Source organism: Megascapheus bottae, chromosome 19, assembly GCF_031878675.1.
Source record: "Megascapheus bottae isolate mThoBot1 chromosome 19, mThoBot2.hap1, whole genome shotgun sequence".
Taxonomy (NCBI): Eukaryota; Metazoa; Chordata; class Mammalia; order Rodentia; family Geomyidae; genus Megascapheus; species Megascapheus bottae.
Genome location: NC_143527.1, coordinates 39,144,810 through 39,216,898, shown reverse-complemented (window position 1 = coordinate 39,216,898; position 72,089 = coordinate 39,144,810). Strand labels below are relative to the sequence as shown.

Sequence of the window (72,089 nt, the reverse complement as noted above, 5' to 3'; positions counted from 1 at the left end):
AAACTCTCCTTCTAATAGCTTGGAAACTTCGGCTTTTCTGAAGAATATCACTATACAGCCAGGGTTATTCTGAGTGTGTGGGAAGTTGTAAAGATCAGTCTGGAAAGCTTTTCTTTTCTTTTTCTCCTACCTTTGTCTAAAGAGAAATGTATTTTCTTTTTTGGCCACTTATGCATAAAGAAAAATGTAGCTTGACTGGAGCTCCTCAGTTCCTCTGTGTCCTCACATTCCTTCCCCTGCTATCGCAGGAGGAGGAGGAAGGGGACGAAGGCTCTCTGGTCCACAGACTTTATTCTCTGAAGCAGAGAGAAGACACCAATGACAGGAATAACATGTCAGCTTCTTGTCTGATTTCTATGTACTTGCTAGAGTGTTTCTATCTTCGGATAATTAGCATTATTAAGACTCATTCATGTGTGTCTTACCTACAAATACATTTTTAAAGTCTCCTGTGTCTTAGACTGTACCAAGTGTGTAGTACAATGTGATACTATAAACCCATATTATCTATGCCCTGAAAGTCATCTCCACGTTCTTTCACATCAGTAATCAAATCACCCTGATCATAACTGCAGTCACTTCCCTGTATCTCAGAAGATTTTCTCTAGGAATATGTGTTACACAATTAAGTCCCATGATCTGTTGTCTGCAATCTGGTGATGTAGGAGGTTTGGGTATAATTCAGTCTGAGTCCAAATGCCTGGTAACAAGGGAATCTAATGATATCAGTCATGGCATGAGTATGAAGACTTAAGGCAGAACATGGGATGCTGGAGTCTGGAGTTTGAAAGTCCAAGTACCAATATCCAAGAGCATGAGAAGATGGCTGGCTGGATGAGGAAGACAGAGTTTTCCCTCCTTCTGACATCATGTTCCATGTCACCCTCAATACACTGGATAATGCCCATGAAGATAACAGGGGAGGGGGGATTCTTCACTCAGTCTACCAAATTGATGGCTAGTCTCTTTGACAAATATTCCATTAGACAAATTCAGGGATGATGTAACACAATTCATCTGATCATCCCTTAGCCAACTGAAGCTGACACATAAAATTAGTCACCCAAGGCTCACAGAAATCTGAAGCTTTGGAAAATCTTTTTTTTGTGAACTTTTTTTATTGTGATTAATAGAAGGGTTACATTATATTCACCAGATAGAAGGTACATTACTTCACAAACATTGATACCCTTTCTTATGACATGGGTCCCCATTTCCTTCATACCCTCCCCCCCGCTTATCTTTTTTTGCCAGTCCTGGGCTTGAACTCAGGGCATGAGCACTGTCCTTGGACTTTCTCAAGGCTAGAGCTCGACCACTTGAGCCACAGCACCACTTCTGGCTTTTATATATATATATATATATATATATTTTATTGTAATTAACAGAAGAGTTACATTATATTTGCCAGATGGAAGGTACATTAATTCACATACATTGATACCCTTTCTCATGTCTTGGTCCCCATTTCCCTTCCCCAACCCCCACCCCCATCTTGTTTTCCCCCTTCCCTATCCAATTTCAAATAACCAAATACAAATATATCCAATATATCAGATAACAAAGTAAGATACTGTAACAATATGAGATAATCAAAGGATATCAAAAGAGATGAGAGATAACATAGTACATTAAGGACAACAATCACTCATTATATAGCTTTTGTTTCTATATCCTAAAGGTCCTTTCATTTAGCATCCTACTATATGGCCTTTTATATCAAGGTTATGCTCTATTACAAATCTCTGCTACAAGAGCCCAAGGTTTCTACTGATTATGACAAATGAGGGAAACCATTGAGCCTATGTTCCTTTGAGTCTGGCTTACTTCACTTAATATGATTTTTTCTAAGTCTTTCCATTTCCTAACAAATGGGGCAATGTCATTCTTTCTGACAGCAGCATAGAGTTCCGTTGTGTATAAATACCACATCTTGTTGATCCACTCCTCAACTGAGGGACATCTAGGTTGGTTCCATATTATTGCTATGGTAAATAGTGCTGCAATGAACATTGTTGTGCTACTGGGTTTAGTATGTCCTTGTTTCTGGGTGGTTGGGTAAATGCCTACTAGTGGAATTGCTGGGTCATAGGGGAGCTCTATGTTTAGTCTTGTGAGGAACTGCCATACTGCTTTCCATAGTGGTTGAACAAGTTTGCACTCCCACAAGCAGTGTAGTAGTGATCCCTCCTGGCCACATCCCCTCCAGCATCTGTTGTTATTAGATTTCTTGATCCTGGCCATTCTAACTGGAGTGAGGTGGAATCTTAGAGATGTTTTGATTTGCATTTCTTTTATGACCAGAGATGTTGAGCATTTCTTCATGTGTCTATAGGCCATTTTTGTTTCTTCTTCAGAGAAGACTCTCTTTAAGTCTTTGGCCCATCTTTTAATGGGATGGTTGTTTCTTTGGAGATTAGTTTTGGGGTGATTCAATTTTTTGAGCTGTTGATATATTTTAGATATGAGGGCTTTATCCGTTGTGTGGTTGGTGAAGATCTTCTCCCATTCTGTAGGCTTCCTAATTAATTTACTAGCTATGCCCTTTGAATCATGGCTGAAAATCTTACAAAAGATTTGTTGGACTTTTCCAGTAAATGAAAAAAATTCTTATCTGTAGTACCATTGGCTTACTATTAAACTGTGTGTGTGAGTATGTGTGCGCGCACACACACATGTATGGCCATATTAGGGATTGAACTCATGGCTTTACACTGTGAGGCAGGCATTCTTATTGCTGAACTATGCCATCAGCTCTTTTTTTGTGCAGATTATACTCATGACAGTCTCCCTTCTTGCTTGTGCATATGTATAGGTCTTTTTTTTCTTAAAACCTATTTTAGGTTTCTAGTTATAGCTAGGATAATAGATCTCAGCCCCTGATCCAGCTCTCTGCTGAGGTGGGATCTCTTAAACCTTACTGCCTCAGGCAGGCCTTGTAGTGCTATTCACCCAGTCTCAACCTCCCAAGTAGCTAAGATCATAGGTGTGAGCTATCAGAACCTGGCTTATTATTAAACATTTAATTGAACACATAGGTGGTAGGAAACACACTAGCACCATTAATTTACAAGGTGGCATTAATTGAATAATTTTAATATTAATCCCTGGACAGATGGCATCCTAACATTAGCTATGTATTATTGACAGGCACTCATTAAAACTTTTTTTGGTTTTGTTTTGGGTCAAATTATTTTTCATAAACTCTGTTCTCTCAGGTTGTATATGTGCATTTCTATCTGAATGAGTTAAGACTTTAGGGGCATTTGTCATCATTTTACCAATAGCAGCAAGTGCTGGTTCAATTCTTGGCTTGCTCTTTCCATCTTCTGAAAATGCATTTCTCCCCTTTATTATTTGGACTGACTTTTGCAACTCTCAGTCTATTCTAGATTTCTCTTTTGTTTCAAAGAAGAGTTTTACTCTTGGTTATGTGTCTCTTCCCATTCATTTAATCAGACACAGCTTCTTTACAAATAGGTTTCATTCCTTGCTTTGCCTTTTTCTTCCCCGAGTGTTGGAGTGTCGAACATTCTAGAATGAAATCATCAAGTGGAAAGGAACTTGGTAAAGCAAAGTTTACTTCTGCAGAGGATGAGCCATGAGCTCAAATCAAGCCAGTCAGCACACAGAGCAGACCATTGTCTTCTAGCCTTAATATGGCAGGTCCTGCCCTTCTGCTTTGGTTGGCTGAGTTCAGGTTCACAGAAACAGGTTATCTTCATTAACAGGAACAGGATATCTTAACTAACAAGGCAAGATATAGCCAAGATTCAATGAGGTTGTAACAGGATTTCTTAAAATATAACAGGATTGGAATGTAACTAAAATACCATATACCATGGCCAAGCCAATTGGCCAAAGCAGGAACTTTTCAGATGTACAATTTTCATAAGCTTAACAGAAAGGAAATGACCCACTTTGATAGGAAAGATGGCTTTTCTCATAGCAGTATCATTTGTGATTGGTGTTGTAAGAGCATCTTGACCAACTGGCATCTTTTCAGTCTGTTCTTTTGGTTATTAGGAATGGGGTTCTTGTTGAAATTTGCCTGATTAAGGTGACTTGGATTTCTGTATGGTGCAGAGGAATAAATTACATTCTTCAAAGTTTTCTTTTTGAAATTGGGGTTAATATGTTTGTTCTTGCCACTCAAGATATAATGCTCATCACCATCATAACTCTATTTTACCTTTGTTCCAGTATTATGACCACCTTCTCTCTTGTCAGAATAGATCTAGATGCATCTCACAGGTAATTTTCTGAGGAGAGATGAGAACATTAGATACAAATGCCAGCCAGTAATATATTTGCATTTTAATCAGAGAACTGCGGACAAAATGTTTTAACTCAAGTAAATTATTCCATGTTGATAATTTGCAAAGTTATGGTAAATCAATGGGGTGAGAGGCATTTAGAGAGACAGAAAATTTGGGGGATACTTTGTCATAACGTTGCCCATATCTACACAAAGGTCTGAAATAGTCAAAAGGTGTTGTTTTAGATGAAGTAACATTTGTAATGAAGAGTCTGAATTAAATTCCACTTGAGGTGTGGGGAAAATCTTCTGCCAGGAAAAAATAGACATAAGTAAATTCCATTTTACACTTACAACCTACAATCTGGCAATCAATGCTGTGAACCCTTGTGCCTTTCCCTTTGAAAAAGAAACATATCTATGGAAAGATTAAAACAATTAGTCTCATGTCATCCCACTAGAGGAGAAGATTATATTTGTGTGTGCCAAATCCATTTTCTTTTCATTATCATTCCTTCAAAATATTTTAAAAATTATATATGTGTGTGTGTGTGTTTGTGTGTGTGTGGTATGCTGTGGCATTCCATGTGCACAGCATGGTATGATCACATCAGGGCAATCGGCACACTTCAGACATTTGTTATTTCTTTGTGTTGAGAATATTTAAAATCCTCTGTACTACTATTTTGAAACATTCAACTAATTGTTGCCTACCATAGTTTTTTTTTACTGTTCTATAGATGCCACTGAAATCTATTTTCCAATATTACACAGGGGAATCTTGCCTATCATGTATGGAAGGTCTAGATTGCACTATACAAGACTCTCTATGTGACAATCTATAATCATCAGTAGTACACTGGCCCCAGGCACTGATGGTAAACCTAGTGAAACTGACTTCAAGATTATAATTCTAGGTTATCACAGGAGAGCTTTAGCATTATATTTGTGATTACACCTTCACCTTTAACATACACGTGACCTATTGTCACATTTTTCTTTTAAATAGTTAGATGCAAAGATTTATTTATTTTTTGCCAGTTCTGGGGCTTGAACTCAGGGCCTGAGCACTGTCCTTGGGCTTTCTCAAGGCTTGCGCTCTAACACTTGAGCCACAGTACCTCTTCTGGCCTTTTCTGTGTATGTGGTAATGAGGAATTGAATCCAGGGCTTCCTGAGTGCTAGGTAACCACTCTACCACTAGGCCATACCCTTGGCCCCTCAAAGATGCATTGATTACTAGTGATTAAAATTTAATTTTTTCCATATATTTTAAATTGTAATTAATAGAAGGGTTACATTATATTCACCAGATAGAAGGTGCATTAGTTCACAAACATTGATACCCTTTCTCATGTTTTGGCACCCATTTCCCTCCGCCCCCCACCCCTCATCTTGTTTTCCACCCTTCCCTATCCTATTTCAAATAACCAAATAAACATATATACAACATATCAGATAACAAGGTAAAATACTGTAACAAGGACCAGAAAATGGCGCCGAGACAATAGGGACGCTGCCTAGCTCTCTCCCACAAAAAGAGAGAACCAGGGAATCCCACGAGCCAACTACCTTAAGAAATCCACAACAACAAACTCAAGAAGAAACAGAGAAGGACTCAAACCAGAAAATAAATCCAGATAAAGCTTACATCCAACTTTCTCAAAGAATTCGAAATGCGAGGACTCCTCCCCCATCCCTCGCTTACAGCTTCAAGCCGGGAAAAGCGGTGGCGGGGGGAGGGCGCCGGGCCGGGCAGCCCCGACCACCGTAGAAACCGCAGAAACCAGCATAGGACAATCCATGCCCATAATATTACAGTTATAAACATTTACTCCCCCAACACGGGAGCACCCAAATTCATCAAACAAACTCTCTTAGAATTACAGAACAAGATAGACTCAAACACAATCATAGCAGGAGACCTCAATACACCACTCTCAACAAATGACCGGTCAACTCAACAAAAATTAAGCAAAGACACTATCGACTTAAACAACACCATAGCCCAGCTGGGCTTAACAGATATACACAGAGTCTTCCACCCAGTGGCAAAACGTTTTACATTTTTCTCAGCAGCACATGGAACACACTCCAAAATAGATCATATAATAGTTCATACAGAAAACTTAAGCAGATACAAGAGGACTGATAGAATCCCATGCATTCTATCAGACCACAGTGGAGTCAGACTAGTTCTGAACAACGCAGTCAAAATAAAAAAAAACATTAAATCACTTGGAAACTGAACAACACACTTCTGAATAACTCCTGGGTAACAGATCAAATCAGAAATGAAATTAAAAACTTCCACGAATGTAATGACAATCAAGAAACATCACAAAGGAACTTATGGGACATAGCAAAGGCAGTTCTAAGAGGCAAATTTATCGCAATAGGAGCCCATATTAAAAAGACAGAAGAAGAGCATGTAAATAACCTAAAAAAAACTTGAAACACCTAGAGGAGCAAGAAAAAGTTAATTCTAAAACAACTTGAAGGACAGAAACAACAAAAATAAAATCAGAAATATCAGAGATTGAAATAAGATGTACTATACACAAAATTGATAAATCAAAAAGTTGGTTCTTTGAAAGAGTCAACAAAATAGACAGACCCCTGGCAAGATTAATCAAAAAAAGGAAAGGGGAGATTCAAATAAACGAGATTAGAGGCCCCATGGGAACAATCACAACTGATTCCCAAGAAATTCAGTCCATAATGAATAGGTACTACCAGGGCCTATAGTCAAAGAAACAAGAAAATCTAGTAGAAATGGATGATTTCTTAAATAAATATAGGCTACCCACACTGAACAATGATGAGGTAAACAAATTGAACAAACCAATCTCTTATAAGAAAATTGTGGAAGCAAACAGGGAAATGCCAACCAAAAAGAGCCCAGATGGATTCCCTGCGGAATTTTACAAGATGTTTAAAGATGAAATAACACCTATACTCTTGAAACCCTTCCGAGAAACAGAAACAGAAGGAGCAATGCCAAACTCATTTTATGAAGCTAATATTATTCTCATTCCCAAACCAGGGAAAGAACCAACAAAACTGAAAACTACAGACCTATCTCTCTAATGAACACAGATGCAAAACTCCTCAATAAAATATTAGCCAACAGAATCCAGAAACAAATTAAAAAAATCATACACTGTGATCAAGTAGGCTTCATCTCACAGATGCAAGACTGGTTTAACATTCACAAATCAATCAATGTAATACATCATATCAATAGAGCTAAGGATAAGAATCATATGATAATTTCTCTGGACACGGAGAAGGCATTTGACAAAATACAACATCCATTCATGTTGACAGCACTAGAAAAAATAGGAATAAGAGGCACATTCCTCAAAATAGTGAAAGCCATATATGAAAAACCTACAGCCAGTATTATACTGAATGGTGAAAAAGTGGAACCATTCACCTTAAAATCAGGAACTAGACAGGGATGCCCACTGTCTCCACTTCTCTTCAATATAGTGCTAGAATCCTTAGCCAAAGCAATAAGGCAAGAAAAGGACATCAAAGGGATCCACATAGGGAAAGAAGAAATCAGACTATCCCTATTCGCAGACAACATGATCCTCTACTTGAGTGACCCAACAAACTCCACTCCCAAACTTCTAGAATTAATAAATTACTTAAGCAAAGTGGCAGGATACAAAATTAACCTTCAGGAGTCAGTAGCCTTCTTGTACACCAACAATACACAAACAGAAGGCCAAATCAAGAAAATGATCCCATTTGCAATAGCCCCTCAAAGAATAAAATACTTAGGAATATACTTAACCAAAGATGCAAAGGAATTATTCAATGAAAACTATAAAAGCCTAATGAAAGAAATTAAAGAGGACACTAGGAAATGGAAAGACATCCCATGCTTATGGCTAGGGAGAACCAACATAGTGAAAATGGCTATACTGCCAAAATTGATATACAAATTTAATGCAATCCCCATCAAAATCCCAAAGACATTCTTTACGGAAATAGAAGATATAATCCAAAGAGTCATATGGAACAAGAAAAGACCTAGAATAGCCAAAACAATTCTAGGCAAAAAGAGCAATGCTGGTGGTATTACCATACCCAGACTTCAAACTCTACTATAGAGCCATAATAACAAAAACTGCTTGGTGTTGGCACAAAAACAGACCAGAAGATCAGTGGAACAGAATAGAAGACCCAGAAATAGAACCACATACCTATAGTCAACTGGTATTTGACAAAGGAGCCAAAGATATACAGTGGAACAAACACAGTCTATTCAATTATTGGTGCTGGCAAAACTGGGCAGCCACATGCAGAAAACTAAAAATTGACCCGAGCCTTTCACCATGCACAAGCATTAACTCAAAGTGGATCAAAGACCTCAATGTCAGACCGGAAACCGTGAAACTGCTACATGATAAAGTAGGAGAGACACTGGAACTCATAGACACAGGCAAAAGATTCCTGAACAGAATCCCAGGGTCACAACAGATTGGAAAGAGACTCAATAAATGGGACTACCTAAAAATAAAAAGTTTCTGCACAGATAAAAACATAGTCGCAAAAGTAGAGAGACAGCCAACCAACTGGGAAAAGATATTTACCAATAATACATCTGACAAATGCTTAATATCCAGTATCTACAGGGAACTCAAGAAACTAAAACCCCCAAAACCCAATAAACCATTCACTAGATGGGCAAGGGAACTAAAGAGACATTTATCAGAAGAAGAGATTAAAATGACAGAAAAGCATGTGAGAAAATGTTCATCATCTATGGTTGTAAAGGAAATGCAAATAAAAACAACCCTAAGATACCACCTTACCTCAACAAGAATGGCCAAGATTTTGAACTCAGACAATGACAGTTGCTGGCGGGGTTGTGGAGAAAAAGGAACCCTACTACACTGCTGGTGGGAATGTAGACTAGTTCAGCCACTCTGGAAAGCAGTGTGGAGGTTTCTTAAAGAACTTAAAATAGACCTTCCCTACGATCCCGCCATACCACTTCTGGGCATCTATCCTGAACATCATGACCCAAGATATTATAAGGACACCTGCTCAGCTATGTTCATTTTTGCACTATTCACAATAGCCAGGCGATGGAAACAATCCAGATGCCCTACTGCAGATGAATGGATACAGAAAATGTGGTATATATACACAATGGAATTCTACATAGCCAACAGACAAGATATCCGAATTTATTTTGTAGTATATAAGTTGCTTTGACAATTACAGAAAGCCAAGTAGTGCACATAAATAGTCATCAGTTAACACATTAATGCTACTGGGCAATGGAAATCTCATCAGAGATTTCTTTGGAGAATTTTGAAAAAAATGTTTCCAGCATTTGGAGTTGTGGAAATCTGAAATCATCCACAACCAAAACAAGCTATTTACTAGCAGCAATATTCTTCTGTACTCTGTTCTAGACAGTGGGCTACTGCTATGAGATTGTGAGAAAATTCTGATTCATGAAGCTCACACTGTGTCTTTATGGGAATTTTGAGGTTGTTTGTGAAGTCTGCTCATATGGTGTTCTAGAAGGAGTAAGGGTCTGATTTGAAGACCACGGGGAAGTTCCCCATCCCTGTCCTATCTTTTCTTTTGACTTTTTAAAATTTATTTCTTAATTTAAATTTTGTTTGCCAGTCCTGGGACTGAACTCAGGGCCTGAGCACTGTCCTTGGGCTTTCTTCAAGGTTAGAGTACTACCACTTGAGCCACAGCACCACTTCTGTTTTGTTTTGTTTTTACTGTGTATGTGGTAGGGCAGAATTTAATCTGGGCCTTCATGCATGCTAGGCAAGCACTCTACCACTAGGACAAACTCCCAGACCCACAGCTTTTCTTTTAAAACAGCATTAAGGGTCCTAGATGTTGATATCTTTCTCTCTATATCTACCTATGACTGTCTATCTATCTATCTATCTATCTCTCTATCTATCTATCTATCTATCTATCTATCTATCTATGTATCAGGGGTAGATATATATAAGTATATGCATAAACATTAGGGATATATATTTATATGTATGCATGTACATGTAATGTATATGTCTATACATGGCAACAAGAGTATTACACTTTTTTCCCCCTCCTTTGTCGCTATTTTTGTTTTCTGTACGTTTGGTCTTATATTTAAGTTTATCTGGTTTGGGGAGGGTAAGGGAGAGCACAGACAGAGGTGGTGGGACAGAGGGCGAACAAATGCAGCAGTGATACTAAACAGTAAGTTGAACAACTTGTGTGGGTGGGGTTCAGAGGACAAACAGGGAAGCGGTGACACTGTTTAAAAAGAACTCATTACCTGACCTATGTAACTTCAACCCTTCTGTACGTCACCTTTATAATAACAATAAAAACAACGCTCAGGCCCTGAGTTCAAGGACCAGGACTGGCAAAAGAAAGAGAGAGAGGGGGGGGGGAGGGAGACACACACACACACACACACACACACACACACACACACACACACACACACACCTATTATTCAGGTGCCAGAGTCCTGAGCCATGGCAACCATTCTTCCCTTCATTTTCTGTGACACTTCCTAAAGAATGTTTAAGGAGTCTGGGAGACTGTCCTAATTAGTTTCCCAATCGAAATTGATTTAACACCCCAAACTGGCTGAAAATATGAAGTCATTGAACAAAGCCTCTCCCTACTGTGTTTGGAATAAAGCATTCCTCCTGGTTAGGGCTGAGATGGAGGAGGATTCAGGCAGTGGTGGAATTAATCACGAGAGCTGATAAACTCGCATGTGACAAGGTTGCCCTCATGACTAGATTAAAACTTTATAGGAAGCTCATGGGAGCTGAGTTTGTGCTCTTGCCCTCTCTACTCTGAAGGGTGCAACAAAAGGGTTCTCACTAAATCAGATGATGGCACCTTCATTTTGGACATGACAGTTCCCAGAACTGTGAGCCAGTGCATTTCTAAGCAGTATTAAAAATTTTCAGCTGTGGCCAGGCATTTGATCTAATGGTAGAGTGCTTGTCTAGCATGCATGAAGCCCTGGGTTTGATTCCTCGGTACCACATACACAGGAAAAAGCCAGAAGTGGTGCTGTGCCTCAAGCAGTAGAGCTCTAGCCTTGGGAAAGCTCAAGAACAGTGCCTAGACCCTGAGTTCAAGCCCCAGGACTGGCAAAAAAAAAATCCAGCCTCAGTTGTTATGTGACACCAGCACAGAATGGACTAAGACATGCAGATAGAGAATTTTTTTAATATTTATTTTATGTTTTATTGTTAGTGTAATGTATAGAAGCCTTACAGTTACATTTGCCAGATAATAGGGTATTACTTCTCACAGATTGATACCCCTTCTCATGTTTTTGTCTCTATTTCTCTCCCCCACCCCTCTAATCATCTTGTTTTCCCTTCTTCCCTTTCCTATTTCAAATAGCAGATTTTTATAGAGAAAAGAAATTTAAACACATATATGTATATATTTATATATACATGTATATATGTACTTATATGTACATATTTCTAGTGATGACAGTATTATTTCTGGGAAGAAGATTTCTACCTGGCAGAAGGGTGTTCTAGCTCCCTGACCCATGCACACATTTTTCAGTCATGATAATTGTAATTATAATGTGCAAAATATTTTTTCATGGAGTACAAGACTATGCTTTATTCTTTGCACAAAAGATGTGGCATCTCATTTTTGCTCATCTTTGATTAAATTCTCACCACTTTTGAACATCTGCTGATAATTACTCAAAGAGTCACAGGTCAGTTAAGGAACCCAAAGAAGAACATACAGACAGTACATGTGACATTTCAATTAACTTTAATGTGAATTTCTATCAGTTCTTTTCTTTGTGTCTGCCAGATAGTTTAAGAGTAATACGTGCATTTCTAATTATAGTTGGCCTAAGTGGATGTAGTCGCATGGACAAACCATCTTAAAGAGTTACATTTATATTGGGACTCTGAGAATTCACTTATTAATAGGGGTACCTCTCTCTCTCTCTCAATCTCTCCCTCCCCCCTCTGTTTTGTCCATCCTGGGGCTTGAACGCAGGGTTGGGGCGCTGGCCCTGAGCTTCAGCACAAGGCTAGTGATCAACCTTTTGAGCCACAGTGCCCTTTCAGCCTTTTCTGAGTAGCAGTAGACGAGTCTCAGGAACTTTCCTGTCCAGGCTGGCTTTCAACTGTGATTCTCAAATCTTAGCATCCTGAATAGCTAGGTGTGAGCCACTGGTGCCCAGCTAGGGACACTATATTTATTATCCTTTCTAAAATTTATTTTTAAGTTTAAATCCTATATAGACTTGGTAGGAAGTGTAGTTTCAGAGTATAGATGTTGATAATTTTCATTAAGGCAAACATTCATGCTGAGGTTTCACAAAGCTAATGAGGCTTCCTTCTGCTTGTCCTCTAACCCATCTTCTCTTCTCTTCCTGTTTCTTCCCTTTGTGTCCTGTTTCTTTCTTTTACTTTTTTGCTTGCTGGAAAAATGATCTTATTGGTTCCCTGAGTACCTTTTCTCTATGAGATAATTGTTTTCACTTTCCCTGGAAGCAGTACTATCACCATTAAAAAGACATCCCATGTAAATTGCTTTTCTCCAGACCAATCTATCACCACGTTTTAGGCCACTTTATGCTGTTGTCACAGAATACTTGAGACTGGGAAATGTATAATGCACAGAAATGGTTGGCTCACAATTGCTGACTATTCAGTCAGTGTCAAAGTACCAGTATCAGGTTTACCAACGTTCTCCCTGGCATCTGATTGTATTCTGTCTGCTGACAGTTGGAATCTAGATAAGAGGATTTAGTAATTAAAGTTTCAACAGGGTGAGAATTGAAGGCTAGTGAATCTAAGAAGCAAGGGCAGTAGAGCATTCACCTGGGCATGAACAAGGAACATCCAAGTTTTTCTTCCAGAGCCTCTAGGCTTGTGGTGTCAGTAGCTCTGCCCACTGTCTGGGGCCAGAAGTGAGTACGTGGGCACTGTGACCTCACCAGAGAGATCAAATGGCACCATTGTTATCGATTGATGGCATCCAACATGTTGTGTATTTGTTTATTTCTGAGTCTGTTTAGTTACTTTGAAAATTCTATGAACTATCCAATATCTTTTCAATAAATTTATATTTTATTTAAGTTAGCTAGAGTTTCTACTGTTTGTTGATTGTCTTGACATCTAGTTTCATGTTAGCTTAGACTTATTTCCTGGGCTTCAAATCCAAATACCAACTTTTCATTCCAGCATCACACTGTCTTCTCTAATTCATTTGTCAAAAACTAAACTCATGTTCTTCTCCCAGATTTGACACTTCTACAGTCTTTTTCATTCCATATTCTTTACTCACTCAATAATCTGGTGTCATGTTCCATTGAGGATGGTTGACTTCTAACTGGCAGCATATCAGACCAGTAGACTACTAAATTAACCCAAAGAAGATGTTTTATGAGATAGTTCCCTAAAATGTTCCTGGTTTGAAAGTTTGATTCTCACTGAAGCAGTGTTAAAGATTGACCCTTTTAAAAGTGATTGGTCAGGAGGATTCTGGATTCACTAATGGGTTAAATTTTTGGTGGCGTTGTTAGGAAGATGGAGAAGTAAGAGATGGTATCTATGTGGAGGCAGGATTTGAAACTACAGAGGATTCTGTATTTGAAACTACAGAGAAGCCTTGCACTGACTTAGTTTGCAAGGTGCAGAACAATTTTTTCCTGGTGATAAGAGTTGTGGACTTTTAATCATGCTTCTCTGTTAATAATCATGATGCTATAACCTTTAATATAGAGGATGATGTTTAAATAATTGCCTAGAACCGGGGGTGGCTTCAGAAACAAGACTGGTTATGGATTTTGCGTATTGATGCTTTCAGAATGCAAACTACAATCCTAACACATTTCATTCTAACTAATCAATGTTTCATGGATGGTATCCTTCATTCATTTGGAAGTGCAGTTAAATCTATCATAGCAATAACATATGCAACCTGAAATAATGAAGTACTTAAAAACAAATGACATGGTTTCTATCCTGTGATATAGAAGACCTGGCATATTTATTTGTCTTGGTTAGGCTAACACCGTCAGTTCACAGACCTTGAGCATATAATAATAGGTGCTGGGGTAAACAGAGAACAGGCATTTGATTTCTTAACTCAGAAGCACTCCTTACTTTTTTCATGTCTAGCCCCTACCATTTCCTCACCTTTCTGTAAGACTTAGAGCCATCACCCATTGTGTTATTGCTCTTGAATCTTTCTATTTATTCTTATAAGTCTCTGGACATCCTAGTATCCCCAAATGTATAAGCTGACACTCCAAATGTACAAATGAATGTACACATAACATACTTCTTTGAACCTGTCTTTCAGCTGTCACAGCCCTTTATTCCTTTACTGACAGCCCTCTCGAGATTACGTTAGTGTCTACCTCCATTTTCAAATCCTGTTCATTTCCTAAGCATTTAAATATTGTTTTCATCTTCCCTTATGAATTGGTTTTCTATGGCTACTGTATCAAATCACCACAGATTGGTGCATTACTACAAAACAAATTTATTCTCTTAAAGTCCCCCCCCTCCCTCTCTTCCTTTCTTGATTCCCTTGCTCTAACAGAGTCTTGCTATGTTGCCAAGGCTGCCCTCAACTCTTACCTTTACAAGTGTTAGGATTACAGGCCTGAGCCATCATGTCCAGCTTCGTTTAGAGTTCTTAAGGCTTGCATTTCAAAAATCACAGTCCCTGTGCTGAAGGCCTAGATGTTGGCAGGAGCACATTTCGTAGAAGGACTAGGGCTGATCCTATTCTCTTGGGTCCATTAGCCCCTTGAAATATATATATATATATATATATATATATATATATATATATATATATATATATATATATTACTGTTTTTAACTCTCAGGATCACCTTCCTTTGTGGGTTCTAGCTTCTTCTTCCATTGATAAAGCCTACAAGGCAGGGTTTTCAAATCTTTTTCTCATCACAGTCCCCTCTATGTTCTCTGTCAACTCTGTTTCTATAAACAGCCTTTTGACTGTATTTATGGCACATCTGAATTGTTCCAGGTAACCTAGTTTGATGAGTCTTATTAACCACACTTGAGTCTTGGGGAGCCTTCTTTAGCCTACCTTCATCTGAGTAAACCAGTTCATCAAATTTCTAATTATTACCCCAAAGCTCTTTCTCAGTATTCTGCCCAGCATTTGTGTGGCATTTAACACAAACATCTTGTTTCCCCTCTCCCTAGATATGGCTTCTACTCCATGACTTTTTAATTCCTTCTCTTCTTTTCCTTACTCCTAAATGAGGTCTTTCTCCAGTATTGTCTCCTAATTTTTCCTGCTTTCTGTTTTTCCTCCCTTGATAAACTCATCTGAATCATGGATTTTCCATCTTCGTCTCTTGCTCAGATCCTCCGTAGGGCTCCAGCTCTCTTTCTAACTGCTTGCTCAGTTTTCACACAGATGGTCCCAAGGTCCAGCCAGGGGACTAGACTTATTACTCAGCCTTCTAAACCTCTCCTGTCTCCTTAATCAGCATTGCAGTTAATGGCTGCAGCCTCCAGAAGAATGTTAAAACTCTTTATTCTTATCTTGGCCATTGCCTTATTTTAGGCCCTAATTGTCTTGGGTAAGAACTCTATCAGTGATTATTAGCCACCTTCTTTGCTTCTGTAAAATGTAGCTCTAATGTATGCAAACTTCACAATAAAAATTCTCAAAATTCCTTTCCCCCCTTTGGTACCAACATGTTCACATTAAAAAACAATCTGATGGGTGCCAGAAGCATGGCCTAGTGGAGAGTGCTTTCCTAGTATGCAGAAGACCTGGGTTTGATTCCTGGGTACCACATGCACACACACAAAAAGCTGGAAATGGTGCTCTGGCTCAGGTAGTAGAATGCTAGCCTTGAGAAAGTCCAAGGACAATGGCCAGGCCCTAATATCAAGCTTCAGGACTGACAACAACCACTGCCACCAGCAGCACAATAATAATCTGATAGCTTCACAATTCTCCCTAACTTGATTTCAAGTGTGACTTGTCCATTCCATCCCATTTCTCTATTATCCTTATGTTCCTGCTAGCATCTGCCAACTATGAGATCACTGCTGTGTACCACTTGTCCAGGTATATCTGATAATCTCCTGTGTCTTTCTGGAAACCCTACAATGTGGACCTTCAGGCAACACATAACTACAAAGGCATAGCAGGTAAATGTATTTTGCATGTAAAGAAGTTTCCAATTTCCTTCTTCCTTTGCTCTCACAGAGGGCTAATATTTTCTCATAGGCCCCAGAAAGTGATAGTTCTTTTGAGGCTAGAGGTTCTGGGTGAAAGAGAAATGCTATTTGGCCAAAGGCTCATTATCTTCATTAATTCTTCTTTATATATTCATTCTATAACTGTTTGTTGAAGACCTATTATGTGTTCAGCACTGTTGTAGACATTGGAGAGGGTAAAATAACAAGTAAATCCAATATGTCTCCTTCTCTCTGGGTGTTTATAGTAACTGGGTAAATAAACGGAACAACATCTCAGGCTTATGCTAACAAGAGGAAGTGCTCCCCTTTCTTATGGTGCATGGAGGGTGCTGACTTATTTGAAGGAGTCAATAAACTTTTCTCTCAGGAAATAATGCACCGTGAATGGCAACAGATCACTCTCAGAGACCTTAGCTATAAGCTATACAGAGTAATTTGCAGAGGCATCTCCATTTTAACTTTGCTGTTTAGCTCTACTATGAATGTACAGGTTACTAAATACAGAAATTATATTCTTTGAATGTTTCTGAAGATATAAAAGTATGTTTGGATCAAAAAGAGTGCTAAGAGGCATCGAGGTAATTTTAGCATCTGCACTGAGGTGTAAATAGCTTTGTAATCATCACCAGAGTTCCAAAAATAGCATTGTGGAAAGGTTGGATGTGTTTAGATTTTTTTCCCAGTGTTTCCAAATTGTTCCACAGGAGCCGATCTTCCTCACGAGCATCTGGTTCGCCCACTGTTTGCTCAGAAGCTGCTAACAGCATGTTTTCTTGGTTTTTCTTTTCAACTTCAGCAACCAGAAGCTTGAGTGCTAATCATGCTCCTCTGTCATTGTCAACAGTCCATGTAGAAATTTCCCCTTTCAATAGGAGACATACTAGGCCTCCTTGGCACAGGTTGAAACTTTCTCAATAAGGACCAAGAAACACAACAAATCAGAGAAAGGCTGGATAAGTGGGCCTGCATTTAACTGCAGAGCTTCTGTATGGTAAAGGACATAACTAGTAAATTAATTAGGAAGCCTACAGAATGGGAGAAGATCTTTATTAACCATACAATGGACAAAGGCCTCATATCTAAGATATATCAACAGCTCAAAAAATTGAATCACTCCAAAACTAATCTCCAAAGTAACAACCATCCCATTAAAAGATGGGCCAAAGACTTAAAGAGAATCTTCTCTGAAGAAGAAATAAGAATGACCTATAGACACAGGAAGAAATGCTCGACAATTCTGGTCATAAAAGAAATGCAAATCAAAACAACTCTAAGATTCCACCTCACTCCAGTTAGAATGGTCAGGATCAAGAAAACTAATAACAACAGATGCTGGAGGGGATGTGGCCAGGAGGGATCACTACTACACTGCTGGTGGGAGTGCAAACTCGTTCAACCACTATGGAAAGCAGTATGGCAGTTCCTCAAAAGACTAAACATAGAACTCCCCTATGACCCAGCAACTCCACTACAAGGCATTTACCCAATTGTCCAGAAACAAGGACAGACTAAATCCACTAGCAGAATGATGTTCATTGCAGCACTATTTACCATAGCAAAGATATGGAACCAACCCAGATGTCCCTCAGTTGATGAGTGGATCAACAAGTTGTGGTATTTATACACAATGGAATTCTATGCCAGAAAGAATGACATTGCCCCATTTGTAAGGAAATGGAAAGACTTAGAAAGAAAAAATCATATTAAGTAAGTAAGTCAGACTCAAAGGAACATAGACCCAATAGTCTCCCTCATTTGTCATATTCATTAGAAACCTTGGTCTCTCCTAGCAGAGATTTACAATAAAACAAAATCTAGAGACATAAGGCCAAACAGTAGGGCACTAAATGTAAGGACCTCCAGGATAAGGAAACAAAAGCCATGTAATGAGGATTGTTGTCCTTAATGTACTATATTATTGCTCATCTCTTTTGCCATCCCTTGCTTATCTCATATTGTTACAATATTTCACCTTGTTATCTGATATATTTTGTGCTTAAATGGTTATTTGAAATTGGATAGGGAAGGGGGGAAGTCAATATAAGCGGGGGGAGGGTGGGAGGGAAATGGGGACCATGTCATGAGAAAGGGTATTAATGTTTGTGAAGTTATGCACCTTCTATCTGGTGAATATAATGTAACCCTTCGATTAATCACAATAAAAATATTTTTTAAAAAAGGAATAGAACAAAAATAAGATGTTGATATCGCAAATGCTGTTCATGAGAGCTTAATCGATACGACAGATGTTTTCCTGGATGTCTTAAAAAGCACCTATGTATCAAAAAGGAAAATGAAAAATGTTATAAAATTCTAAGCATTCAAAAAAATTCTCCTTTCATTTTGTTTTCTCCTTTTTCACATATATGTGTATGCATATGTGTCCATATAGTCCTATATATGTGTATATGTCTTACGTTTGCATCTATCATCTATCTATCTTAATATATTCAAATGTCACGCGGCTCTTCTAACTCTTCAACCTGATCTTCTTCCTCCTTTTTAGTCTTCTCCATCAGAACTCTATTACTGACATAGAGGAGTCTGCACAATATTGTGTCAAGTAAAATAAGGAAAAAAACCACTTGTAGCTGGACTCTAAAAATGTTAATTCGTTTAGAAATAGAAGAATGAAATGGCGATGATTAGAAAAGTTTGAGGAGCAGGAAGAATGAAGAGAAGATTACTCTCAGATACAGGATAAAGTTACAGAAGAATAGCCATGCATCACAACAACTGGGGTCTTTCAAAATTGCTAAACGATTTTGAATATTTCCGACAAAAAGAGGTGGTATTTGAACTGGTAGATATACTAGTTTCTCCGATCTGATTATTGTACATTGTGTATACACATGACAGCATTATCCTGAACTTGATTAATATATAATTATTATGTACCAGTCAAGAAAAAGCTTAAAAGCTCTCTGCTATTGGGTGTCCATAGTTTCATATCTACAATCTATGATATCTCTGGCCTCTGTCTCTCCTTGTACTGACAGTCAATGGTTGAGACATTTGCTTTCTATTCCCTAGTCTACTATAACTGATCTCTTTTACTCTAGACTTGTATTTTTATTGCCATATGAGGCCAAGATGATTTTTCCAAAAAATGAATTTGCTCCGTCACTCCTCTACTTATGTATCTTCCATGGTGTTCAGTTTTCTCATGAGAGTTCTTACAGTGGTGTCAGAGTTCTTCCCAGTCTGCAAGTCTGCGGATTCTGTTTACAAGACTTGCATCACAAAGCCTTTCTCAGGAGCACCCCACTATCCTCTCATCATGAGCTCCCTCACATGTTCTTGTCTCTTGCCTTAGTCCTTAGCTTGTGGTGTTTACAAGGGCAATGATGATCAGGTAAATGTCTCCTAATAGAGAAGCCAGGAAGAGCAAAGGCATAGGGTTGCTGGGTGAAGGGGTGGGACAAACCATGTTTAGGACAGTATCCATAGGTAATAACTCAGAAAAAAGGTTGTACATACATATTTCCATAAGAAAAAAAGCTAGTTAGACTGGGTCAAAGTCCCTTTCTGAAAGTCTTAGGAGAGAGGGAGAGTTGAGGAGTATAAAGGAGGTCTATTGAAGGTTTTGGAGAGGTGTGCAATTCAGCTAATGCTGGCTGAGTGTGTGCCTGGACAGAGAAGAGAGTTAAGCAGAGTCTCTGGGGCTGGGCGCCTAACCTAGTGGTAGAGTGCTCACTAGCAGGCACAAAGCCCTGGGTTCGATTCTTCGGTACCACATATGTCAGAAAAAACCTGGTGGGGGGGAGAGCAGAGTCATTGGGCCAGCTCAGGAGAATATTTCTTACCACTGAGAAACTGGGAGTTCATCTCAAAGGTGGAAATGGTGTGTCTGTGTACATCTCAATGAACAACTAATTATTTGAATTTTTCCCTTCTAAATTGAATCAGTTTGAAAGCCATCTGGTGTTTGTCCAGTAGATGAAAGTTATAAATTGGGCAAGAACTTGTCACTTGGATCAACTCATTTATATCTAATCATAAGTTGTTTACTTCATACACATTACATACCCAGTAGGTACAGTCATAGTGATGAAGCATTAAGAAAGTTTAGGTTGATATTTCAGAGTGAAATAAAGGCACAATTTCTAATAAGGCTATCAACTTAATTGAAACAATTTATGACAAATATGTGTTTTGGCAAGCATCTAATACAAATTTTTATGTAATATAGCCAATATTTACCAACATTAAAACAACACTAAAAAGTATAATAATCACATTTCTTTTATGATTTTATTAATTGGGGAAATATGCATTTCTAGTCCAGTGTGTTAATTATCTACCGCATTCTGTTTTGCCTTATCAATTATAATTAAAACCCAAGGAATAAAAAAATAACCCAAGTGAATCTTATAAAAGCAATTTCTAATAAGCATTTTAAATTCATTTTTAATGATGAAATTCATGGATAATTTTCAATGCATGTTTTAATATATGCACTAACATAAAGATTAAGAGTCATGGCCGGGAGGTTGGCCTAGTGGTAGAGTGCTTGCCTAGCATGCACAAAGACCCAGGTTCGATTCCTCATTACCACATACATAGAAAAAAGCCGAAAATGGTGCTGAGGCTCAAGTGGTAGAGCTCTAGCCTTGAGAAAGTCTAAGGGTAGTCACAAGCCCAGGACTGGCAAAAAAAAAAAGATTAAGAGTCTTGGAGTTGAATGAGGACCTTGCTCTTAATTTATTTCCAATTTTCTGAGCTGTCAGGCTATAGAGGACCAGGTTAATGCTTGGGTATGTCTGTGGCCTGGGTCTAGAGTCCTACATGGTATGTTGATAACCCTGAGAGAGAAGAGGTGACAGGGCAAAGGGAAAGAGTCTGTGAGAGCTCCAATTAGCCAACCTGTATCAATGCTGTGTCTCTGTTTTCTTCCAGAGAGTGATAATTACCTTCCGCAAGGTTTAATATAATTGTCAATCAAATATTATTAGCAGCTTTCAGCTCCCACATGAGTTTCTTACTTTGCACAGCCTATGATACACTGATGTCCCTGGTTTTCATCAATATCTTTCCTTATATAAGCTCTGACATTACCACATGGTATCTGGAATGTAATCTTTCCGTCCATCTTAGTCTACCATTGGCATGGTCAGTTGAGCCATTATAATGTCATCTAAATCATGTGAGTTGGATCATTTTATCTCTGAAATGATTAAGGAAATATTTGACACTGCACTGTTAAATGGTCAAGATTTATTTTCATCTTTGGAAATTATAGAGTTCATTGGCATTAATTATATATATTTAAAATGTAAGTTCTTCAAAAACATAAAATTGCACATGCATATATGTATATAAAATAAAGCTTCTGTGGTGATGGACAGAACTTACTTATGAATAGAAAGTGTTTCTAATTCAAAAAGTTGGGATATGCTGGCTCAATTGAAAGGCAGTGAATGCGAGCTTGGGAAAAGAGGAGCACAGAAAGATGAGAAGACACACTTTCAACAGAATAGACTTTCAGAAGTATCCAAGGGAATAGTCTACATAGAAAAATGGGAAGACTGAGCTCCAAATTCCTCTTGCACATTAGTCTATCCTTATCCTTGTGGGATAAGTTTCAAGATCCCAAGTAAATGCCTAAAAGCAAGAAGAGCACTGAACTCTGCATATACTTTTTTCTACACATACACAATTATCTCATAGTTTAATTTATTAATGAAACAATTTAATTAATGATAAATGCTAAGAATAATTAGCTAGGAATAGCTATATGCTGCAAAAATAGTTGTATAACTGTGGTTCTTCTGTCTTCTTCTTTCAAAATGTCTACTGGCCTTGCTCTGATGATGGTGTGAGATGACACAATGTCATGAGATTGGTGAAGTGATTCTGTAGGCATTATGACATCACATTAGGCTACTATATAAAGGCTACCCTGCCACACAGCTGCTAAGTGACTGGTGATGAGCTAGATAGAGGGCTGACTCATGTCTGGGGTGTGCTGTATAATTTTATCAGGCTACTCAGAATGGCACAAAATTGGAAATGTTTAAGGGGTTTGTTCTTCTAGAGTTTTCTATATGATGTTTTCAGATCTCAGGTAACTGAAACCATGGAAAGAAATACCATGGATAGGAAAGGGTGCTCTAATACTGTTTTTAAATGGGGTAGTACTTTAAAAAAATTGCCACAGAATATTTAGCCTGATGCCAACACAGAAAAATTCTTGAAAAGTCAATGTGTTTACTGTCCGGTGTATAATTTTAGCTTCAAGGAATTGGACAAAACATTGGTATAAATTTCTAGATGTCTGTTTCAATCCATTGTTTGCACTGAGGCTACATATATATCTGATTTTCATCCTTTTCCTGCTTTAAAAGGACTTTTAAAAAATGTGATACATCAATTTAAAATAAAAACAAGTTAAAGAGACCAGTAATACAAGACTATTTTCAAAATTAAGTCTTCTCATCCACGGCCCCCAAAACTGGCCGTGCAAGTGGAAAGATCAGAAATAGATTACTTCCATGTCTGTGAGAACCAGATAACAGTCTAAGATAGAAATAAAAACATTTTTGTACTTTTGCTTTATTAGAACTGGAGATTGTGTTTAAAATGATTTTAGAGAAATTCTACACTTCTAGGAAATAAGACCTTTCTTGTAGAGAAACACTGCAGGTAATGTTCAATTTCTGAAAGTAAACATCTGGTAGGGAAAGTGATGTAAGCTTTATTATAACTTTTGATGAATCAGAAGCAGCTTCTTACATTGAAGACTAGGTGATAGGCACTGGGTACTGGCAATAAAGCCTGGGGCTACTGAGTAACTATTTGAGTCACACACTGTACCGGACTGAGAGGTGACAAGCCCTTTAAAATCCATTAGCAACTCCAACTTGAGAACTCTTCTCATCTTCAGAAAGGAGTCAATGAGTAAAAGAAATCTTATTTCATTTTTTGATATAGGATATATCACTTTTTGTAGGAGACTGCAAAATTTAGAGCCAGTTTGGGAACCAACCACTGATGGTGTTTCTGGGCAGAAAGCACAAAAGAAGAAAGAATGTGAGAAGTCTATAGTCCCTCTTGAAGTGAGTGCAAATCCCCATTAGCTGGAGAAAGGTGACATTGTCTCAATTTTCAGTCTTTCCTATATCTACTTTTCTCTATGCATTCCAAAGGCATGCAAACCCATTGTGTCTGTTGACTTTCAGAGTCAGAGATGTTTCCTCTAGCACCTTGCTCATTGCATTAATTGGACTTTTGATTAGTGAAGACTATGCACAGTCTTCTATGACTGCCCACACCATGCACATAGAAACTGGGTAAAATATTTCTTAAAAGTTCATTACAGCATTTTATCTTGGTATCTGATGTATTGTATATATGTTTTTCTGGTTATTTGAAATAGGATAGGGAAAGGGAGAAAACAAGATGAGGGGCGGGACTCAGAGAGGGAAATGGAGACCAAAACATGAGAAAGGGTATCAATGTTCGTGAAGAAATGCACCTTCTATCTGGTGAATATAATGTAACCCTTCTATTAATTATAATAAAATATATGAAAAAAGTGCATTAACTTATAAAAATATGAAAAAGGCCAAATAAAGTTTAAAATCAAGAGTAGGAGAGTTCCAGGTGCCTGAAACTTAATAGGAATTCTCCAGTGGTAAGAAATTGAATCAGTGCAGTATGTTTGAGAAGTAAGGGTAGGAGTTTTTAAAGGGTACTAAAAAAATCTTTGCTCCCTAGCCTGGCATTAGGAATGAAAGGAAACTGTTCATGCTAAAGTCCAATGGCATTGTTTTGGATTTCCAGTCACCATGGTGCTGGGTCACATGAAATAAGTCATAGTTGTCTTGTGTTTAGGAGATGAATTCAATCAAATGTGCACAAGACCTTGCTAAGGGGCAATGCTACCATAGAGGAGATACTCTCTCCTCTCCTTCCTTCCCTTCTCTACTCTTCCCTTCCCCTCTCTTCTCTTCTCCTTCCTTTTTTTCTCCCTCCCAACCTCCTCCCTCCCCTTTTCCCTCTCTCCTTCCCATCCCTTCCTTCCTACCTCCAGCTTGCAAACATTCTACCTACTGAGCTACACCCCTAGCACTTTCATTTTTATTTTGTTTTTTCAGATTAAATCTCCTTAACTTTTTCCCAGGTTGACCTTGAACTTGAGATCCTCAGGTCTCCATCTCCCTTGTGTCTGGGATTATAGATAACTTCCACTGTGCTCTGCACCTTAATCCATTTTCAATTGGTTACAGTTGGTTCTATTTTCAGTTGATCCCAGCCCTTGAGAAGTGGAGAAAAAAAAATGGGTCAGCTTATTGTAACTTCCCTTTTCAAGAAATCAGCAAGTAGCCTGAGAAACAGGTTAAGGACCAGGTGAGGACTGAAATAAGCAAACATTGAGAGTCTTCTGGAGTGGTTCTCAGAAAGTGTTTTTAGGAAGTTTGGACAGATAGGATTTTCACCGAGGGCGGAGGTTTTTGTTTTAAAATGGCATGGACTTCAGTAGAGTCTCGTTCCAACTTCCATGATTACATGTTCCAATGTCCACAGTTCCATGCAACTTTCAGGTCACAACTTTGCTGGTCCCTGGATGTTTTATTATTTCCATATATTTTTATTGTAATTAATAGAAGGGTTATGTTATATTCACCAGATAGAAGGTGCATCACTTCACATACATTGATTCCCTTTCTCATGTCTTGGTCCCCATTTCCCTCCCCCACTCCCGGATGTTTTAGTAAGCATGTGATGCTAAAGTCAAGTTTCAACTAAGGAGTTAAAAGTTTATTTGTAAATAGTCTTTTTGAGTCTTCTGCTTTTACTCAGTTTTTCTTTCAGGCCTGCAGACTATGACATTAAACTGAAAAGCCCAACTGGTAAGTTATGCTAAGTTAACTTTCTCATTTGCAGCTGTGACCTTCCTCAGAGCACTTCTGGTGAACTGTGTGGGCCATTGGGCCATTGTACGTGGAGGGATAGTTGGCAGTGCCTGGGAGGCATAGCAACCTACCCACCCCATGCCCTTCTCTCTTCTCTAGAAAACACCAATAAAATTAAACCTTAAAAAAACAGAAAGAAATTAACTTTCCTTCAGCTCACTTCTTCCAATCTCAATCCTGGAGCACTTAGTTCAGAACTCAGTTATATTCAAATCCTTTCCAAGACAATATAATATGGAAGAATAAAATAAAGGGCAAGATGTGGAGGTGAAAGAAACAAGGATCTTAGCTCATTTGGCCCACACACAGTAGAGATGGAAAGGCCGATTGTCTAAGTAAAAGATGAAATGGAATCTAGATAGAAGAACTTTTGAAATGAATCACAATCCTCAACTCTCAACTTCCTGAGTAGTTAGCATTACAGGCATGAGCCATGGTCCCCCGCCCATGGTGACATTTTTTTTTTTATTAATGAAGTATCTCTATGTCACTATCTTTGAAAAATCTCTGATGAGCTATGTGGGATGTTACCAGATATTTGGAATGAAAATTTTAGACAAAAGATGACCCTAGAGTTAATTTCATTGGTCAGTTTTCCATGTTTAGTGCTAGAACCTTTGGGGGGGGAAACAACTAGTATTGTATATCAGTGTTATCAGGTTGAAGTAGACAACAGCCATTGTTTGTGCCCATGTAAGAGCACAGGCAGGTGTCCCAGAGTTATCCTGATAGATGTCTGATCTCCTGGATCTCCTGTTAGGAAGGAGACCCAGTCTGGATTGTTAAAGCCAGTGGGTTAGGAGTACACTTGAGGGAAAAATTAGGAGGAACTCCTCTCCATGAGTTCTCAGGCTTATTTAGAAAGACTTCTGACTTCTTGCCAGGGGTGTTGTTGGTAAGTGACCAGTGGTCATCTACAGACATTTCTTCACTGGATAAAACTCATCTCTTACGTAGGGTTTTGTTCTTTTTCTTTCCCAGACTAGTGGAAGGCAACCTTTGTGGCATATGCATTGAAACTCTTCCTCTGGGGCTTTCCTGAACTTTTAATTCATGGCAGAGAATGTTGGCAAGCTCTAACACACTCCTTCACATATTCTTGCATGTAACAAAAGTGCTATTTTTGATGTTCATTCTGGCTCAGAACTTGTGCAGGAAAGAGGACAGTGCTTTCTGTTAGACACATTGACCCCTCTTTCCCTGAAACTGCACATCTCTAGACTTTGGTGAGCCCTGGTCTTCCAGTTTGTTTTTCTGATTTCATTTAGTGCCTACAGTGTGCTTTCTGCAGTGTATCCTAGAACCCATTTCCTCGCTTAATGTCATTTCTCTGCCTTAGCATCAGGAATATGGGCTCTTTTCTTTTTTATGATACATAGTTTACTAAAAATCACTTAGAAAAGACTTACATTAAAATGTTCATTAAAATGGAACAATGCACTTGGCTTATGTACAGGATAAAAAAATAGAATGGATTTGCAGCTGTTCATATTGTGTCGATTAAAATACTCATCTGTTTTGTTTATTTTTTCATCTGTTATTGGAAAGTTGTGTATTATTTAAGTGGAGTAGAATAACATTGGATTAAATTCTGACAACTGTGTGTTGGAAATGTTTGTATCTCTTATCTAAATTCTCATATCTCAGGCCCACATGCTGGAGTCATTGCTTTGTAAGTTGTTACTGATCAAGTTTTATTTTTTTAAATGTCCATACCTAAATTTTGTAGATAGAAAATTCCACATCAAATATATGTGTATGGTTTTTGGTACTCTTTTCTTGTTTCCTTGCAACTGAAAAAGGAAGTCTTTTTTTTTTCAAATGGATAAAAATCACATCATTATATTTTCATGTTCAAAAGATTTTTAAAAGTTGTTAAAAGGCTTTTCCCATTCTCTCCTTTCTCTCATTCTCTATTCTCTCTATACCAGCTGTGGAAAATCAAAATCTAAGATTTAATCTTTCCTTAGGTATATTTCTTTAAGCATCACAAGGCAATGTTTCTACAATCATGTGTCCTCTTATTTGTATTTATAATTAAATGAAAAGCGTGATGACTAGTGCTAATGAATAAAAGTCCACATGTTTATTTATCCAGGTTACAATAATAAAAAATTAAGCTTAAGTGAAAACTGATGACCTAAGTGTAAATGAACATTCTTGTTTTCTCTTGCTACAGAGCCAGGTATATTAATTCACATTTCCAGCAGTGTTTCTTACCATGGTACAAGTAGTTTTTAAAGCAATGATGTTTCATTAGTCAGCTAAGCTCAGATCTTTTTTCTCTGTTCTTGAAAGGGTGGCAGATCAACTGTTTTTTTTTTGAGTTATCTGTGCAGATTTTACCTTTAAAGATGAGAAAAAAATATTTCAAAGACAATTTCAACCCAAGAATTGACATATCTAGTTTTCTACCCGAGACAAACTGAAAACTTGACAAAGCCTTTGTCATCTCCTAGTTATATTTTCAATGGAAAAATTAGAAAATATCAATGAAAGCAATATGGTTTTCATGTGTTACAAACAAAGCATTTATTTGAGAAACATACAAATCTTTTGTTCAGAGCACGAGACTTATTACTGTATATTTGTCTTTTTGAACATGGTGTCACTGTCTCTAAAAAGCAAGAAATGATTACTTTTTGCATCCAGAGTCTCAGATGAACATCATCCTCTTGATTTTCTTCATTTTAATGGATTTTTCAAATAATCATTGGAAAGTGGATCACAGCTGTTAACTGCCAAGATGTAATTTGGTGAAAGAAGCTGTTAGCTTTCATCGTGTAATCAGAGCTGACAGTCTATGGAACATGAAGGTCTCATGTTTGCCATTCAGTACTAATAGGAATCACCAACAGAGTTCAAACATCCATTTAATACGGGAGGGAGGCCATCTGGAGGACTATTCAAGACCAGCTTCCCAGAGGGTAAGAGAGTCCTGTCTATGAACCCCTTTCCCTGCTCATGCATGGAAGTATCTTTGCTATATCAAAACAAAGAGAAATACTGTATTGACTCTTTCCATTGTTTTTGGAAGTATCTGAAAATGAAGCATCATAGAATGATTGTAATATTTCCACTTGGGAAAAACCAGGGTGAGTGTACTCTTTTTTGTCACTGTATAGTGCCAAAACTTGGAGTATGGAATTATGACAGGCATAGCATAGAAGCAGGTATTGAAGTACTTTGGAATCAAACAGTTCTGAGTTAATCTAGGGTCAGCAGATAACTAGCTGTATGGTCTTCTTATAAGTTATTTAACTTCCTATAAAATAGGAATGGATTAAGAATCATTTTTAGCCAGGTACTGCTGGCTCATGTCTATAATCTTACTCAGGAGGCTGAGTTCTGAGGATCATGGTTCAAAGCCAGTGAGAAAAAGCTGTGAGACTCTTATTTCCAATTAAGCACCAAAAGGCTGAAAGTGGTGCTGTGGCTTAAGTGGTAGCTTGGTAGCTTTGAGCAAAACGAAATTCAGGAACACTGCCCAGGCCCTGAGTCCTAGGACCAGCACTTAAAAAAGAAAAAGAGTTATTTTATATTGTGAAGCAAAAATGAAAACAATGTATGCTTGCTTTTTAGCACTGATGTTTAACATGTAGCAAGCTTTCAACATGATAAAATGATATTAACAATAGTGAAAAACTACTGGTGACAGGAAGGACTATTAAAATGTTGGACTGTGGTTTTAGGGGACAGCAAGCTTTATTTTGTCCAAGGTACTAAGATAAAGTACTGGTTCAAACTCATGAAATTTTGAGTGGGAAATTTGGCAGTGAATTCTTAAAACTTGTTTTTTATACCCTTCTTTCTATCTCTGTGATAATATATGCTAAGACAGAAAATGAGTATTATTTGTAAGGACTAAAATACTGTCAGGGATGGGACAGGGAAAGAATCACAAGGACTGAAATCCTCACCTGATGAGAGGGAATATATTTAATTATATTATTACTATTTATTTTCAACCTTTAATTCTTCAAAGTGGTAATTCCAAGAAAAAAGAGAAATAGTGACAAACAAGGAAATAATAAATTTTGGCTATAGATTTTGTGTCCTAGATGCTTCCAATGTCGTGTAACAATTTAAAAATCCATTTATGGCAAATATAATTTGGAATATAGCTTTTAATAGCCTTGATGTAGTGCTGTCAAGAACACACACACACACACACACACACACACACACACACACACACACACACACATTGAACAGGCAGTATGACCTGTCAGGTGGCTGTTCTCAGGTCAAGGCCTTTCCTACACTTGGCCTCTTGGAGGCTGGTCCATTGTCCAGTAGCCTCTGTCTCCCACGAAAGCTTGAAGACATGGAGAGTTGGAGACCCCAGGCAGATCTGAACCAGACTGTATTTACATACGATCTCCATGGTTTTGCACACAGAATAGTTTGGGGATCTCAGTCCTCAGATCGAGAAGCTGGCTCCTTAGGGATAGATGTATACTGAGAGCTCTTTTCAAAATAATCTTCCCCTATTCCAGAGTTCTTTCCATTTTCTTCCCTTCTTTAAATGTTTCTCTTCTGCTTTACCATGTTATCCTCGTTCATTTTTAACATGCTGATGAATAATTCGAAATCATCAAATAACTTCCAATCATGATTAGTCATGAGTTTTTCATCAGTAAGACATAAGATAAAGGTTTTATGACTGATAAATCATTGTTGGTAGGTCTAGCTATCTTTACATGGCGCACTGTTGAGGCTGGGGCCACGTGCCTAAGGACACACCTGTGCTGTCTGTCCACTGGGAATTTTAGATACATAAGCTGCAGGTTCTTTTGTTGTATAAAGTTAGGAATCCAAAGCCTGAGGACCCAACGTTCGAAGGAATCTGGCTAAGAATTCTGCCAACACAGCATTTCTTTGTTTCACAAGTGAGGGCACTCCTACAATATAGCTTTCTGAATGCAGAACTTAAGTTATACCTTCTTGCTTATCAATAAGTAACGTGATCTGCATTCTTCCTTTATAGCCATTTATTTTTATTTCCTCATGATACATCGGGTGTTATGGTTTTTATATATCATCCCAGAGAACCTGCCTTGTTCCCATCAGCTTGTTGGCAGAGGGTGGGGCAGGTCTTGTGTATTTTTTTTCTTTGCACAGGTAGGGAGTTAATAAATATATTATTTTCCCAAACCACTTTCTAATTGCACAAATAAAATAGTATTCTCTTTTAAAAATATAATTTTGTTGTTTGAAAGGTGTTGTACAGAGGAGTTTCCATTTCATAAGTCAGGTAATGAGTACATTTCTTTCTCTTTTTTTTGATGATGTCACCCTGCCTTTGCTTTCCCCCAGTTTTCCCATCCTATCCATATCCATACGTTACAGAGATCATTTTCCACATAGTGTACACTGAATAGCTCAGTGCCCTTGTCCACCCTCCCTCCCTCCCTTTCTGTATCTTCAGTGCCCCCCAAAGAAAAATATCCAGTGCAAAAACAAACACCATCACTACCACCAAATAATATTCTCTTAATAGTTCTTTATTTACTTTTTTAATGTAACGGTGATGTGCAGAGGACTTACAGTTATATAACTAAGGACCTGAGTACACTGTTACCCACCTCCTTTTCTCCTTCTATTCCTCCCCCCAACTCCCCTCTCCTCCAAGCTGTAAAGTTCATTTCCAACCTAGTGTCTTGTATCACTGTTGCATCCGTTCACTCTTTGTCCTTTGTCTCACCATTTCTAATTCCCTTTCCCATCCCCAAATCAGATAAATTGACATACAATACAAAGGGTATTGAAATAAAAAGTAGTGATAACAGGAGGTAAACCAAAGAGGAAAAAAGTGAAAGCAAAAAGAAATAATTGTATACAGTACACTAAAAAAATCCCCAGAGCCTCTTGTTCTGGAGAAAAACAAACATGAATTGTGCTTTCTCATTAATCATTATGCTGTGAGCATGTGGCCTTATATTCAGCATTGAATCCCAATTTTTACTTAACCCTTGAATCTTTAGGTATTTGCTACATTTTATTTCTGTAAATTATTCTGTAATGAATAAAAATTAGGAGGATAAACTTCATTTGGTATTACATTGGGAAAATGAATTCTAGAACATATGATTTATGTACTATGCATTGTTGTATTATTAGAGCTATTGAAATATTCAGTAATGGTTTCTTTAAATAATCACCTAGCAAAATTGTTCTCTTGTAATAGTTACAGAGTTTTATTGCAAGAATGAGGAAAACAAATTCCCTCTCTTCTTGATTATGACACTTTTATTAACAGTTTCTAAAGTTATCTGACATCTTTAATTGCTTAGATTTCCCATATGTGAAATATATACAAGATTTAAATCTTCATTATGAGCTAATGAAGAAATATAACAAGTGCATTAACAATCATAGAACAGAAAGAGAATAATCAATGGTTTGAAAAGTAGGAAAATGAACTTTTTGAATTATGTTCCTGAAGAAAAAGACTCTTGAGTTTTGCTTTTTGAGTTTTGCCAACTCTGTCTTCCCAGTTGGGAACTCCCTTGATCCTAAGGGCTGCTTAAGAAGCCATTGTGCCTGTATAAAAAATCAGTTGTGATAGAGCGTCTCTTCAAAGACAGAGGAAAACACTGTGGAAAGCTTGGATTCATCATGAAAGAGGCTTGCTGTACCAAAGTCAGGAGCTGGAAGAGAAGGTTGCTCATAGAATGGGGAGTAAGTCCGTGTTCCCCCCTCACATGGGGGAGCTCCCTTGAACCTCTCTTTTCTGTAATCTCATACTGTTTCCTGCTAAAAAGCAGTAATGACAACACGAAATGTTGTAGCCAGGATGATGGTGAAATACTATAGACTTTTCTTCATGACAGCATTTTCTTTTGGGATTATAGTAATGACATGAACACATTCCACCATCTTTACTAACATTTTATCCTCCCATCTTCTTCTTCATCATCATCATCATCATCATCATCATCATCATCATCATCATCATCATCACTGTCGTCATCATCATTTTGTGTGTGTGTGTTTGTGGAGTTGTGAGAGAATTCTGTGTGTAGTATTGTCAATTGATATTTACATGTTGATCTTGGAAAAGGACATCAGTTATTTTCCTAGAATGTTTTTCCAGTTGCTTCTGCAGGGAGGAACTAAGATATCTGATAGAATCAGGCTGGAAAGCTACAAACTTGAACCACCCATGATTTCAACAGTTTGCATTTGTGAGTTTTAGTCAACTATTCTAAAATGGGCTGGAAAGCAGGCATCTCTTGAATCTTGAACCAAGGAATTTAGTCAAACAACTTAGTATGGTCAAACTGTATTTGAATTAGAGTGCCAAAAAAGAAGAGGGAAATGGAAAGGAAAAGCATGTAAGTAAATTGCCTGAAAGGTCTCCCCAGTACTTGACTGGGGGATATTTCTGTGAGACATGGAGTACCTGGCTTTGATAACACTGTGGTGATGTTCCTGGGAATTTTTTTTTCCTTTAGATTCCAACATCTGCCCTCTATGAAATTGATCTTTGTGTTTTCCTTGCTGATTATCCCTTGATTTCCTTTCACTTTGAACAAATATCAATCTGTTTCTCCAGAGATGAAGGGACTAAAAGAGAATAGGGTGCCCACTGCTGGATGGAAATGGTTGCCAGTGGCTTACATGGTGAAGGACTCTGGGTCCACAGTGAAAGTAGGAATCAGAGTCAGAAGATCCCCAAAAGGGATCATGACTTACAAAACATTCCCTCTATATTTACAAAGAATGGTAAGTTATCCGAAAAGAGAGGTCAAGGACAGAGCAGGGAGAGTGAAAGAGGCTGTTTACAAACCTTTTAACCCTTGTGCACCTATCATGAAAAAATAGTCATTTCTCATACTGTCTCATGTGTAAGTCTAGTAAAATCACTTTCAGCCATGTCTCTAACCTAAATCCTACTGCACATATTTTTCAATGAGCTTGCTTCAATTGTGTGCTGCTGGGATCCTATTTGGTTACAAAGGAATATTGGTGAGTTCCTGGAAGAATGGGAAATGTAGGTAATTAGGTTTTCTAAAGCATCGTTTGAGTGTGACCTTGAGACAATTCCACATTATAGCACCATTTATGATGGGCAATACAAAACACTTCTCCAGTGCCCATGTGATGTATAGCTCCTAGATCAGCTAAGTTCAGACTGCCTTTCTGGTCCATCTGCTTCTGAGCCCATTTTGCCAACAATGTCTCTCTCTGTTTTCCCTTTCATTTGTTTTCCTCTCTACCTCATTACCAAGCTGCAGAGGGCTGGATGCTAAAGTACTTTTATTCAAACCCCAAGTCACTCTAATATTGAACTGTGGTGAATTTTCCTAGTCATTTGCTTCACTTGCGAATGAGTCTAAAGGATGATGGAGCGTGTCTTAGAGAAACATTTGAAATGACTTGGGAATGGTGAATCTAAAGGGCATTTCAGATGGGGTTCAATGGGGGAAGGAACAATGATTCTGTCCAGGAGATATTTTGGAGGATTTGAATTCTTGTGGATTTATTTATTTATTTATTTTACTGGAGAAGTTTTCTCAGAAAGTTGTTTTGGGGATTTCTGTGCTAACTATGCATTTCTTAGTTGTTTAATATTTCTTCATGATTTGTATTTTTTTCCCCAGGAACCATGAATGGATGCTTAGTTTCTCTGTTTTGTAGTGAATGGCTTGAACCGTCAGGTAGGCCAGAACATGTGACAAATCCAGAGATGGACTTTCTTGACAACAGTGGTGGCACAGGGGAGACTGGTCTTGTCATCAGAGTGTGCCACTGGGTTAATTTTTCTACTTTCCTTGGCATCAGTTTTCTAATTTGCAAATGGAAATAGCCTTGCCCTCTTAATCTCCTTAGATTTTTGTAAAGGTCAAATGAAATATTAGATCACTTGGCTAAATTTCTAGCCCTAGAGGAATGTTAGAAGTCATTATATCTAACCACGAGGATGAAGAGAAATAAGAGAAAATGTTGTTAATTCATAAAAAGTGTCATATTTGGATCTGTTTTCATTGCTTTGGTCTTGTTTGATTTTTTGAATGTATTGTAAATGTCACCTATGGAAATAACCCTTTTCTGACTTCTAGAAGGTCAGCATTGATGAGGTGTGGTTTAAAAAGGGCCTGATAAATTTCTTTGTCTTGGAAGCTAGCTGATGGCTTCCATTGTTCTGGGCCACCTCTACCCAGGCACTAAAGTCCACAGGGATACTCTACAAATATGAATTGTGGATCTGAGTTTGTCTCTCTAGGATGCTCTCATGTGAAATTGCTTCAGGTAACCTATTTGAAGTCAATGATAACACAGGGACTCTGGGCTTTCAACCATTCTAATGGAGCAATTTTAAGTGTCTACAAAGGAGTTTTGTTCCTTTCCATAGCATTGCCAATTCCATGAGCTTTGTAGATTCAACTTGTGATTGCTTTTGATAGTGTGAGACAAAAATCAAAGGACTTATTGATGTTTTTCATAGACATTGCCACAGGGGAAGCATTTTTAAAGTTTAGCAGATATTAATTGAGCATATGCAGTGTGCCAGAACCATCACTTTGCACTGGGGGAGAGAGATGCCTGAAGAAGCAATCTCTTTACTCCAGAAGCTCATCATTTAGTTGTATCTAAGGCACCTATAATTAAGACAAATCATAGGCCAGACCAGGTGAAAAGGGGTATGCTGGAAGAGAATCTGTTAAGGAAAAAGCTTTTACAAGACACATGTTCTCTTAGGGTTCCTACAAAAGGTCTCTTCTTCATGCATACACTTTGACTACATATAACTGTCCCCTTAGGTCATAATGATTTCATTTAAGCAGATTATTATGTTACTTTCCAGTATGCTCAGACCATGTGCTGGTGCTTCATACATCACTGTGAAATCGTGGGCCAGGGCCCACAATTTATTTTTTTGTGTATTGAGCTGGTTATCAAGTTGGTATACACAAATGGTTTTTCTTCTTTTTAAAGGCTACTATAAAAGTAACAAGTACCTGCCTTCAGGTAACAAGTATTTCTTTCTAAATATCTGTTACAATACAGACAATATCTTTAACATGATAGGGAAGGGATTGTTGTGATCATTGGTTTATATTCCAGGGATTGAAGTCCATCCATACCTTTGTTTCTTATTTCCTTTGGAGTCACTTCTGTGATAGCTCTATTAGCTGTGGAACTCTTGGATCAGATGGTGTCTTTGAAATTGTGAGATCTGAAAGCAAGAAAGTTCTTATGATGCTCAACCCATAGCTTAGGAATTCTCTTCTGTACTTGCCAAGAAAATTTCAAAACTTTTTTTTAATAGCCAGCTCTTCAAATGACAGGCAATATGACTGCTTTTCTTGATGCTTTGCATTTCACAATGTATTTCTTTTAAACAGCTTTAAGATGTGAATTCTTCGATACTTGATGTATTATTCAGAAAAAAATTCATTTGAAGGTGCATCAGACCTTACCACATGAGTCTCTTTTTCATGTTTCCTTTGTGTTAGTTCACTCAATATTTGGGCTTTAGAGTAGAGAACTCTTGGTGATGTGCTTATACATTTGGTAAAAAAACAAAACAAAACAAAACACATTATTTTAAGAACCACTTAAGAAAGGAGGAGGCCTTCTTGTCTTCCTTTGTAGCCTTCACTCAAAGAAGTTAACTAATTGAGCCAACATGGGACTCGGTCACGTGAACTGACAGCTCTTTTGACACCTTCTCACTACTCCCTAATTCTTGTATCTCCTAACCAGCACAATACAGGCTGCAATGAGGTGATGCCACAACGATCTCCATTACTGGCTAGCTGCTTATATTCTCTAAAGACTTTATGGCATTTTATAGAAATCTATAGAAATTACTTCCTAATCTATGAAAATTATACTCACTGATAAGCTCAGAAATTTGGAATCCTCTTTCATGTTCTCTTTTGTAAATACAACTAACAACTACTAGGAAGTTCAGAAAGTGATCACATCCTTTAACACAAATTCCTTAAAAAATGACTGAACAGACAGGTGAAAGGGTATCAATGTATGTGAACTAATGCACCTTCTATATGGCAAACATCATTAATTAATTACAATAAAAAATGACTGAACAGGCAGACAGTGAAGACTGTGCCTCATGGCTAATAGTACTCTGAACTTCAACTCGAGCAATTTTCACAGTGTGTTTTGATATGGGCCACTATATAGGTGACCCTCTTGACCTTGGCTGTTAGCTTGCAGAATGATGCATCTAGAAGAGTACTAAGAAAAAGTGGCCTCTGCACTGGCCCTTTGCCTGGAAGCATAACGTGAGGGTTATGTTGGCAAATCAAAGCAGTCAATAGGAGGTCAGAAACTCTGCTTCAGTGTGCATGAGGTGAAGTAAATGGGAACAGCCACCACGATGCTTACATTAGATGCAGCTCCTACAAGGTGACTTCCTTCCTGACAAAGAAAAACTGTTAGAAGCTAGTTCTTTTCCTTTCAAAAAATTTGTCTGCCACCCACTCAGATCTCTGCTTCTTATAATAATGTGTTCAGGATGAGAAATGTAGATTGACTTTTTGTACCTTAAGCTTATCCTCTTGTCTTCCAAGCAAGCCTATAGAAAATTGAAATTGTGTCACCGTACACTGAATAAAAAAGTGTAGTTCTTTAATAAAAATCTTTAGAACAGGATTATATAAAATGTTTTAGCTAAGTTTTGACTTGATTCCTAAGGTTTCACTAGTGTAAGTAGAGTATACACAGGTTAAGTTGGAGAGAGGGAGTGAGAGAAGGGAGAAAGAAAGAGGAAAGAAAAGAGGAAAGAAAAGATTGAGAGATGCTGGTATGCTTGGGAGTCTTGGAAACATAGCATGATTCAGTTTGATAATGTGTTCATTTGTTGTAGAAGATATTGGGGAAGAAGTTGAACTTTGGCTTTGTCCTTACTACTTTGTCAGCTTGGATAAGTCACTTGAATGTTTTAGAACTGGAATTTTTTCATCATCTATCAAAAGCAGGCTTGAATTTGAGGAAGTCTCACCTTCCTTTTATCATCTATCAAAAGCAGGATTGAATTTGATGAAGTCTCACCTTCCTTTCAACCCCAAACTCTTAACATGTTATGACTATTTGAAAGTGGAAAGACAAGAGACACAGTCTCATGGCTGGAATGTGCCTGTGAGTCAGGCTGAATACTCATGTGCTTCCTTATTTGCTGTTCAAACTAGGGAATGTTCACTTCTCTAATGGTCTATTGTCCCATCTTTCCTAGTATTTCTTTGGGACTGGTTGGAAGGTCATGAAAAAAATACACTAGGGAGCTAATATGATCTCTGATACAGAGTAGGTAAATGATTAGTTATCATTATTTGCATTGTGATTGCGTTTCTTGCTCTTTCAGCTTGCCCCTGAGAAGCAGGTAAACTGAGCTTCCAGCACTTGGTTGCTTGTGAACTCAGTGTTGTCAGGACCTCTGCCTCCAGTAACTTCGATGAGTGATATATGAAGAGCCTCTTTGAAATAGAAGAAACTGACCTGGATGTTTTATTTTATATTGTTATTCTTGGTTCCTTAAGAAGATGCTCCGAAGTCCTTGTGTCTGTCTGCCCTGTTTTTCTTCAGCTGTCACAAAGATCAACTCAAGAATCAGTTCCTAAAGCCAACTTATGTGATTTTAAAATAAAGAAAAACACTAAACAGTAGCTCCATTTCTCATAATACCCAAGTTTCATTTTGGATACTTCATTATAATTCTTTGATTTTATTTCACATTAGCAACTAGTCAATTTGGTGTGCTCTATGCTACGCTTATTGCTCTTATACAATGTACATACTCTTCCTTTGATCCTCACACTCTCTCAGGTATTTTTTTTGCCAGTCCTGGGCTTGAACTCAGGGCCTGAGCATTGTCCTTGGACTTTCTCAAGGCTAGAGCTCTACCACTTGAGCCTCAGCACCATTTCCAGCTTTTTTCTATGCATGTGGTACCAAGGAATCGAACCCGGGTCTTTGTGCATGCCTGGCAAGCACTCTACCACTAGGCCAAACTCCCGACCCATCTCTCAGGTATTTTTGGTACTGCCTCTGGATGAGGAAATCAAGGCCTGGAATTATTCAGAGTGCAAATATTATGCAGCATAGAAGCTGGATGAAAGCCATGACTGTTTCAAAAATTTGGATTGTTCCCACTAAGATACGCTATTCACAGAAAATCAACCACCGGAAAGTTTCCCATGTCTTTATTAAATCCTACATTAAATTTAACTAAAAGATAACAAAAAAATTGAATGGTTTTTGCCTCAGCATTGATATTGCAGCTGGAATTTTTTGTCAAAACAACTTGCTTTATAGATGAAAGAGTAATATTTTAAGTATCAAACAGTAAATGAGAGGCTGAATAAAGATCCACTTTGGACTCTGAGCTTTTCATCCCTAATCTCCAAGCTACCCAATTTCTAAATTTCTTTGAGATCTAAAAGCATATTTAGTCGTGAAATGAAAATAGAGATTAAAAAAACTGACAATGATGTCAGAGATTTGGACTTCAAATTGCTTTTATTCCACCTCAGCTTCTTTACGAAAAAATGTAGGTTTCACTGTTTAATTCATTACCATATACATGTGTTTTTAATGTTAATCAATTTTTTTATGGCTCTCCACAAATCTTATAAAGCCTGCCTGGAAAAGTAAGATACAATTTAGCTGAAGTTAATGGGCATCTTTTGAGCTCAGCATTCATATAAAAAAGGCTATAATCATGAATATGATTAAATGTATTTAGGAAGAGAAAGATGGCAGATGTGACATTTTCTGTGCCAATTAATAGAAGAGATTAATCAGTGCTAACCCTTGTAAACAGCAGTACCTAGAACCCAAAATATCAGAAAAATCCCAATGAATTACAAAATACAGCGCACTGCCCTTTGAAATATTTCTGAACTATGTACTATATTACATGTATTTTCCAAATAGGACTCTGCCTTTCCACATACATACCATCGGACAAAGTCAACATCTTATAAATCAGAGATTTGAGAACATTTATTGGGTGCAGGGTATCACTTAGGTTCCCATTGCAGTAATGCAGCACAATAAATACCCCTCTCTATCACTGGCTTCAAATAATTATAGTTTACCTGTTCATTGCTAGGTTAGCTTGTATGATCAGGCTAAGGCTAAGGGTTCAATTCATCTTCCTATAGAAGCTGGCATAAACTGAAAGAGGCAACTAGAAAAATGCAAGGATTATAGTTAAGTATCAACACAATTCCACATCCACCCACATTCTGTTAGTGAAAGCAAGCCCCACAGACAAGTCCAGTATCATTGGCGCAATGGAGCATTTTCTGTAGTTCGCCCCATAGTGAATCCTGACAAAGATAGGGAGATTCAAAGGATAAACATGCAAATAATACAATCTATCATTTGTAATAGCTAAGTGTTGAGCTCCCTAAAAAAAAAAACCCACAAAAGGAGAGCCACAAACTGAGCTCAGAGGGATGTGTTTATCAGAGTGATTTCTAGCCATACTGGGACTGGGCTACTGCTTGTTTAGTACTCTGACAATCCCAGGGAAGAGGGAAATAGGAGAGAGAAGGATGGGATGTATTCAGTGAGAAAAACTTAACTGATTAAGAGTCTTACGTTCATATTAGCAGAGAGATATTAAGGTGCGCTACAATCGTAAGTCATCTCAGAAATCTGGTGATTGTTCTTGGGTTTGATGCTACTATTCTTAGTGGCATATGTTTCTTTGTGCACATGTGCATGTGTGTGTGTGTGTGTGTGTGTGTGTGTGTGTGTGTTTCATAATACTGGGTGAAGTCTTTGTAAAAGGAGATGAAGACAGAGTCCTTACTTTCACGCCACTGAAAGACTATTGGAGTGTTAGTGAACAAACAGGTCATTATTAAGGTGCCTTCTACATGTGACGATGATAGTGAACATAAAATCCTTCAGCAGTCCCAGGAAATATGTCATTCATATCTGGAAATGTAGGAAAGTCTTTTAGGCGAACAGAATCTAGAAGTAGCAATAGTGACGAAAGAATCTATACCATATTCTGAACGGATGAGTGGGGTAAAGGAGCAGCTTGCACTTGAGAAAGAAATAATATATCTGGTGACCTTTTGGTTAAGGTTTGGAGGTGGCAAAATTCTTGAACAAAAATTTTCCCACTGTAGTAGTAAATCCAGTGAGCTAGTGGAATGATCTCATAAGAATGCGAATCTAGGCCGGGCTCAATGGCTCATGCCTATAATCCTAACTACTCAGGAGGCTGAGATCAGAGGATCGAAGCTCAAAGCCCAACCCAGGCACTAAAGACTGTGAGACTCTTATCTCCAATGAATCACTAGAAAAGGGGAAGAGGGTTGTGGCTCAAGGGGTAGGGCAGTAGCCTTGAGCTGAACAGCTCAGGGACAACACCCAGGCTCAGAGTTCAAGCCCCATGACCAAAAAAAAAAATGTGATCTGGAATGATCTAGAAGAATGGGAAGGTAAGTGTGGATGAAGTCCTTGAATGATTCAAAATTTGACTATTTCTCTCTGAAGTGGATAGTGGGAAGGTTTTGGTTGCTCTGTAAAGATGAGCAGATCAATTGCATAGAAATAGGCACTCTAATTTTGTTCTTTCCAAACCTTTATCATACTCTTCAATCAAGAATATTTCTAATTGTCTACCACTTGCGCAAAATCCTGTGAAATTTATAGATCCACTGAATATTATCTCTTTGGTGGAATGAATCACATTCAGACTACATTCACCACTTCTCAAAAATGCTATTTAGATTTATTTACTATTTCAGTGGTAAAGATTTTTAAAATTAAGTAACTTTCTTATTAAGGTATGCCCTTGGGTCTTTGGGCATTTTTTATACTTTCAAAAGACAAGGGAAGATATTGTGTATTGCTTTTATCACAGAGTTTTGAACATGTGAATGTAAAGGTTTTTAAGGAATAAATGTGAGAAAAGAGATGACAAAAATACTTAGCAAAGAAGTAGTGCGTGATATTAGAATTTAAGGGAGGAAATCTGTTATAACATAGCCTTAAATATGTCTTTCTTCCAACATAAGAAGAAATTTTGTGAATCCTGAACTCTCGAATTTAAAACCTTATTGTATTTAGATGAACTACTTTTATTGACAATGAGGTTACTTTTCCTTCCTTCTGAAGTGTGAGGAGTTATGACTTCTAATCCAAAATAATGTAAGTTTTGTGGTTTTAATGCTTTTCAGTTCCTTGGTTACAAGTGTAGTGAGTGCTTTTTCATATATTTGTTGGAAATCTTTTTTTCATATATTTTTATTGTAATTAATAGAATACATTATATTCACCAGATAGAAGGTGCATTAACTCACATACATTGATACCCTTTCTCATGTCTTGGTCCCCATTTCCCTCCCCCCCACTCCCACTCCTCATCTTGTTTTCCCCCCTTCCCTATCCAATTTCAAATAACTAAATACAAATATATCCAATATATCAGATAACAAAGTAAGATACTGTAACAATATGAGATAACCAAGGGATAGCAAAAGAGATGAGAGATAACATAGTACATTAAGGACAACAATCATTCACTATATGGCTTTTGTTTCTATATCCTAGAGGTCCTTTCATTTAGCGTCCTACTATATGGCCTTATGTATCTAGGTTTTGCTCTATTGCAAATCTCTGCTACGAGAGCCCAAGGTTTCTACTGAGTATGACAAATGAGGGAAACCATTGAGCCTATCTTCCTTCGAGTCTGGCTTACTTCACTTAATATGATTTTTTCTAAGTCTTTCCATTTCCTAACAAATGGGGCGATGTCATTCTTTCTGACAGCAGTACAGAATTCCACTGTGTACAAATACCACATCTTGTTGATCCACTCATCAACTGAGGGACATCTGGGTTGGTTCCATATCTTTGCTATGGTAAATAGTGCTGGAAATCTTTAAACTAAATGAAATTCAGGTAACAGGTTAAACAAAAAGAAAAGAAAAAAATGCAGATGAATCTACATTAAGTTGAAAAGAGATAATTAAAATGTACAGCCACCAGATGCTTGATGAAAAGTGACATTTAATGTCTGTGGACAGGTTTTAGGATATTTACCATACTGAAGCAACAGACATGTTAATATTTAATGTCATCTCTACTAGCACATTTTCAAAATATGGAACCAAAATTTCAGGATTTCTTGTATTATTGCCTCATTTTATCAATGAAGAAACACAACAGCTTTATCAAACTCAGAGAGAGCTATCCCAGGGTCCCAGATCCTCAGTCCAATGCTTTGATATACAAATAATATAATTTTCTTTAATATAAACAGTTGGATGAGATTCATCTAACCTCAGATATCTACTAACATTCATCAAATTCTTGTGGAGCCTTTTGACCAATTGCTTTTACACACATACCCCAGTGTCCTTGTGTATATAAAAATCAGCATACCACTTGCTTTCTGATCATCTCTAAAAAGCATCATAAAGATGAATGAGAAAATATTAACCACTTAGTTTTGTATTCCTGATCTGGAAAATAGAATATATGCTGAATCAGATGATATCTAACATCATTTCCATATTGAAGAGACCTACAAATATTCCATGAAACAAAAAAGTCCTTCCTGTTACTTTTCCTTGTGGACCTTCCAACTTAGCACGTTGGGATTGGCTACCTCGTCTTCTAACACAGGTTGGTGTAGGTACAACTGCTATGTGTATTCCCTTCATCGTCTCTACAAACTTCTTGTATTTCCTTACAATGGATGTGACTCTTCCTCTATTGGAATGAGTTCTGTGCTTAGCTTTTTCTTTGTAACACAAGTGCCTAACAGCACTTGTGAAACTGAGTGGGATCAAAATCAATATTGATTAAATCAAAGAAAAGCCTAAGATTCTCCCAATTTCTTAAGGCTGCTGTTGCTAATGGGTAGATGGAAGTGGTTAGAGTGCTTGAGGTCCTGGATTGTTAAGATAAATTTTAATTGTTGGACAGTCTCTAACCCAATTTATACTTAGGTGGAAATGGAGGATCAAAAGAAGAAAGGGCTATTGTTAGGGGCCAATGCTTGTGTTAGGAGCACTCAGGAAGCAGCAGCAGGAGGATTATGAGTTCAAGGATAGGCTAGGATACATAGTGAGTGAGTGAGTGAGTGAGTGAGTGAGTGAGAGAGAGAATAAAGGGAGGAGGAGGAGGAGGAGGAAGAGGAGGAACACTTACAATTTTTAAGTTGTCTAGAGGACAGGTGTTTATGTCTGAATTTACATTTCAAGAATAAAACCCATTTCTCTTAAGTTTTTTTATAACAAAAGTAAAAACAGCTAGATTCATCAAAGATTAAACAAAACTTTATTCCTGTGAATCATGAAAGGATGTCAAATCAACTTCTTCCCTCCAGGAGGCATTCAGTACTAAAATAAAATCATTCCCTTAAAGCACAGCTCTAAAATGACCACAGCCACCTAAAATAGACCACAGCTGGGTATAAGCTGCCATCTTTATATGAACTATCAATCTAATATGCTGCTTCTGTTGATAGCAGATATTCACTATGTTAAATCTACAGTTGTTTGCATTCCCTTGCTGCTTTTATAATTCCTTAAGAATTTCCATTTATTTTCCATTTAGGAAACACTTTTTTCTTTTAAAGCATGGATTTTTTTTACTAATTTCTCTTCACTAACTTTTGTTTGAATAAAATAATAACTTGATGTCTTCTGATCCTGATAATTTTTTGGTTCAGATTATGGCAGCTTGCCAAATGAATTTTGAATGTAAAGTAAAAAAGGAAATGACTTTTGGTTTTCTTTTTCTAGGTAGAACTGACAGTCTACTTTTGCCACAAAGCAGCAATTGAAGATGGATCATCAGCTCTCTACAGGCCTTTTTAAGATTATGGGAGGCTAATATCATTTAGAAGGGAAATGAGGCAGGATAAAGGAGGAATCAGGGATATTATTATTGTTATAATTATTATTATTATTTTGCCAGTCCTGGGCTTGAGCTCAGGATCTGAGCTCTGTCCTTGGACTTTCTCAAGGCTAGAGCTCTACCACTGGAGCCTCAGCACCACTTCCAGCTTTTTTCTATGTATGTGGTACCAAGGAGTCGAACCCGGGTCTTCATACATTCTAGGCAAGCACTCTACCACTAGACTAAACTCCCGGTCACTCAGGGATATTATTTTAAGTGACATCAAAAAGGCCAACTCAGAAGGAAAAACTAAGAAGTGAACTAAAAAAAGCATTCAAGGTTCCTTATCAGGGCACCTCCTTTTAGATGTTAAGTTATGGGAGACATAGCAGACTATCAAAATCTGCCTACTTCGATATTTAAGAAGGGATATCTAAATCTGTTTTCTCTATTGAAATGGTACAAATCTGGTAACTCTTCAAAAATGGATAGAGACAGAAAGAATGCAAGACATGTGAAATAAAAGTCTTAGAGATTACCTGGGAAGCTGTTACAGGAAAATCTTTCCTGTAATCCCTGAGGACTGAGGTTCTAGGCCAGCTCTGGAAACCTAGGAAACTCCTTGAGACTCAACTCCAGTGAATGACCAAAAAGCTTGTAGCTCATGTGGTAGAGTGCTAGCCTTGAGTACAAAAGCTCAGAGACAATGCCTAGGTCCTGAGTTCAAGTTCAGGACAAATGCAAAACAAAAGACGATTCATGCAATCTTTTGTGTTGGCCTTACCTGCCCCCAAAGTATAAAAGTTAGAGATAGGAACTGCCACTTTGTCTTTAACTTCTATTTTCTGCAGGAAGGTCAAGAACTATGTCTCTCTTCTTGTGTATTTTCATGTTTTAGCCATGTCATACTGAAATCCTTGCTTAAAAGACTTTAAAAAAGAGGGGCCTGGGGTGGGGCTTAGTGGTAGAGTGCATGCCTAGCATGCATGATGACTCAGGTTCGATTCCTTGGTACCAAATACATAGAAAATAAAAAAGCTGGAAGTGGTGCCGTGGTGCTGTGGCTCAAGTGGTAGAGTACTAGCCTGGAGAAATCCCAAGGACAGTGCCCAGACTGAGTTTGAGGCCCAGGATTGGCAAAAAAAAAGACTTTAAAAAGAATGAAAACATGTTTATAATACAAGAAAGTGTCTTATGTTAGCTTGAAGAATATTTAAGTGCAGTTAATTACTTTGTAAGCTCAAGTTAACAAACTTAAATACTGACTTACATAATGAAAGACAGTATAAGGAAAAAAAGAGGATAAATCTATGTCATATTTATATGAACTAAATTATTTCAATGAATTTTATGGTAATTATTTGCCATCAGAATGTCACTTGTCACTTCCATTTTATGCAAATGAAATCATTTATGGCCATAATAAAATACATTTGTTCTTTAAAAATATTAATGAATGATCTGTACAATGCATATTTTAATCAGTTTGATAATAAATGGGAAAATAAGAAATGTTTATTTGATTTATTTTCATTTCAAGATGTTCTGTTAAAAGACATTTAAGAGGCTGGGAGTTTGGTCTAATGGTAGAGTGCTTGCCTAGCATGCCTGAAGACCAGGGTTCAATTCCTAGGTATCACATACATATCAAAAGCCAGAAGTGGTGCTGTGGTTCAAGTGGTAGAGCCTTGAGAAAGTCCAAAGACAGTGCTCAGGCCCTGAGTTCAAGCCCCAGGACTGGCAAACAACAACAAAAAAAGACAGTTAAAAATGTACCAACAAGTGCTCAATGCATAAAAGAGTTGAAGAGACTCAAAGGGGAAGTTTTAATGTCTTAAAAATAGTTTTGCAAGCTGGTGTGGTGGCATATGTTTATTTGTTTGTTGTTTTGTTTTTGCCAGTCTTGGGCCTTGCTTTTTCTCTGGCCATAATATCAATTTATTAGCATATAGACAAAACTGCACCATGTAGGAAGGAAGTTTTTTTTAAAAATATTTTTATTGTGATTAATAGAAGGGTTACATTATGTTTTTAAGAAATGACATGGTACTTAGACAGAATGGCCTTTATTTCCTCTTCTAACGCAAAGATTCTATAAAGGGATGAAAACCCAATAAGGAGAAATGTATCAATGACACATGATAGTGCCCTCTATTTTAAAACAATATGCTTTAAATGTCAATATGTTATTTGTTTTCAGTTCCTCTAGCTTTTATCCTAAGAAATGTTCATTGTGCCATTTCTCTTCAAGCTTCTAATGACAGACTGTGACCTTTTTCCGGGGGATTGAGGAAGGAGGCTAAGTCTGTCTGGATTCTTGTTAGAAAGAAACAATGCAAATAGAGAGACCGATTTCCCAGGCTGCTGCTGCTAAATGACATCTTTCAACTCTAAGTGTCTGGTCTCCAGAGGGTAATTAAATTGCAGATGGGAAATCTATCTAGGCTTTATTTTCAGTAGGCCAGGCTTAAGAACATAAAATAGACCTGACCTTTACGTTTTTAGGTTTGTAGGTGAATTATTAGTAAAGTTTTCTTTTTGTTGTTGTTTTATTGGTTATGGGTCTTGAACCCTGGGCTTGGGCATTCTACTGTGCCACCTCAAGCTCAAAAACTTTCCTGCCCAGGCTGGCTTTGAACTGTCATCCTCAGACTTCAGCTTCCTGAATAGCTAGGATTACAGGCATGAGTCACAGGCAGTGACCAGTTTTAATGATGGTTTTGGCTTTGTGTTTTCAGTGTGCTGTGAAACATTTCAGTCCTTTAAGTGGAGACATATCATATGACATTACACAGCTGGAAAGTTGCTACAATAGGCACACATGTTAAGTCTCATTTATGAATATGTAGCACTAAAATCAGTAACTATATGTGCAAATAACCTGAGGAAAATGAATAGAATGGAAGTCCTTCTCAACTTGGCTTATGGGTGGAGAGTAGTAGTCTTTATAATACTGGTATCCATTGTACCTAAATAATTTTACTAAACTATGTTAGCATTGTTATTTCATACTTTGGTTTATATTTTTCCAATGATTCAAATAACTTTATGTATACGCATATTTACTTTTTAGAATATATATGGGAAGATATTTGGTTAAGATATCAGTGTTAGCTCATTCAGTATGAAATCATTATTTTCTTTCCTTGGGGATATTGGGAAGATCAAATGTAAATTTGGAAGCAAAGTTTGTGAATTTTACTCAACTCATTAAACTTTTTCTCTACAGGTTGCCTAGGGCACATGGGAAGGACAGAAAATGGTATTTATAACTTTAGGAAATACCCTTTAGATGTCAGCTTTCAGAATTGCTAAGATGTGAATGATTGTTTGCCAAGACAGAGACTACACACTCAGGTCCTAGGGCTTGCGGGGGAAGGAGCTGTGATTTGATTTGATTTTTTTCTGGAAAAAAGCAACCTAAAATAAATTGAATATATTTTGTATGGGTAAGATGAAAAAAATGCTTAGCATTATTTTCTTTGTTTTGAGTTTAAAAATAATAGAACTTGGTAAATGAGATTCCTTTAGGGAGAATCTGGGTATAACTTATGTAATTTTTGTAGAAAAGGAAAGGAGACAGAGAAGATACCAACTCATTAACTTAAGAAAATACATACTGAATAGTAAAAAAGGGATCGCTGAAATTTAATATTTATATGAAATAGTTGGTCCCCAGTCCAAACCAGCTTCCAGAACTGTACATTGCTGATGTGAGGCTAGCATCAGAAAAGAGAAAAGAATCCACTAGGGAAGCTGCTGGCGATGCAGCCCTTCTAATTGAATGTCCACATGCTACTAATGAAGAAAAATTGAAATTGTCATAAATATGACAGAAATGTCAAAATACACCAGTGTGTCCAAACTGTGAAACAGAAGCCAGACATAAACTCAAATCTATTCGCTTGTTATGGTGTAAACATTGCAAACTTCCTGTTTAGTTCATAGCTCGATTCCTTTACATGATCAGTTCTGTCTCCTGTACTTAGATTTTTTTAAATCATGCTGTATCTGCATTCTCATTAGTGTGACTATTTACATTAAACTCCTGATACTACTCCTCTTCTTATTGTGGCTTTAGCCCTTGTAATACTTATCATACTTCCTGCATAGGAAGTATGAAGGAATCACTGTCTTCATGGAAACTTTGACTCACAAAAATCCTTTGAAACCAGCAGTTTCATTTATTTCCACTCATAAAGAAGGACCAAAACTTAGAAAAAAATATGAAACTGGTACTTCAGCACATAGTCTCCATCTTGCCAGTTGTTCCGTGATCCGTGGTAAGGATCTCTTCACCTCTAAGGTTGCACAAGTTTGTAAGCCCTTCCCCTCACCACTGTTACCAAGTCAGGATTTGCTTCTGTAGGATGTATTTTCCTGGTCATTTCATGTTGCATACGACATCTCACTTGATCTCTGAGCCAGGGTATTAAGAACATTTACCCATGCTCTCTTCCTTCCAGGATGAACCTCTAAATGTGCATTCACTATTAATTATTAATGTAACAACTATGCCTCCTATTGGGTACTTATTTAGAAGACACAAAAAGTAGCTTGCTCCTCTGCTATAAAAAGGAGGAGATAGGAGAGATGGGAATGTAAGATAATAAGGAAGTCTGTTGTTGTCCAACATCTCTTCGGAAGGGACTTTAGCAGGGTGTTGGTGGCTCAACCCTGCCTACTCTTTAGATATGAGGATTGCAGTTCGAAGCCAGCCTAGGTAGAGAATCCGTACCTCCAGTTAACTAAGCTGAGATATGAAGATTGCAGTTCGAGGCCAGCCTAGGCAGGAAGAGTCCTTACCTCCAATTAACCACCAAAAAGCTAGAAGTGGAGATGTGGCTCAAGTGGTATAGCACAAGCCTGAGTGAATAAAGCTAAGGGACACACACACACACACACACACACACACACACACACACACACACATGCACGCACACGCACACACAGACTTGGTTGATAAAAATATCCAGGCCTCTATTTTCAGGTGTTTAACTTTATGTTGCTTATGCTTTATGTTGTTTTATTTTTTCATAATTTACAGCTCTACCATTGCATTGAGGCCTACTTATTTATTAAATATACAGTGACTAGAAGTTTGAGGAGACTAATAAGTAATACTTCTTTTCCCCTACTTCTGTTTAAGATAGGGACTTAGGATCCTGAAAGTTGGTGATAAAATAATATCTTACAATAGCTTTAAAGTTATTCAGCAAAGTGAATGAAGTTAGTTTCCTAATGTAATCTCCTTTCCAATGGTGCCCAGAGTCCTATGAAACCACAGAGGAGGGAGCAAGGGCCCTGTGCTACTGCAGAGTTGGGAGAAGACCATTGACACTTTCATTGCACATGCAGATGTCACACAAAAGAGAATGAGAAGCTCTTCTTCCCATGCTTTGCTTTTCTAACTTGAGCCAGTGTGGAGGGGTAGAATGCAAGGTGTGTCAGTCTGATGGAAGTCCCTGGTATGCTAATAACAAAAAAAGAGGAGGAAAACCTTGGTTCAAAGATGGTAGCCAAATGGAAAGCTACACAAAGACAGGTCTAATATAATGAACCCATGTTGGTAATTAATACAGGCCTGAACCTGTATTACTGGATGCCCCAGAGGAGATATCACTAGCATACTACAGAAGGAGGAGGGGTGTGCAAGGAAGAATGAGGGCTGTGTAAGTGTGTTCTGGCACAGAAATATCACACACACACACATACACACACACTGTCTATAACTTTGTGTGTTTGGAGAATATCATTGTTTAGATGTCAGAGTGTGACTTGTTCAAGGGAAGGAATTAATTCAGAATACGAGATAGATAGTAGACTCATTTCTTTGACTCCTTGTCTCCTGTTTTAGGGATGGGTTTTCATGTATTCTCTTTTGGAGAGACAATGATGAATCAGTATCTAGATACAACTGAAGAGGAAGAATGAAGTTCCAACCTGGAACAAATATGGTTAACAACAGTTAATTAAATATGCTGGTGTAACTAGCATAGAGTTAGAAAGAAATGATAAATGTCTGAGGTGATGGAAATGTCGGTTGCTCAGATATAATTAATTACATATTGTACAAGTGAACAATGTGTTCTAAAATATTATACTCATCCATGAAATGTATCATTCTTATGTGCGAAAACTTAAAAATTAGACATAATTCAGGTGCTGGTGTCTCATGCTTGTAATCCTAGCTACTGAGGAGGCTGAGATCTGAGGATTCTGATTCAAAGCCAGCTTGTGAGTGTCTTATCTCCAATTAACCACCATAAAATAGAAAGTGGAGCTGTGGCTGAAGTGTCCTAGGCAGGCTTTAAACCTTAGTCCTCAGATCTCAGCCTCCTGCTAGCTAGGGTTACAGATATAAGACACCAGCCTGTATGCTCTTAAAAATAATATGGTGAGCTGAGCATCATTGGTTCACACCTGAAATCTTAAGTATTCAGAAGGCTGAGATCTGAGGATCATGGTTTGAAGCCAGTAGCAGCAGGAAAACCCACTAGACTCTTATTTCAACTAACTATCCTCAACCTCCACATTCCCCCCCCCAAAAAAAGCCAGAAATGGAGCTGTGGCTCAAGTCGTTGAGCAATAGCCTTGGGCATAAAAGCACAGGGACTGTACCCAGGTCTGGAGTTCATGCTCTAGGATCACGATAAAACAATAAAAAATATATTTTAGTTAAGTATACTTTAAGCAAAAAAATTATTTTAAGAACTTGCTGCCTTGAAGCTCTGCCCATTGGAATAATGCACACTGGTTGGTAGAGTTCTTCTGCAGACACCTTTTAAGTGTGGGGCTGAATTTAATTATTTTTTCCCATTCATCTGAGCACCCCAGTCATGGAGACATCTTCTATTCATTATTTTGTATGTCTAGGAAAGATTAAAGATGGAAAGCAATTCCAGACAGAGGAATTTTAATAGCCTTTTCTCACTGTCACTTTTTTTTTTTTTGCTAGTACTGGGCTTGAGCTCAGGGCCTGAGCACTGTCCTTGGACTTTCTCAAGGCTAGAGCTCTACCACTTGAGCCTCGGCACCACTTCCATGTTTTTTCTATGTATGTGGTACTGAGGAATTGAACCTGGATGTTCATGCATGCTAGCTAAGCACTCTACCACTAGGCCAAACTGTCGGGGTTTTTAGCACTCTTTGCCTCCTGACCAGCAGGAAGGGCAAAGAGAACACTCCCTGACTAAGACGAGACCAAGAAAGGATAGGGCCAGCTGGCCACCTTCACCCAGCCCTCCCTCTCTAGAGGGAAGACACAGACAAGCTGGGGAGAATGTCAAGGCAGACTCATTTTAATGGGAAAAAACCAGGGGCTAAAGTAAGATGCAGGAATCTATTAGCATAGAAGTAGGAATGACAGGGGGAGGTAGGTGTGGTCAGAGAGGGCAGGGGGCCAATCCATGGGTTCGAGGTAGCCTTATTTTACATCACAAACCACAGCCAACCTCCCAACCAGGAGACAGGCAGGTTGGATCTCCAAAACCAGGAAGTGAGCACTGGGCCACGAGGTAGGCCTTTTACCCTTGATGTGATGGGCCCCACACTTATGTCACATTTTTATATTTACCTGGTAGTTAGAAAACTACCATTGTATCTTGACAATTAGCAGCTGTCATAAACACTGGGTCCTGGGTGGAGAGTCCAGATAACAAGGCTGGCTGTTACTGCTAATGCTGAATTGATAAGCTCACCAATGAGATGGAGGCTAACAACCCAGCCTCTCAGATCCCAAGCAGACTGACCTTGAAGATAAGCCATTGCTTCTTCCATCCTTTGAGCTTGCTATCCAGACAATCTCCAGCTTGTGGAGGAGTCATCCATCAAGGAGCCTGTCTGATGTGTTAGCATGCTTGGAATTTCAAATTTATATACACTAAAGGACGTGGAGAATGAGTCTACAGTTTCTTACTTGGGTTCCCCACATTAAATTCTATGACAGGGTAGCAAAAAGTTACATTTTTCACCTTGATTTATTATGCAGGCTTCGTAAGGAAGGCAACTCCTTGACAGTCATTTGTATTTAGGAAGTGTGTGGTAGGTGTGAAAAATTATAATACATGCATTAAAATGTTTATAAAGTTAATCATCTATGTCCGTTAGATCTTTTATCTAGAGAACCAATCAGTGAAACAGAGCCATGGTTATTTCTCCTGTTTAACCAGTTTCTTTCCTGTAAGTAGTGCTGCCTGAAGAAATATGAGGGGAGTTGCATATTAATTTTAAATTTTGAAGCATTGCATCAAGAAAGTATAAAGATAGGTAAAACTGGAGTTATCGTTATGTGTTAACATATGTAAAAATGTCATAATTTTTGCATGTAATCAACTTAAAATTATTTAGACATTTTCTGTTCCATTTTATTATCAACTTTTCAAAATTTAACTTTATATTTTGAAAATGAAAAAGCATACCTGATCATCTCTATTTTGTGACTTTAAAGGCTTTTATGTAGAAAAGCATCCTAAATGAAATTTACATCGAAATGAACATTTACATCTATTCCTTTTCTGGTTTGTTTCTTTGGTTTGTTTCTACTATTTTCAGACTATATAGACCCAAATTTCATTCCTATTGATTGGTTAGTGTGGGTAGAACAGGTGGGTGGACATTTTTATTGCCTAAATGAAAGATAAGCTTCCACAAGGCTTATCTGCTCTCCTGAAATAGAAACTCTCCATTTTCCAGGTAGCTAAAAGGAAAAAAAAAAATCACCCTCTTCAGACAGCTGGCGTGTGATAGTGCTTCAGCAATCCTTTGAAGATTTGAAAGGTTTTTCTTTCTCCCATGGGGGCTCCAAACACATATATTGCGTAATTGCTTCTAAGAGGATCAAACCTTTCCTATTAAACTAGAAACCAAATTAAACAAATCAAACCTCAAATAGTTTGTAGAGGATAGCTTCCAAGAAGAGAGAAGTTTGAGACAACATAAGAACTGTAATGTTCCAGACTTTCCAGACAAAGCTTGGATAGAACTGCTATGGTTAACAATATATATGTGGGTGTGTGTGTGTGTGTCTGTATATATGTACAAGCTGTTCCTCTATGCTACACATCATCTATCATCTCTGTTGGAATTGTTCTATTAAGTACAAGTCCATGGTCTTTCATTAAACCTTCTGTAATGCCTCTAATTATAATTCACTTTTCCTTCTCCTGGGTTTACATAACAGTTGCTTTCCCATCCTATTATGAGAAACAATTATGTTCTTCGATGTTAAATAGAATCAAATGTAATGGCTGCTTATGTAGATGAAATACATTTACTTTCATATCCTTCAACCTACTGTAATTATGTAGAATTCAGATTGCGCATTACTATACATTTGTGAGGTCAGATCTATGCGGGGTAAACTGAATCTCTCACAACGTGTTGGGCATAGTAGCTTCCAGGGATGATTTGTTTGAACTGAGTTGGATACAGTAAAAATGAAATGCATGATAGAATAGAATTATAAATCAAATTTTCCCCCAGAAATGTGGCAAGTGCCTTAGAGTTTAATTGCCTCAGAATAAAGAATTCTGAACAGAAAGTCGTAATTTTCTCTGAAATTGAGGGATACCAACCTGATGTTATGGTATCTTAATTTAAGTAGAGTATGTCAGGGAATTTTGAGTAATCATATTTCACGGTTCTGTTATGGTAGGTAGAGGTCAGGAAGCTATTGCATAGAGAGCATATATACCGATTTTAATTCTTTTTTAAAAAAATAAATCCAATTTTGTTTGAAATCTTTAGTAAATACCAAGTGAGTCTGTTGGATTCAAATCAATCAATCTTGATTTGGCAGAAGATTGAACAGACAAGGGACAATATTTTGTTTCTTCATTTGTTTTGTTTTTATGACATAAAGATACAATAGGAAAACTACATGGTATTTTGGAGTCTGTTGTGTTTTTACTTTGAAATCATGTTTTAAAAATTAGGTGGCTTCCATCAATAGACTATTCTTTGAACTTACTAATTTTTCTGTATATCTGATGCAACTGTATTATTTCAGTGGTTCTGTGTCTCCTGTCACCCCCCCAACTATTGCATTTGAATTCTGATACAAGTAGCAACTCAAGGATCTGATGTATATGACACGAATTTTGGATAGGAAATTACCATATCTAAGACTGAAACTCAGAGTCCCTGAATTCTCAGTTTAGACTTTTAGATCTTAAGCTGTGTCAAAATAGAGTATGAATCACGTTTTGTAATAAAAGGTTCATATTTTTATCTCATGGGGCCATAGGAAGAATATAAAATTAAAATGAAGAATAAGAGCTGGGATATGCTACTAAATTTTCCTTCAGAAACTAAGGGTTTATTTCCCAGCTGCTAAAGTAGCATGAGCAGACACTCCTTAGCTTACAGACTGAAATTCTTGGTTAAAGAACTTATTCTAGATCATGGCCTTTACTGGAGGGAGAATGTCAGGGACAATCATTGATTGAAAGGCCTGCCTATCACAGTCCAAGTCTAGATCAGGTCACCGAGCTCCACATTGCCTGGAGGTTAGCTGAGGTGGTTGCTTCTATAACTGCTCAGTCCTGCTCATTTTTCTTCCTTTCCTTTCTACAAATATTCATCCACTGAGTCTTTCCTGAGTCTTCCACTGAGTCTGACTGTTCTTGCACAGTCCAACACATAACAATACCAGGAGAAAAGAGAGATGTCTTGAGCTGACAGAGACTTGGCTAAAACTGAACGCTGAAGAAAATTAACTGTCAACCAGTTGCTCAGTTGCCCAGTTCTAGAGCAGAGGCCTGAGTTCCCAGGGCTTTCTGAGCTTGGTTGCAGAGTGGATTAGAGGCTTTTTCTATTCTCTGTGTTCCTGCTCAGTCAGTTCCAATGTAAGAATGGTTCATCTGATTTCAAATTGTTTTAGAAATTCAGTTTCCTTTTTGATTTTCCACATTCAGAAAATTTCCATAGATAATATATTGTTTTTAAAAATTAAAACCTTTTTATTTTATTGTCAGAGTGATGTATAGAGGGGTTACAGTTACATTCATGAGGTAGTGACTATATTACTTTTTGAACATTGTTACCCCTTCCCATGTTTTTCTCCCACTTTCCCTCCTCAACCCCTCCCAAGTTGTAAAGTCCATTTCCAACATATTGTCTTGTGAATATTGCTGTTACATTGGTTCACCCTGTGTCCTTTGTCACATTATCTTGTTTTTCCCCTTCCCTTCCCTAATTCAAATAAACAAATAGATGTATATACAGTACATCAGGTTCCAAAGTCAGATACAACATCCATGGAGGATAAATGACAGAAAAAATTACAACAGAAAGGAAAAAAATGAGTAAAGAAATAAATTTACATAGTACATTGAAAACAACCACCACAAAGATGCATTTCTTGTTTCCCCATCCTGGAATTCATTTTGCTTAGGCTTATTGTGTATAGCCACATGCACATAGTTTTTGAGCTATCATGCTCCTCTTCTAGAAAAATTTTAGACCACATTGCCCCATTCACAAGGAAATGGAAGGACTTGGAAAAAATCATACTAAGTGAAGTAAGCCAGACCCAAAGGAGAATAGGTTCCGTGATTTCCCTCATTTGTAATATTTAGTATGCATCTAGGTAATAATTTACTTTGAGGTATCCTGAAAATTTCTGAGTTGGAGCAATAAGTGTAGTTCTTGCTTTAGAATTCATTGTAGAAGACTTGAAATATCAGCATCCTTCTAGAGTGTTCTTGGACAAGAGACTAAATAGGATTATTTTTTGGACCATTTAATGCAGTTTGAGTCCATCAGGGATTTTATTCCCAGAGCTTAAAAGGCTGCCTAGTTTTGTGGTTTGTTTTCAAAATAATGTAACATTGACAAGTCCACTGAATGGACTTGTTCTATGCCTTTGAGTGACCTCCGATGGCATAAAGCAAGGAGATCAAGGATTGTCATTTTCTCAGCACCACAATTCTGTATGAAAATATCCCCACCAGAACCATATTGTCTCTTCATTTTCATTTATTATTCTCTGCTCTAATTTGTGTCTTTTATCATTGTCTTAGAAAACGTTTTCTGGTCTAAGAGTTTTAAAATTAGCCTAGCAACACATTCTTGTAATCTTAGTGACTCAAAAGGATGTGATCTGATATCATGTTTTAAAACCAAGCCAGGCATGAAAGTCTTTGAGACTCTTCTCTCCAGTTAACCACCAAAGGGCTAGGAGTGGAGCTCAAGCAACAAAGCTCAAGGTCAAAGTCCAGTCCCTGAGTTCAAATTTCAGAATACAGACAGGCACGCACACACAGAAAAATGAGGAAAAATTAGCCTAAACAATCTGAATGGATCACCATGTCTGCTGGGAAAGATGTACAAGAAGAACCAAGTTTATCCTTAAAAAGCCTGACATATTCATTGTGATGACTAATCTGGCCAGCTACTAAGAAGGAACTGCAAATGTTGAGCCCAGAAAAGAGAAGATATGGGCCTTTGAAAGAGTATTGGGGAACATGTTATCTTACCTCTAGAAAGAAAATCAGTTTTTCTGTTTCTCAAAAGAGGAAGAGGAGGATTAATGTGTAGAAGGAGGCAGTAGAAGGACGAACAAATGCTTTGATCCTTTTTGGTAGGTAGATAATGAGTTCCATCTGGTTGCAGTTATCAGGCAGGATTGTCCCATTACAGTTCTAGCAGCTGGTTATTGAAGATTGATCCAAAGTAAGAGCAGGTGGATAGAAAGTGGGTGTGGTCTCCACCCTACTCTATAGACAAGGTTCTAGAGCCAACATGTCCCTGGAACTTGAGCACTATTCTGCAATATCCTACACCCTTTTTGAACATTCCTATAGTGCTATTATAGTGAACATTCCTATAGTGCTTCTATTCATCTATAAACCTATCCCTTGCAGCAAAAATAAGAGGCTTATCTTCATTAACAAACACACTTTTTTCTTTTAGTCTTGTTCTAGCAGACCTTACTAATCCTTGGGAACAGAATATTTTGTCAGTGCATATTTAAGGGTGAGGAATTTGAGTAGGGGGCAGGAGCCATTGTTATTTGTTATAAAACTGCTTAGAATTTGTGCCCTTCCCAAGAGATATGAGAAGTCAGATTTGTCACTGTCACCTACTATTGAACCCCAGTCCATCAATGTCTAAGAGGAAATGCACTGTTGTAAATGCAGTGTTGAAAGAGAGGGCATGAAAAAGGAATATTAACAATGGCTTTAAAAGAACTAATGGGCAATATATATTGAGAACATGTTATCCCCTAGACACCCTGCTTTTATTAATTTGTACTTGGAACACAATGCAAGGTTTATTTGGTTTGATATTAATAGCTGAGTCAATAAAAGTATGAAGATGCTCAACAATGTTTTTGATATTCCTCTGTTGAGAGATGCCCCTTCCTCTCCTTGAATCTGGTAGGCTTTGTGTCTAAAAGAATATGGTGGATGTGTAACACTGCCAGCAGTGTCCAAGTGTCCAGTCACTGTAGGTATGTCACCTTTCACCTCCTGCCTCTTGGGAAACTTGCTTTTGGAACTCAGAGACACTATGCAAAAGCCTAATGACCTTGAGCTTGCCATGTTGGGAGGGGTCCTAAGGCACTCAAGAATGAGTCCATCTGTGGAAAGATGGATGCGCAGTGAACCCTAGTTGTCATAGCTACAGCTCCTCACTGTTCAAGTCACCCCAGACGCCATGGTGCACAGCTGAGCCTCCTCTGTGCTGCCACGCCAGCTTCACAGATTCATGAGTAGAATAAATGATTATTGTGTGAAGCAGAAGCAGAGTGTTGGAGTCATTTGTTATGCAGCCAGAGATAGGCAGAAGAGCCACATAGCTATTAATGAACACAAAGGGCTCAATTTTAGTTATTTCGGCTTCCGGGTTCAACTCCCTCACAAGCCCTCTACACAAGTGTGTAAGGTAGCCAAAATCTTGTATTATTTCAGTGCAAACAGCGAGATTCCTGTCTATGGGACATACTGCACATAGCCTGATGCAAAACCTTCTGGGTCTTCCTCTGAAGCTCATCTTGCCATGCGGCATGTGTGAAGGGTGCCCATACTTGTTTACTGTCCTCAGGCTTCCTTCCTTCTCCCTGCAATCGATGCTCCCCAAGGGTGGATGTTCACTGGAAATGATCGCTGCCTGGCATCTAGACTAAGACTGAGTATGAGGGAGATATTGTATAGATTTTCAAGTGAGTGAATGGATGGTAGAAATGTTTCATTTTTAGGTGAGTAAAACAGAAAATACCTTTCATTTCAGTCACTTGAAACATTCTGTGTTGTTATGAAGGTTTACTTTTCTGGGAGAATTAAAAAAAAAGATTTGAGAGAGGGCACTATGAATAAAATGGCTGATTTATTAACCTCATAAGAAAATCCCTTGAGTTTAACCCAGGCTAGGAAAAGACAGAAAGGCCAGTGGTAAAAGAAACAATTGTGATGCTCTGCATGTTATTGAAGACAATATTTTTTCTGGCCTCAAATCTGATAGTGAAGTCTGTAGTGCAGATTTGCTCTGAACACAATTGTGCAGACGTGGGCTTCACCCCAGGGAGCTGGCACAAATGTGGCCAAATTCCACTTGGAAGGAAGTGAATAATGACCGAATGGCCTTCCAGAGTTACACTGGCTAAAATAATTAAATAGGCCAAAATAAATCAAGCAAGAAAAATTACATTGTTGGTTATACAAGAAAAATAAGATAACTAGACCTTTCTAGGAACCCTAGAGCAAAGACTGACCTCTTTCAGCATTTCTGGGAAAGTATTGAGGACATAAATCTACACAACAGAGTATACGGTGAATAACCTGAAATTCTCGCATAAAATGAGGCTATATTATATTATTCAAAGAGATTTTTTTTAAAAAGGGACTTAGAAGAAGTGAATTGTTTAATAGGAAGATAGTGACAAGTCAGGAGATGTCTCCAAATATAGTTTTTGTGATTTGTATTGTGTGTTTAGTCCACCTGGCTTCGAGAAAAAAAAAAAGAGTTAAACCTGAAGACAGACTTACATTCTTTAATGAATGATATAATGAATAAAAGGTGATGCATTAAGAAACAATCAGCTTCTAAACAAATCAAGAGGTTTAACTTTGACCAGAACTAAATTTATTCTGGTCAGTGTGTCACAGTAAGAAGAGAGAAAACATTTTCCATATGGCGTGGATGGGTATTAAGTTTCCTCAGGAAATGCAAACTATTTTCTGTAGCTATATAACTCATGTTGCATGATTTGAACGTTAGTGTTGTGTCCCAAAATGGCATATAAACCCAAAATAATAGGCTTATTTTAAAATAAAGAGAAGAATCACTTCCACTTACCACAAATAACCAGTTCAACATTTCTGACAAAAGAGAAATTGAGCATTGGACACATTTGGAGAAGGGCAACTCAAAGCATTATGACTATTTTTATTCAATGAATTAAGTAATTTTTTTCCTAGTTATATATGTTATCCGATAATGTCATTCCTGAAATCTAGCTCATAAGGAGTTCTATATGTCACATTCTGTGGTCTGAGCTTTGATGAAGCACAAGTGTTATTTATTGGGCAAAGAATTGAAAACAGTTTTTGTTTTGTTTAACCAGGGGTTCCATTTTTTGAAATTTACTGCCACCAGAATATCTTAACAACCCTGACATGATTCCATTCATTCATTTTATTTACTGTGTTTAACCTTTGAAAGACAATGGTCAGAGGTAATATTTTTATGCATATATTTCTATGAATCTTTTCATGTGTTATTGACCTGTGGTGCTTTCTTTCTTTCTTTTCTTTCTTTCTTTCTTTCTTTCTTTCTTTCTTTCTTTCTTTCTTTCTTTCTTTCTTTCTTTCTTTCTTTCTTCCTTCCTTCCTTTTTATTTTTTTTGTGAATCATGGGGCTTGAACTCAGCCTGGGTGTTGTCCCTGAGCTCTTCAGCTCAAGGCTATTGCCCTACCCTTGAGCCAAGCCCCACTTCCTGTTTTCTAGAGGTTAATTGGAGATAAGAATCTCAGATCCTTTTGTGCCCCACTGGCTTTGAACCTTGATCCTCAAATCTCAGCCTCCTGAGTAGCTAGGATTACAGGCATGAGCCACCTAGCCCCTGGCCCGTGCTTTCTATTTTTACCTGGAGCAAAATGGCATATAATCAAGATTATTTTTCCTAATTTTATATTTCATATGGTTTGCTGATTCATGTAATTTCTATCAAAAAATGAATTTCCATTTAAAAAGAACTTCTAGCTGGGCATTAGTGGCTCAAGCCTATAATCTTAGTTATTTGGAGGCTGAGATACAGGATCATGGTTCAAAGGTAGTCAAGGCAGAAAATTCTATGATACTCTTATCTCTAATTAAGCAGCAAAAAGCCAGAAGTGGAGCTGTGGCTTAAGTGTAGAGCACTAACCCTGGGCACAAATCACAGGGACAGTGCCCAGGTCCTGAGTTCAAGACCAGGACCAGTAACAAGTAAAAATGAAAAAGAAAAAAATTAAGACAAAGAAACTTCTTTGTATATGAAGTTTTATGGTATAATCTATTTTTAATCTATTTGAGTCTATTAAATTCAATAGCTATTTATTTTTTTCTTTATTGAAAAGGTGATGTACAGAGGGCTTACAGTTGCATGTCAGGTCATGAGTACATTTCTTTTTAAACAGCATCACCTCTTCTTATTTTTTCCTCCAGTTTTTCTCTCTTCTGACTCCCTCCTCTCTCATTTTCAACATAGTGTTTAGTGAGTATCACTGCTGCATTAATTCACCCTTTGTCTCACCATTTCTGTGCTCCCCCTTATCCTCTCCAAACCAGATAAATTTACATATAAAAGGGCAGGGCCAGAGTTTGGTCTAGTGGCAGAGTGCTTGCCTAGCATGCACAAAGACCGGGTTCGATTCCTTGGTACCATATACATAGAAAAAGCTGGAAGTGATGCTGTGGCTCAAGTGGTCGAGCTCTAGCCTTGAGAAAGCCCAAGGACAGTGCTCAGACCCTGAGTTCAAGCCCCATGTTTGGAAAAACAAAAAAAGAAGACAGAGGGTACAAAAATCAAAAACAGTGACAAAAGGGAAAAAATAGAAGAAGCAAAAAGAAAATAAAAAGAACCACGAACAGGACAATAAAAAACCACTTGCTTCCATTTCTTGGATTTCATTTTAATAAGCATAATTTTATATGATCATATGCACATAACTATTGATTCCTTGTCATCCTCTCCTATGATTATCCTCCTTTGTTCTCACTGTGTGAATGTTTAGTCCTACCAACTCCTGGGCATTTATCCACAAACTAGGTCATACTAAAGCCATCAGCACAACTATATTCATTGTAGCCCTCTTTAATATAACTAAGATATGGAATCAAAGCAGATACACTTCAGTGGAGAAATGGATCAAGAAAATGTGGTGTATATACACAATTGAATTCTAGCCTTCTATCAGAATAAACAACATTGTCCTATTCATAAGGAAATGGAAAGATTTGAAAAAAAATTATATTAAGTGAAGTGAGCCAGACCCAAAGAAGCACAGGTTTCATACTTTCCCTCTTTTGTAATAATTAGAACGTGCCTATAAATCTACAAGTAAACACAATGGATATTAAAAGACAATTCTATAGCTTTTGTGGCTGTGTGGATCTGTCATATTTCATCACTGTGACAAAAGACTTGAGTAAAACAAGGAAGAATGATTTCTTTTGTCTCTTGGTTTCAGACCATAGTTGGCTGGTTTCATTGCTGTGAGCCTGAGGTAAGGTTAGATATCATGCTTAGCAGCTGGCTTTGTTGTTTCTGGGCCATAGTGTGGTTGGATGTCATAGAGGCCAAAATAAGTGGCAAGAGTATCTTAGACCTAATGGTGTTTGAGAAGCAGAGAGATGAGAGAGAGAAGAAAGGGCAGGGATGGGCTGGGTGGGGGGAGGAACTCTGCCTGTTCTAGCAGTATTTCTCTTTTCTTCTTTTATTCCACAGTGGCCCCCAGTCTATGAGATGGTTCCACCCAAAGTCAGGGTGGGTCTTCTCTTAATAGTCTGTGGTAACACTACAGACATATCCTCAAATATCTCTGGCACTTAATAATTCAGTAAAACTGATAAGATTAACCCCTGAAAGTCTGCTCCTTGTCATCTTGGCAACCCACTACCTATCCTTAAACCCTAACATTTCACCCAAGTCCTATGAAGGCTCATGTCCATCTCATAAAGCAAGGGCATTCCATCCACCTCCATTCAGAGTCTCTGGTCTTGACAGTTACGTCGCTGTTTATCACTGAGTAAGACAGTGCTGTAGTTATCACTGATTGTGCCTCAGGGAGATAGACAGCTTTATCTGAAGGATCCCAGTGTCCTTAGCCCCATTTCATGGATGAGATTGAAACAGGTGAAGGTAGTGTCCCATTACTTAGGCCTTTGATGAAAACACGAGGGTGTAAATTTTGTGGCTGGTTTGAAATGATTTCTTTTGGTGAATATGGAGTCAAGCTGGGCAGCAGAGCCAGGAGGGTGAGGGAAGAGCTTCCCCACAGAAGCCTGTGATAAAGGAAGTAACTCAAGAGCTGTTTTAAAATGCCAAAGCAGAGTCCATGCACACACATTCCTGCTACCTACAGAGAGGGTTAGAAAAGAAAAGTAGCCTGGTGACAGCTTAGAGTCCAAGTTGCTTTATGAAGCTTTAAGAAGGATGAGTAAAATAAAATATTACTGTCCCATCACAGATTGTGTGAGTGAGAAATGGAATTGTCTCTAAGGGGATAAGAGACATCCGAGGGTAAGCCAGAGTGATATATGTATATAAAATTCATAATTATATTAAAATAGTAGTGGAAAGATTAAATTATATTTATCTCATTTAGTTGATGAGAAAGTGTAGTGCAGTGGCTCCGTATGTCTGTCTGTCTGTCTGGCTGTCTGTATCAATTCCTTACTTTTCCATCAAACCCTACAAAACTAGTATAGTATAGTAAAACGTTTGTAAGTCAGGAGCTTATAATGAAGAGACAATAATAGTTAGAAAGATAAGTTCGTTCCATGTGGAGGGAGAAGGTAAAAATACACATAACAGGGTCACAAACCTTGTAAGAGTCCTTCAAGTTTGGCTCTTCGATCTTTTAGAGCTAACCCTGTGAGATAAACAAGAGCTTTACTGCCTATGGGGCAAAACAGTTAATTCTGCAGAATCTAAGAACTATCCTGAGAAAATTTACTCTCAGTACCGCATGGACAGGGCCAGCTCATGAACAATATCCTCAACAAATAAATACCACACACGTCCCAGTTTCTTCATTTGTCAAGTGTGCACAATAGAGAAGGAGCCAGATCCATCAACCATGGGTGAGGCTCTCTTAGAGTCCTATTAATATAAGAATGACTGTCAAACTTGGAAGAGCAAATAGATAAGTCCAATTGAATGAATTCTCTATAGGAACATTTTCCCCTGCTCTCAACCAGGGTTTGGGTTAGTGTTAGTGATCCTCAGGTAAGTTCACGGGTGTAGACTGTGTTTCTTGTTAAATGCACGCCACATATCTACCCTTAAATATTGACAATTTGGAACTGCAGCAAAGTTTGTCATATAATTTGTGGAAGCTCTTACATTCCTTGCACATATTTCTTTAGTCTAATATTTATAGTTGGTCTTTTTGATAATATGCTTTTCTATCTAAAATTATGAATTTGCATATGTTAGAGTAGGAGGCCATTCTGACTCCACAGAGTGACCGACTTGAGCAGGAGCTGAGGAACAAAGCCAACATTTTTCCCTAAAAATAATTTAGAGTTTATTCCTGCTTCTGAACAGATGGGTGAGCAAGCCCCTGAAGTCTGGTCACAAAGATTTTGAGTTTGGAGCAGTTTCAAAGTGGGTGTGAATAAATGCCTACTGTGTCCATAAAAATAAATCTCAGAAAGAGATGCATAGACTGTCTGTACTTCAAATGCTATAATTTCTGACAGAACATTCCCAAAACAACATGATTTAAAGTACAGGCCCTGTGTCTGAATGAGTTGTTGCCATAGGTGACAGATGTAAAGCCACAGCCATGCACTTCTGGGGCCCCTATGTGCCTGTTGTCTGGAGCATTCTATAATGCCTAAGTCCTGGCATGGCAGTTGGTACTGTCTCCCTTGTCAGCAGAAGTGTTCTAGTTCCTCTAATTAGCCTTTTGCTAATATTGGTAATTACAGAAGAAGATTACAAAAGTGTTCATATGAAGGGCTTTTCAAGAAAATCTGTTATCAGCATATTTGTCCTGCCTCCCACAGTTTTTGATAAAACAAGAATAATTAGGAAGACTACTAGAAATGATCCCAGTTTTAATTTAAACTTGCCCTTGTGAGTTATCAAACCGTGTGTGTGTGTGTGTGTGTATGTAAATGTTTGTGTACATATCCCTGTGTGTATCTGTGTCACGATGATTTTAAACTTCAGATCTGTTGCTTGCCTGGGTGTACTCCTAGTACCAAGGAAGCAGAGGTGGGAAGATAGCCCCGGGAAAATTGTTAGTGAGATCCCACTGAGTCAATAAGCCAGTGTGGTGGTGACTTCCTAGGATTCCAACTTTGAGGAAGGTATATCTAGGAGGATCACAGTCCGCCCTCTGAAAGTTACTCTCTCTGGGAGAGAATGAGGGAGGGGGTGACACTGTTCAAAAGGAAATGTACTTATTACCTGACTTATGTAACTGCAATCCCTCTGTACACGTCTTCACAAAAAAAAATCTAATTTTTTTAGTTTATTTTGCTTGTTAAAAGCTAATCTTTTTTTAAATTGTAATGTATAGAAGGGTCACAATCACATTCACCAGACAGAGTACATCACTTCTCACACTTTAAAGATTTAAATTTTTTAATAAATGAAAATTAAAGTTTCTCTCAGAAGGGGTCATTAAATCCAATTATATATATATATATATATCTTCTATACATTAACTACAACTGTAACATCTAGCATACAGCCAAGAATGTATCCTGGTTCGGATTGTAAGTTATATAATGATGATCACATTCACTAGTCTTTGCAAATTCCTTTTGCTTTCTTTAAAATTTTTCCTGTACTTGGGTTTGAACTCAACTCAGGACCTGAGCTTGCTCAGCTGGCTCTTGACTATTTGAACCATACCTCTAGGCCAGATTTTTGCTGGTTATTTTGAAGATGGGGGTCTCATGGACTTTTCTGCTCAGGCTGACTTTTGGATCAAGATCCTCTGGCTCTCAGCCTTTTGAGGAGATATAATTATAGTCATGAGCCACTAGCCACTCTGAGACTTGATTTTGGAATCAATGCCCAAGAGAAGTCCACAGATGTTCTACAAAATAATCTGAGCACTGGCCTTGGTAAAGCAGAGATCTGCCAAACTTGTTGAGAAAAGCTTGCCACACATGAATTAGTAAGTCATTCACTGCCAAACGGAATAATGAAACAACAAATAGACTGTTTTCTGGGCAGTACTAGATCCTCATAAGTATTTGAGATCAAAGGTTAGAAATTTCTTTGTATGATTTTTGAAAAAAAATTCTTCTCCCAAGAACTTTACATATACTGAATTTTATTCTCCCAAGAGCTTTACATAGACTAAATTTTAGAGTCATGACCAATACGATACAAGGAAGTAATAACCTTTTGAGAGCTGATTCAAAAAGTTCAATGAGATTGACCTGGATTTGTCCAGTTGGGACAGTGATCAATTAAGGACCAATTTGAGTCTGACTTTTCATAATCTTTGGCTCCAAACATATACTTCTGGTTTTTTGTTTCACACTAACCTTTGCTGCTATGTCTAGGGCGCAGGGGCAAATCCTTACACCAAGATTTATTTACTCATGTTCTTCAGAGGTACAACAAGTTAAACTCACTGACATCGAATCATTCTGACCTTGTGGACTCAGCCTCAGTTTCCTTGCCCAGATGCTAAGGTAATTGTGGATATGCTGCATTGTGAAGGAATACCTTCCCATTTCTAGTAGAGAAACCACTTGCAACCACTCCTCTATACTAGTGAGAACTGGTTAATCATCCTTTTGTATTCACTCCATCGTTGATATATTTGTTACTTCTGTCTTAAGTTAAGGCAACATATACTATCACTTCATTAATCCCCCAAGCTAGGGACCATGACTTGAACATGAGTCTGAGGGACATTCAAGATCTCGATCTCAACCATAACATGATCCTTGCTCTCCATAAATGAAAATAGCTTAGAGTTGGTGATGCTGCTCTTGATCCAAATACAGTACTTTATTTACATGTATGTTTTCAGAAAAATAGTACTGTTCAGGGTAGTTTCAACTCTTGCATTTGTAATAGTTTTTAAAGTCTTTTACTACTTATTCATTTATATTATATTTTCAGTATCCATCTGTATTGATGTATGCAAAATTAGTTCATTCATGCTAAGTACTGAATCTATCATATGACTACTGTGGCTAATTTATCCATCCTTTTTAATGATAGGCATATGAAAGCAGGGCTAAAATTTTCATTTTATAAATGTTTTATTTTATGAAATATGAAAAAATGAAGCAATAAGCACCCAGGTGTCTCTTTCCTTAAACCGGTAAGTTTTCCTAGGAATTATGAATATATGAAAGCCATTCTGGATTTGACATAACCATTATTTTAGTTCTCTATTGTGATACTGATTTACACTATTATGAATAATGAATAATCATTTTTTTCTTGTGCTAGTCCTGTGCTTGAACTTAGGGCCTAAGTGTTGTTTCTGAGCTTCTGTGCTTAAGGCTAGTGTTTTATACTTGAGCTATAGCTCCATGTCTAGCTTTTTGGTGGTTCAATTGATGATAAGAAGCTCATGTACTTTTCTACCCAGGCTGGTTTCAAACTGTGACCCTCACATTAAAACCTCCTGAGAAGGCACAAGCCACTGGTACCTGGCTTGAATAATCATTCTTTTCTATTGTATCACCAATTCTTGATGCTATGAGACTGAGCTTTTAAATTCATACGACAGATAAAATATCATACTGTTTTAGTTTGCATTTCATGAATAACTGGTGCAACTGAGAATCTTTTCATTTGCTTGTTGTGCATACATACACATTTCCACTTCTGTGAATTTGCTCATTTCTGTTGAGCTGCCTTTTATCATCAAGTTTATGTACAGTGAAATTTAATCTTAATCTGAACCCACTGTCAATTACATGAGTAGGAAATGTTTCCTTTCTGTACTTAATGTCTTAACTGAAATTGCCTCTGTCAGACAAGAGGATGTTAATAAAGCAAAATTTTAGTCTTTTCCTTTATCTTACCTTTTAGTGTACCTTGATTCAGACATCCTATGCCAGATCAAAGCACAGAGATATGGTAAGTTATCTTTCGGAATTTCTAATTTTGCTTTTTCATATTTTCTCTTTCAGTCAACCCACAACTAGTAGTTACATTAGAGCAAAGAGCTCTAATTGGATTTGTTCCACAAGGTTAGAAAATTATTTTTCACCTTGCCATTCTTCTTCCACTGACTTGATTGAAATCCACTCATTATGCATCATGGTTTCATATAAATGGAAGTCTATCTGACCTTTAGGTCTCAAGTTAGTCCTATTAGTTTATTTATATTCTGTAAAGCCTTTCTAAAAAAAACTTGCGTCTTTTAAAATATTTTATCCTATCTTGGAAGATGTTCTTTTCCCTCTCTTCTTTAACATTATCTTGACTGCTTTTGTCCTCTTGTTCTGATAATATGAATTTCAGGACTGTCTTCACAACCTCAACGACAAATCCTGCCTTATTTGAATAAGAACTGAGCTAATTTTATGGACAAATTTTGAAAGAATTACACAAAATTTCCATGGTTTATTTATACTCTTATCTACCTAGTTTTTTCTTTTTAGCAAATTAAAAAAATTGTTCTTTAACGATCTTGACTATATACTGTTTGCAATTGCTTTATGATGTTTGTTAGCCCTGTGATAGGAACTTTTAAAAAGATGTACTCTAAGTTATTGTTTTTAATATATAAGGATTTTACTATTTTGGTGCATAGATTTTAAAAAATAAATTAGCTTAAATTCACCAGACATAAAACTAACCATTGTAAAATGAACAGTTCAATAGTAATTTAGTACATTCTCAGTATTATACAACAGACATCTTTTACCAAGTCATAAAATATCTTAATCTCACCTACCCCAAAAAAATCATTTATACAAATTAAACAGTCATTTCCTCCTTTCAAGACCCTGACAATAACCTTTCTGATATATATATATATTTATGATATACATAACAATAAAAGGAATAACCTTTTATTGTCTCAGGGAAATGCAGAGTTTCCAGAAAGCTCAAATAATTGACTGAACCTCCAGGCCAATTAAATGAGCATTCTCAGGGTGGAACATGACATTGAAAATGCTAAAATTCCCCAGATGATTCTAACTTGTGACCAAGTTTTTGGACTTCTGTACTTGACAGCTCAACAGAAATACTGTCCATAAGCTTTATGCACTCTTGGATTAGTTTCCTTCTGTTGGGGTGCTTCTCTGACAGCAAAGCTTTGCTGTATGAAATGACAAACAGAACACCAATGCAAATATAGAACTCCTATCACCACACTTTTCAGCAGACATTTTGATGCATGGGGATTTATAAAGTGTAATGGCAACTCAAACATTAATTATTAGAACTGAATTTTTTACACCAGCATAATAAAAGTAAAAAATATCCTTATTTGAATTATGAAACTTTATCCAAATCACTAAAATCAATTTTTCTGAATATTTATATCATTTTTACAGAGAGATGAACTAGAATGGGCTGATTATAATGGTATTTATTATTTAGCTCTCAGTGTAATGTTTTGTCTTTGTCCTCTTCAGAGCAATTAGAAGTTATGTTTTTTGAGATTGTATATTTGATCCTGTGCCAGTAGCTCATGCTTCCAACCCTAAACATTCAGGAGGTGACATCTGAGGGACTGAAGGTCAAATTCAGTCATAGCAGAAGAATTCAAGAAACTCTATTTTAAAAATAACTAGCAAAAAGCCAGCCTGAAGCCATGGCTTAAATAGTAGAACACAAGCTGAACAAATATAAGATCCTGAGTACAAAATTAGGTACTAGCAAAAAAAATTCCCAAACAAACAGAGAGAACATGCATATTTTGGCATTGGCAGATAATCACTTATTAAATTATAAAGAAAACAATAGACGAAATGATAAATTCAAATCTGTAAAGCCCATTCTGTATACAACTTTGTAGTCTTAGACATTTTTAAATTTTTTTTTTTGCCAGACCTGGCTTGCGCTCAGGGCCTGAGCACTGTCCTTGGACTTTCTCAAGGCTAGAGCTCTACCACTTGAGCCTCAGCACCACTTCCAGCTTTTTTCTATGTATGTGGTACCGAGGAATCGAACCCGGGTCTTCGTGCATGCTAAGCAAGCACTCTACCACTAAGCCAAACTCCTGGCCCCTTAGACATTTTTTTGATGACACAAATCTTGGATTTTGGTTAAGGACAATGTTTAAGCACTAACTCTGTGATCTTGGGTAACTCCAACTTTTTTTTTCTTTTAAAAAGTGTTATTGTAAAAATTGGAAGAATTAACATTGTGAAAATGACAATTCTGCCAAGGGCTATCTACAAATGCAATACCCATCAATATCCCAATGTCATTCTTTAAGGAAATAGAGAAAGCAATCTAAATATTCATACGGAATAATAAAGACCCTGTATAACAAATACAGTCCTTAGCAGAAAGAACAGGGCTGGATGAATATCAATATCAAACTTGATACTCTATGATAGAGCTATGGTAAACAGCGTGGTACTGATACAAGAACAGGCCTGAGGACCAATGGAATAAAACCGAAGACACAGAAATCAACCCACAGACCTACGGGTTCCTAATCTTCAATAAGGGAATCAAAAAATAGGATGAAAGAAACACAACCTCTTCAACAAATGGTGTTGGCAGAATTGGTTAAGCATCTGTAGAAAACTAAAGTTGGATCCTTCTATGTCACCCTGTACCAGAATTAACTCCAAATGGATCAAAGATCTTGAGGTAAAAGCAGATACCCTGAAAATTTTACAGGAAGGAATAGGAAATACACAAGGACTCCTTTGCACAGGTCAAAACTTTCTTAGTAAAGGCCCAGAAACACAACAAATTAAAGAAAGTTTGGACAAATGGGACTGCATTAAGCTGCAGAGCTTCTGTATGGCAAAGTTCATAGCTAGCATGTTAAATAGAAAGCCCACAGAGTGGGAGAAGATCTTCACTTGCCATACAACAGATAAAGGCCTCATATCTAAAATATATCTACAGCTAAAAAATTGAATCTCTCAAAAACAAATCCTCCAAGAAACAGCTAAAGACTAAAAGAGAGACTTCTCCGAAGAGGCAATAAGAATGGCCTATAGACACACGCAGAACTAATAGAAATTTCTGGCCATAAAAGAAATGAAAATCAGAACAACTTTGAGGTTCTACTTCACTCCATTATCAAGAAATCGAATATCAACAGCTGATGGGAATATGGCCAGGAAAGATCACTACTACACTGTTGGTGGAAGTGTAAACTCATTCAACCACTGTGGAAAGCAGTATGGCAATTCCTCAAAAGACTAAACATAGAGCTCCCCTAATGTCCCAGCAATTCCACTCCTTGGCATTTACCCAAATGTCCATAAATAAGTACATACCAAAGCTACTAGCACAACAACGTTCATCACAACACTATTTATCATATTGAAGATATGGAACCAACCCTAATGCCCTTCAGTAGATGAATGGATCAAGAAGATGTAGTACTATGCTGTCATCAGAAATAATGACATAGGCCCATTCATAAGAAAATGGAAAGATGTGGAAAAATATTATATTAAGTGAAGTAAACCAGACCCCAAGGCTCAAAGGTTTCCTTCATTTGTAATAATTAGTACACATCTAGGCTTTTCCTAACTGAGGATCACAATAGCTCCAAAGCTATGTACCTATGGTCATATAGATTGGGAGGGGTAGGGCAGGGAAAGGGGGACAAAAAACATAAGAGTGGCAGCAATGTGTGAGAAGAAATGCATCTACTACCTGGTGAATGTAACTGTAACACCTCTAATCATTATCCCAACAATAAAAAAATTAAAAAATAAAATTAAATAAGAAACTAAATGAAAGGAACTCTAGGATATAGAAATAAGAGTTTTATCTTTGTGACTGTGGTTCTTAATGTGCTATGTGAAGTTATTTCTTTTTTCCCTCATTATTAATCTCATGTGGTTACTGAATTTGACTTGGTTACCTAGTATATTGTATGTGTGTTGATTTGTTTATTTGAAATAGGGAAGGGAAGAGGGAAACAAGATAATCGGGAGGGGATGGGGGCAGGGAAAGTTGCTCTACAGCAACACAGGTATGAGAAGGACACCCAGGACCAGCTTGAAGTTCCATGGAGCCTCCGGAGATGGCAAGTATGGATAGCCCAGCCCTCATCCAATTACCGGGGAGAAACAACACTGAGCCCGGAGCTGTGTCAGCCATGAAAGCGCAGCAGATCTGCCTTTATTGCCGTTGGGCACTTAGTTACATACTGTGGGGGAAAGAAGAGGTGGGAAGGGGAGAGCAGCCAATAGAAAAATGGCCAAGGTGCTATCACTAAGGGTCAGGGCAAACTTTTAGGTATTGGGCGGGATGGTGCAGGAAAGCACACACGGGCTGGGAGGTTCAGTTGAGTCATGTACACAGAAATACCTCAAGAGAGGTATGTGAGGAATGCAAATACCTCAGAGAGGTATGCGATGCCTGGCAAAAGCCCTTTAATGGCCGCTGAGCCAGAATGATGAACAGGCCCCAGAGATGGAGACCAGGCCCCAACAGGAAAGGGGGACAAAAACATGAGA

General features: G+C 37.7%; 1 long non-coding RNA gene across 5 annotated transcripts; it reads left to right on the top strand.

Annotated features, from left to right (window-relative positions):
* Nucleotides 1–22,433: 22,433 nt before the first annotated feature.
* On the top strand, nt 22,434–38,068 carry LOC150049875 (uncharacterized). 5 transcript variants are annotated; one of them, XR_016538833.1, is made up of 5 exons: nt 22,434–22,576; nt 23,443–23,541; nt 25,327–25,364; nt 31,928–32,111; nt 37,768–38,068. It is a non-coding gene; the product is annotated as an uncharacterized LOC150049875 (long non-coding RNA). The 5 variants fall into 5 exon arrangements; XR_016538834.1 differs by having other exon boundaries at nt 25,315–25,364; XR_016538832.1 differs by having other exon boundaries at nt 23,443–23,567.
* Nucleotides 38,069–72,089: the final 34,021 nt, after the last annotated feature.